The sequence below is a fragment of the Salmo salar genome, chromosome 16, assembly GCF_965601325.2.
Source record: "Salmo salar chromosome 16, fSalSal1, whole genome shotgun sequence".
Classification (NCBI taxonomy): Eukaryota; Metazoa; Chordata; class Actinopteri; order Salmoniformes; family Salmonidae; genus Salmo; species Salmo salar.
Window position 1 is genome coordinate 27,474,014 of NC_138306.1, and position 65,292 is coordinate 27,539,305.

Consider the following 65,292-nt stretch of genomic DNA (forward strand, 5'->3'; position numbering starts at 1 on the left):
AAATTGATTGGACATAATTTGGAAAGGCACACAACTGTCTATATAAGATCCCACAGTTGACAGTGCATGTCATAGCAAAAACCAAGCCATGGGGTCGAAGGAATTATCCATAGAGCTCTGATAAAGGATTGTGTCGAGGCACAGATCTGGGGAAGGGTACCAAAAAATGTATGCAGCATTAAAGGTCCCCAAGAACACAGTGGCCTCAATCATTCTTAAATTGAAGAAGTTTGGAACCCCCAAGACTCTTCCTAGAACTGGCTGCCCAGCCAAACTGAGCAATCAGGGGAGAAGGGCCTTGGTCAGGGAGGTAACTAAGAACCCGATGGTCACTCTGAGAGAGCTCCAGAGTTCCTCTGTGGAATCTTCCAGAAGGACAACGATCTCTGCAGCACTCCACCAATCAAGCCTTTATGGTAGTGGCCTGATGGGAGCCACTCCTCAGTAAAAGGCACATGACAGCCCCCTTGGAGTTTACCAAAAGGCACCTAAAGGACTCTGACCATGAGAAACAAGATTCTCTGGTCTGAAGAAACCAAGATTGAACTCTTTGGCCTGAATGCCAAGCGTCAAGGCTTCAGGAAAATTGCCACCATCCCTACAGTGAAGCATGGTGGTGGCAGCATCATGCTGTAGGGATGTTTTTCAGCGGCAGGGACTGGGAGACTAGTCAGGATCGAGGGAAAGATGAACGGAGCAAAGTACAGAGATATCCTTGATGAAAACCTGCTCCAAAGCGCTCAGGACCTCAGACTGGGACGACGGTTCACCTTCCAACAAGACAACGACCCTAAGCACACAGCCAAGACAATGTAGGACTGGCTTCGGGACAAGTGTTCTTGAGTGGCCCAGCCAGAGCCCAGACTTGAACCCGATCGAACATCTCTAGAGAGACCTGAAAATAGGGGTGCAGCGACGCTCCCCATCCAACCTGACAGAGCTCAAGAGGATCTGCACAGAAGAATGGGAGAAACTCCTCAGATTATAGGTGTGCCAAGCTTGTAGAGTCATTCCCAAGAAGACTCGAGGCTGTAATCGCTGCCAAAGGTGCTTTAACAAAGTACTGAGTAAAGGGCCTGAATACTTATAATAAAAAAATGAAATCATATTTATTGCAAAAATGTCTAAATCCCTGTTTTTGCTGGGTGAGCCATGTGAGTGAGAGGTGCTTCGGAGCACGCAGACGGGACAAAGGATTTATAATTATTATATTCAGCCCAAGAGCACAACGGCCACTGGCCACAGAAGGCATGGACTTTTTTAGGAGGCATTACGGCCACACCAAGGGGATGCTGCCGGGAAATTTGAGGCATTACCAAGTACTTGTCAAATTGTGAATGAGAGACTGATGAAGTGTGTGCAGCCTGCGCAAAAAAAAGTTGCATTAGTTGCATCATGCAGCCTTGTACAAATCAAAACATATAGCCCAACATTTGTATCACAACTAAAGTTACATTAATAACTCTAAATTAAGCATATATGAGGACATGTTTCTTTGTTAACCGCTCAACACAGAGTAGCCGAATGTATGCACTCCCTCAATCGTATGGAGAAGATATCTTTTCTATTTTTTCCAGCTATGTTCAATTGTGTTCTTGGTACTGTTTGTTTCTAAATAGAGTAAAAACTCACCAACGACTAGTAAAGCTCAAACCAAGTTTATTTACCCAATGGGTCAAACAGCTGAAAGACTAAGACATGTTTCCACCAGCACAAGTGTATATATATACTCCAATTTGGGTGATGTATCCTCCTTCCCTCTAAACATTACATCTTTATTGCTAGGCAGGAATTTAAGTGATGTGGACAATAAACATCTCTCCACCCTTATCAGTGACTGCAACCATGTGATTGCCTTTCCTTTACTCAGTACATTCCAAGCTTAATTGCCTCCACCAAACACATTCCTCCTACAGATAACCATTAACTTCTGGTGTAGAAACCAGACTATAGCACTCCTCATTTCCATAGGATACCTGATAATTAAAAATGTTTCAAGTTTAGGAGTCAGAACCCATCAATACTATAAAATTACATAAAATAATGCCACAGAATTCTAAGCAAATCTTGTCTGCTAAATGAACTAGTGTAGCACATAGCCATATGGCATAACCAGATCAGGGCCTAACATAAGGACAGCTCAGAGTATGCTATTATTTTCTTCTGAAATAGACTACATTTTCTTCATATCATGTTTCTTTAGACCAATCTAAAATAAATAGATTTATTCTGTATGCTATATTACATGGATTTATTTGACTTTTTTAAATGTACCTGTTCCAAAGGTCTGCATCAGTGGCTTGTAGGCTATGCATGGATGCCAGGCGATGATAAATGTATTTGTTAATTACCGTGAGATTGGCAGTTATTTGCTTGACAAACACCGGCTGACAAAATGGTATGACCATAGCCCAAGTCTCACACACCGATCACCCTGATACAATACTGGCAGCTCACACACACGCACCTAAACTCAGCAAAAAAAGAAACGTCCTCGCACTGTCAACTGTTAAGTTTCAGTAAACTTAACATGTGTAAATATTTGTATGAACATAAGATTCAACAACTGAGATGTAAACTTAACAAGTTCCACAGACATGTGAGTAACAGAAATGGAATAATGTGTCCCGGGGGGGGGGGGTCAAAAGTAACAGTCAGTATCTGGTGTGGCCACCAGCTGCATTAAGTACTGCAGTGCATCTCCTCCTCATGGACTGCACCAGAATTGCCCGTTCTTGCTGTGAGATGTTACCCCACTCTTCCACCAAGGCAACTGCAAGTTCCCGGACATTTCTGGAGGGAATGGCCCAAGCCCTCACCCTCCGATCCAACAGGTCCCACCAGCTGCATTAAGTACTGCAGTGCATCTCCTCATGGACTGCACCAGAATGGGATTGAGATCCGGGCTCTTCGATGGCCATGGTAGAACACCGACATTCCTGTCTTGCAGGAAATCATTTACAGAACGAGCAGTATGGCTGGTGGTCAGGATGAGCCTGCAGGAAGGGTAACACATGAGGGAGGAGGATGTATTACCTGTAACGCACAGCGTTGAGATTGCCTGCAATGACAACAGGATCAGTCCGATGATGCTGTGACACACCGCCCCAGACCATGACGCACCCTACAAATCGATCCCGCTCCAGAGTACAGGCCTCTAACTCTCATTCCTTCGACGATAAACGCGAATCCGACCATCACCCCTGGTGAGACAAAACTGCGACTCGACAGTGAAGAGTACTTTTTGCCAGTCCTGTCTGGTCCAGCGATGGTGGGTTTGTGCCCATAGGCGACATTGTTGCCGGTGATGTCTGGTGAGGACCTGCCTTACAACAGGCCTACAAGCCCTCAGTCCAGCCTCTCTCAGCCTATTGCGGACAGTCTGAGCACTGATAGAGGGATTGTGCATTCCTGGTGTAACTCGGGCAGTTGTTGTTGCCATCTTGTACCTGTGCCGCAGGTGTGATGTTCGGCTGTACCAATCCTGTGGTAGGTGTTGTTACACGTGGTCTGCCACTGCGAGGACAATCAGCTGTCCGTCCTGTCTCCCTGTAGCTCTGTCTTAGGCGTCTAACAGTATGGACAATTTATTGACCTGGCCACATCTGCAGTCCTTATGCCTTCTTGCAGCATGCCTAAGGCACATTCACACAGATGAGCAGGGACCCTGGGCATCTTCTTTTTGGTGTTTTTCAGAGTCAGTAGAAAGGCCTCTTTAGTGTCCTAAGTTTTCATAACTATGACCTTATTTTCCTACCGTCTGTAAGCTGTTAGTGTCTTAACGACTGTTCCACAGGTGCATGTTCATTAATTGTTTATTGTTCATTGAACAAGCATGGGAAACTGTGTTTAAACCCTTTACAATGAAGATCTTTGAAAGACAGGGTCCTGAAAAAGGGAAGTTTCTTGTTTTTGTTGAGTTTACAAGCTAAAATGTACTTGTACTAACATTTAACCTAACATACCTCTGTCTGTGTTTAGCTGGAGTTGGACCAGCAGAAGGATGAGGAGGAGCAGGAGAACACCCCTGAATTTGTGAAGATGAAGAGCAATCTTAGGAGGACCAAGCAGGAGGCTAATGGGGAGGAACGTACCACTTAGGGACCCATGGGGTGGGGTGGGTGGGGGGTGGTGTGTTTGAGAGAGAAGGAGAGGGCAACTGTGTACATAGAGGTGTGTTTGTGCAGAGTGTGCAGAGTGTATGGCACATGTCATCTGAGGTGGACTTCACTTCCTGATTCTGATTTATCTGACCCTGTTGAGAAAGACTACAGACCCTTTTGTCTGCCTACTAAATACCAACAGTACTACAGACATCTTTGTCTGTCTGCTACAGCTCTCACCACAGGCAGTGACCAAGGAAACTTAACCACCTCATCTTCTCTCACCAACAGACTGACAGACTTTGCAGAAAAGAGAATCCCCTATAGAGACTACAGACTGCTTTGTCTGCCTGCTATAGTACTCACATCAGCATCTCCACTCAACACACAGACAGCGAGGAGACTTAACATGGACACAAAACATGGAACATGCTACACATGGACAGTCAGCCAGTCTTCTTGGGAAGCCTGATGCAGGGACAAACAGAACCCACACAGTTTCCATTCCCTCTCTCCTGTCTGCTCCCCTCTCTCCGGCCACAGAAAGTTCTCCTTCTGTTATTGTTGTCGTCGTTTTCATTTTCAGAACCCAGAATAGAAAAGCGGACACTGGATGGACTCTTAAAGCTGTGTTTTGTAAAAATGCCAAATTATGTGCTGTTGTTATTTATGTTTGTTTGTAGTATTTTAGCCCCATGTAGGGAGTGTGAGAGACATCTGTTTATTTTTACAGCTCAATGTGTGGAACCTGAGCAGGACAGGATGAGTGTTTGTGTGAAAAAACACCCAGGTTACTTTTTTATTTTTTTATCTCCAACATACCACTTCCCCAGCTAATGCTATTTGAAGCAATACTAGAACCCCTTCCAAGTGTGAGACTTTTCTTTCTATAATTATAATGATTTCTATAATAGTTTTTTTTTTGTATGAATAAAAGTGACATTAAATCAGTCTTACTTTGGATGTGAGGTCGACAGAGTTTGTTATCGACGATACTAGAAAGTACGTGCGCACGAGTTCTTTGCTGGGTTCATGTGCTTCTCTGAAAATCTGATAGTCAGAAACAATTGACATGGAAAATCTGGGTAAGACCTAACACAATCCTCTGTTCTTCTGCAGACCCAACGTCTAATTTTAAATATCATTTAACATTTTCATACTCCTCTGCAATGTTCCCTCTAAAGCCTTGATCACGCCGACAGCGTCATTGCGTCAGTGCTGCATAACATTTTGAGCAGCTACGCAACTATACTGAATCCCGGTATCTACACGTGTTGCAGACGGTCGCATGCGGTTGTTGAAAACATGGAGGAGAGAATAATTTTCACAGTATCATCAAAACCATGTTTTTTTTTTACACAACTACTGACAGCTACAGGGACATAAATGCAAAATATGCTGCTTGGAGATGTGTCCACGATAGTGCAGTCGTGGCCAAAGGTTTTGAGAGTGACACAAATATTAATTTTCACAAAGTCTGCTGCCTCAGTTTGTATGATGGCAATTTGCATATACTCCAGAATGTTATGACGAGTGATCAGATGAATTGCAATTAATTGCAAAGTCCCTCGTTGCCATGCAAATGAACTGAATCACAAAAAAAAACTTTTCCACTGCATTTCAGCCCTGCCACAAAAGGACCAGCTGACATCATGTCAGTGATTCTCTCGTTAACACAGGTGTGAGTGTTGATGAGGACAAGGGTGGAGATCACTCTGTCATGCTGACTGAGTTCAAATAACAGACTGGAAGATTCAAAAGGATGGTGGTGCTTGGAAAAGTTGTTCTTCCTCTCTCAACCATGGTTACCTGCAAGGAAACATGTGCCGTCATCATTGCTTTGCAAACAAAGGGCTTCACGGGCAAGGACACTGCTGCCAGTAAGATTGCACCTAAATCAACCATTTATCGGATCATCAAGAACTTCAAGGAAAGCGGTTCAATTGTTGTGAAGAAGGCTTCAGGGCGCCCAAGAAAGTCCAGCAAGCGCCAGGACCATCTCCTAAAGTTAATTCATCTGCGGAATCGGGGCTACACCAGTACAGAGCTTGCTCAGGAATGGCAGCAGGCAGGTGTGAGTGCATCTGCACGCACAGTGAGGCAAAGAGTTTTGGAGGATGGCCTGGTGTCAAGAAGGGCAGCAAAGAAGCCACTTCTCTCCAGGAAAAACATCCGGGACAGACTGATATTCTGTGAAAGGGACAGGGATTGGACTGCTGAGGACTAGGGTAAAGTCATTTTCTCTGATGAATCCCCTTTCCGATTGTTTGGGGAATCCGGAAAAAAGCTTGTCCGGAGAAGACAAGGTGAGCGCTACCATCAGTCCTGTGTCATGCCAACAGTAAAGCATCCTGAGACCATTCATGTGTGGGGTTGCTTCTCAGCCAAGGGAGTGGGCTCACTCACAATTTTGCCTAAGAACACAGCCATGAATAAAGAATGCTAGCAACACATCCTCCGAGAGCAACTTCTCCCAACCATCCAGGAAGAGTTTGGCGACGAACAATGCCTTTTCCAGCATGATGGAGCACCTTGCCATAAGGCAAAGGTGATAACTAAGTGGCTCGGGGAACAAAACATCTATTTTGGGTCCATGGCCAGGAAACTCCCCAGACCTTAATCCCATTGAGAACTTGTGGTCAATCCTCAAGAGGCGGGTGGACAAACAAACAACCCACAAATTCTGACAAACTCCAAGCATTGATTATGCAAGAATGGGCTGCCATCAGTCAGGATGTGGCCCAGAAGTTAATTGACAGCATGCCAGGGCGGATTGCAGAAGTCCTGAAAAAGAAGGGTCAACACTGCAAATATTGACTCTTTGCATCAACTTCATGTAGTTGTCAATAAAAGCCTTTGACACTTATGAAATGCTTGTAATTATAATTCAGTATTCCATAGTAACATCTGACAAAAATATCTAAAGACACTGAAGCAGCAAACTTTGTGGAAATTAATATTTGTCAATCTCAAAACCTTTGGCCACGACTGTAGGATTTCCAGGTAAGTTTAGCAGTAAGCTAACTAGCCACATCTAGAAGTTAACTAGTTTGCTAACCTAGCCAATGAAATCTGTGTTTGTGAGAAAGAAAGTCATATAAATTATGCTAGTTACTACCCCTGGTAATTTGGCCAAATAACCGTGTGTGTGAGAGAAATAGTAATAGAAATGATGGTAGATAATTCCCCTGATCATTTGGTCATATAAGTGTGTCTGTGTATACAGTAGATGACATGTCCATGTTCGCTATCTAATAACTATAGTTATGCTAGGTGATGGTTTGGCTTATGTACTCATGTCTATGTAGAAGAATACTGTAGGAGGGAATGGAGAGGACTCAGGGACAGGTATCAGAGCGAGGGGCGGAGAAGAAGAGGTGTGGGTCAGCAGCTTCAGGCACTTCTGCTACATTCTTTATTTTCCGGATCTGTTTATCGTGCCTAGGGCAACAAGTGGACATTTTACAGACAGACCCTCAACGTCATCCGTAAGTGCGACCACCACCGGTGCAGCTAGACCCTCTACGTCATCTATAAGTATGTTCTCCACCGGTGCCGCTAAACACTCTACGTCATCTACAAGTATGTCCTCCACCGGTGCAGCTAGACACTCTACGTCATCTACAAGTATGTCCTCCACCGGTGCAGCTAGACACTCTATGTCATCTATAAGTATGTCCACCACCGGTGCAGCTAGACCCTCTACGACGTCTACGTCATCTACAAGTATGACCATCGCCGGTGCAGCCATGGAAGATACTGGAATGGAGGAAGCACCTCTGGACCAGGTGAGATAAAGCCGTGGAGATAAACGAGGAGAGAAACGAAGAGGAACAACATCACACCAGGCGTCATTGGAGGTACCAGCCCCCAGATCCACTCAGAGGAAAGCAGCCCAACCTGATGCTCACAGGAAGGAGGAGGAAGAGACCCTTTTGGGCTGGTTCTAACCCTGAAGAGGCTGCCTCGGCAAAGAAAAGCAGCAGTCAAGCTTAAGATTCAAGTTCAATGGTACGTTTTTTTTAGTTTTTTTTTTTATCCACAACACAGGTAGTGTCAAGTATTGTGACAGTGAAGTAAAGTGGGGTCATTTTTGTATACTCATGTACGCTAATTGGTATTTCAGATCAAAGGATTAATATGAGTCAAATGTATAGTTGTGTTTAAAAATACCCTGAAACAACAGTTTGCTGTCTAAAATATGTGCCTGTCATATTAATCTTTTGATCTCAAATCCCATGAGTGCACAGCAAGAATTACCAACTGTACCACACTGTTACAATATTTATGCCACTAACTACACAAGCAGTATTTAGTAAACATAAATCTCACCTTCTATGGTATTATGTAATGCGTGTATGTGTTGTTTTTCTCTTCCCTAGCAGAGATGGAGTCAAGTTAGCCGACCAGCTCACAGGAACGACAGGAAGAAGAGGAGTTGTCTGGTTGTTGTTGTTTTGACCTCCCTCATTGTACCTTTCCTTTCACACGTGTCAATTGTGTTCAAATTCATTATTAGTGTTACATAGATTTCTGAATTGAAACTCACACACCAGAGAATTCACAGATTCTCTTGTTGGTCTAAAGGTGAATAGATTTCTTTCATTTAAAACCACCTGAAAACCAGGGTATTGGAACTGTGTGTTATGGCTACACATTCTTTTCTTATTTACAGAGACAAACACACACTGCTCTTCTCCTCGAGGCACCTCATGTGTCCAATGCCCCGCCCTTTTATCTCCCTCTGCCTGAGGAGGCTGTCGTGATGAATGGTGGTGGCTAACCAGAGGGATGGAGCCAAGGCAGATAAAGGGGAGAAGGCAGGCAGACTGGTGAGGGGGTGGGTTGACTGTCTGTATTACTCTCTCTCCATGGGAGAATCTAAACCATAATTCCTTGACTGCTCACGTCCTCTCTCCTCGCCACCTTCTCAAAGCCCATTGGAGGAGAAGGTCAGAGAGGGGGAATGTCAGGTTCCTTCACGCTGACCTTCTCCTCCAATGGGTTTTCAGCGGGAGGTGAGGACAGAGGACGCGAGGAATCAAAGGAAATGCAACTGAGATTTTCCAACTGTCCTTATTCCGCTTACCATGTCCTTGTTAAATCGTTACTCAATACTTGGGATAGCATTCATTATTAGTTGTACATAGATTGCATGAAAATATACTGAATTGAAACTCACACACTGGAGAATTCAGATGTGCTTGTTCTTTTACAGGACTAAAGGTGAAATTTGTGTTTACCTGTATTGTGGCTACACATTCCCTTTTTAGTTGTGCAAAAAATACATGCTCGTGTTGTTCTCTTATAGATTACAGGTGATTTGTGTGTTTATCTTCACAATTTGTTTTATTTTTACACGTACATACGTGCACGCGCACACACACCCCTTTCAATAACGCACATACCAGTCATGTTCTTTCCTGTACTTTCTCCTGTAATGTTTTTCATTTCATTTGTTTCTTAGTATCTCAATTAGATCTGCAAAGGTGTACAGAGGAAAGAGTCTAAGACAAGATTAAAGTTAAAAACCCAATCTCTTCCTAATCATTTTTTTTGTCCACCTGCATTTTGTCAGACCAGTGAAGATGGTGGAAAACTGTACTAATTGTATTTACCCTAGGTTACCCTTTCCCATTGTTATCAACCTAGCTGTATGTCGTATAACCTTAATTAGAGCTCCTGCTTACCTGATGTACCATGCCAGGTGCGTATAATACTGATGTTAAAGGGAGAGGGAAAGGGTTATCTTCTATGGGCTAGGTGGGACGCTGCGGGACACAGCCAGTGAAATATCAGGGCGGCAAATTCAAAAACAACAAAATGTCATAATTTAACTTTCTCAAACATACAACTATTTTACACCATTTTAAAAATACACTTCTCCTTGATGTAACCACATTGTCCGATTTCAAAAAGGCTTTACAGCAAAAGCAAAACAGTAGATTATGTTAGGAGAGTACATAGACAAAAATAATCACAGCCATTTTCCAAGCAAGGACATGTCAATAAAACCCAAAACACAGCTAAATGAAGCACTAGCCTTTGACAATCTTCATCAGATGACACTCCTAGGACATTATGTTACACAATACATGTATGTTTTGTTCGATAAAGTTCATATTTATATCCAAAAACAGCATTTTACATTGGCGTGTGATTTTCAGAAAATGTATTCCCACCAAAACAGGCGGTGAATGTGCACATCAATTTACAAAAATACTCATCATAAACGGTGACAAAATATATAACAATTATTTAAAGAATTATAGATGGACTACCCCTGGATGCAACCGCTGTGTCAGATTTTAAAATAGCTTTACGGAGAAAGCACATTTTTCAATATTCTGAGTACATAGCTCAGCCATCACGGCGAGCTATTCAGACACCCGCCAAGTTCGGGGCAACCTAAACTCAGAATTAGTATTAGAAATATTCTCTTACCTTTGCTGATCTTCATCAGAATGCACTCCCAGGACTGCTACTTCCACAAATGTTGTTTTTGTTCCAAATAATCCACATTTATGTACAAATACCTCCGTTTTGTTTGTGCGTACAGATCACTTATCCAAAGGCATAACGCGCGAGCGCAGAACGAGAGACAAAGTCAAAATGTTCCATTACCGTACTTGGAAGCATGTCAAACGCTGTTTAAAATCAATCTTTATGGTATTTTTAACGTAAAATTGCGATAATATTCCAACCGGACAATAGCATATTCATTCAAGAAGAAAAGGAAGGAGGGGCGCGCTCGCGGGACCGAGCATATCCAATTCCTTTGTTGCCAGGCAGACCACACAGTAACGGAGCTCCTATTATCTGCCCAGTGACAGGAAAATGCTCAAACCACTTTCTGAAGGCTTTAGACAGCCAATGGAAGCCTTAGGAAGTGCAACGTCACCCCACAGACACTGTAGTTTCGATTTGAGAATTGTAGTTCTTTTGATTCTCTGACTTTCCACTTCCTGCTTGGAATTTTCTCAGGTTTTTGCCTGCCATATCAGTTCTGTTCTACTCACAGCCACCATTCAAACAGTTGTAGAAACTTCAGAGTGTTTTCTATCCATATCTACTAATAATATGCATATTCTAAAATTGGGTACGTTTTTCATCCGGCCGTGAAAATACTGCCCCCTAGCCCAGACAGGTTAAAGGGTTTTCCTGCTGTCCCCATAGGATAACCCTTTGAAGAACCTTTTTTGGTTCCAGGTAGAACCCTTTCAGTTCAAGGTACAACCCTATTGGGTTTCTTGTAGAACCTTTTCCCCAAAGGGTTCTACCTGGAACCGAAATGGTTATCCTATGGGGACAGCCGAAGAACCCAAACCCTTTTTTTTCTCTCTAAGAATATACAATGATTCCAGTGAGAATGTGTTGTGAAGTTTGTTATGCTGGACCCCTTGGAACAGTAGCGGCTGCCTTGGCAGGGGCTGGTCCCGGTCCAACAGTGCGTCAAGACCCCCTTCTTCAATGTTGGTCTCATTGTTGATAGTCTACTCTCTACTATTTTGACTATTATTGCAATTCCCTCCAAAACAATGCATTTGAGGGAAATTATATTATAGGCTGTCACAATAAATGTGAAGATGTCATCGAATAAGGAATATTTATGCTACTATGCAAATTAATGAATTCAAAGAAATTCTGCAGTCACTTTTTTAATGTAATCCCACTATTTATTTTACTGTATATGTGTGCAACATAAAACATTTGCTACTTTCTGTCAAGTCTACGCATACAATTTTATGCATATGTTGGAACATATGCATCACACAGAATGCACTGCTACTGCCTCTGCAATGCAGTACTGTAAGGTAAATGCAGCATTCCATTGTAAATTAATGTACTTCTGGTGTACCAAAACGCAATAACGTTGTTGGTGTGATCGAGGCGCATGTAGCTCCTCAAGACGCCACAGAAGAAATATCAGCCTGTGCAGAGAAGCATGAGATTGAACTTCACTCAACTTTCTAGAGTTTTCCCCCTTTAGTTAACACTATCAACTTTTCCCTTTACTGTGGGAATTGTCATTGATTCAATGCAATATTAGCCACTTTCAGTGCAACACACTGAAACAAAACAAACCATGCAAGGATTGCATGCAAAACTATGCCAGAGATTTTGTTGTAGGCAGAATGCATCGGACTGCAGGCAAGCCCACAACCAATCAGAGCTGCAGTAGGCCTATATGCAAATAGGCCATTTCCATATATGGAGCTGTGCCATTCACTTTAAACTGAACTGTGTTTACAGCATGAGTGGATGTGAGTAGATGTGCTTGTTTTGAGATCAAAGCGAGAGCTGCATGTAGCCACCTGTGCACATTTGTTCATATCCTTTGTTAGTTAGTGATATTAGCCCAGTTATAATTTGTAGTCCACAATTGAGGAGTGACTGCTTCCTACAGAGCACAAAAATTACTTTTCTATACATTTTTGAAAAGCAAGTGGGGTTAAAGAGATCCTTTTTTTAAGGGGCAGTGGTGTATTATGAGTCGAGCTTGAATAAGCGAAGTAGCCAATAGGCAGAGGTAGCATAATTTGACTGATTGTCTGTAATAATATGGGAATAATAATGCATTTGATTTTGTAAAATGGTTTCTTGCATTAAACACATTTTTTTTTGTCTATGTCAAGCCCTGCATGTTTTCTTCTAAAGTCTCATGGAATGTAGGCCTACATAAAACACCACACATTGGGTGCTACTGAATAATATAACAGCTATTTACGTGTCAGAATGTTATGTGATGCATTTTCTCCATTGTTTTTTATGGTAGGCCACTCTGGTATGCCTACATTATGATCAAATAGCCACAGTAGCCTACTTGACCACTGTTAAAGCGAACTTAAAGCGGGTACAACCTCAGTGTTCACAGTAAATGCGCTGAAAGTTGCGCAGAATTTTCTCAACGTTCAAGTTTGCACGCAGCAGAACTGAAATTTTCTCCTCTGTGTGTCGTTCTTCAAAATGTACTTAAAACACTTTTTTTTTAAATAATATGATAATATATATAATAATAATAATAATAATAATAATAATGTGTCAATCTTGCTTTGTTCAGAAACCTACCTGGCCTCAGTGCAATTCATAGGATTTGGTATCTAAATTTGATTGACTCCATTTGGTACAATACAGTATATTCAGTGCTTAATTTGAAAATCAGGTGGTGCCGGAACAAAAAGTTAACACAAGAGGGGGGTGACCTGGGAAGCTCTGAGGTACCGGAATGCAAGGGAATTTTTTAAGCCTTTATAATGAAGCATTGCATGCATATTACTGCATTTGCATAATTGCATAGAGCACTGGAGTAGAGGGACTTACAGAAGTTGCACACACGAGGAACATTTTTGGTAGCCTAGGGTCTGGGGAAAATGTGGCTTTTTAATACTGCACAAATGGTCGAAATGACAAGCTACTTTGACAATGACGATTTGGAAAATATGGACATTTCTTAATGACCACAAACTTTTGAACGGTATTGTACTTCTATGAACATATCTGTTCTCTCTTTTTCACACACACAAACACACACCCCTGTGGCTCCCTAAGTGGTGTTTCTCCCCATCAGCCCCCTGCTTAGATCTCCTCAGGTTGCTCTTCATCTTCACCAACTCAGATTTGTTCTCCTGTTCCTCCTCATCCTTCTGCTGGTCCAAGTCCAGCTAAAAACACATAGACAGAGAAGTATGTTAGGTTCAGTGGTAGTACAAGTACTTTTTGTTGTGTGTGTCAGGGTTTCCATTAGGAAAATGTGGTGCTGGACGTTTGTTAGGCAGCATTTTAATTTACTGGACCCATACGCATTGGGTACATAACCTGAGTGATAGGACTGCAAATGAATGGTGATTCAGTAAAGTTGGCTTTTTAGCATTCATTGCCATGGTAATCAACAGTACCGCAGGAATGGAATGTAAGTCACAGAAAATAGGTGTTACGGTGGCAGATGCGGAGAAGTACTTGGGACTACAATATTTTACTACAGAATAGTTACAGGGGTGTTTGAGAGGTAGTTTCCATTGGCCTGGTGTAGAACCAAAAGAGGAGAGAGAGGAGCTTACCCAGTTCTTTGACTAGAAGAGGATGTTGATCCAGTAGAATTTTGTAAAAGGCTGATTTAGCCTCCGCTCCTCCTGGTTTCAGGGCCACATACAGCTTTCTCATCTTTGACATACTGGTTTGGGCCGCAGTGATTTCAGAGTAATCCTCATCATGGATCATTTTCTTCTGGTATAGGCCATCTGCTATTGGCATCACCATGGTAATCCTTTGAACAAGTTTATCCATGTTATCATCCACAAATTGGGCACCTGTGTTAGAGAACATCTGTTACTCAAAGAAACTTAAAGAATGATTGATTTTCAGTGAATCTAACCGTGAATGTACAGGACTATACAGGGGAGACCGTAAATACAGAAGTTTTTCAATCAGCATCTTTGACAAACATGACATAAGAAAGACCTTGCATCAGAATTGTTTCCTGAATGAAAATGATATTCAGTACTCACAATCTGAGATATTAAAATGCATTTCATATCAGCACCCAACAAAGCTTTTTTAAGAGTTTAACATGCCATATTTTCCATTATGAATATTTCCTCAGTAATATGTATACTGTTGTCTTGCAGATTGATAGACTCCTGACTTTAGGTCATCTATTTATTCATCATATCTCTCAGTGTGAATCTGGTCAAATACAGTCATTATTTAATTCAATTTTTTTGTAGAATCTTCTAACAACACTAGTTTAGTAATATTTCAGAATTTATCCCATGCAAACAAGGCAGGTTACATTACCATACTGCTTTGTCTCCATGACTGCAGATTGATCCTGGCTAGACTGGGGAGTAGCAGCTTGATCTGGCAAGAGAGAGAGACTCTCCATGACATGGTTTGTAAAGAATCATCATCGAATACATGTTCTGTATTTGTAGCCTGAGTTGAATAAAGCACAAAATGACGTATGGCATGCAGAACTGCTTTTACTTCATTGCAGAAGTAAGCCTACACTCAGGGGCAGCTTCCTGAGCACAGATAAAAAGCCTACTCCTGGAATAAAAAGCAAGATCAATGAGAAGCTCCATTGAAAGTCATTTTCAGTCCAGGTGTAGCTTAATTATCTGTGTCCAGGAAACTGCCTCTAAAATGTTCAACTATCAACAATAGACATTTACATATTTACTATAATTAACTTTACAGTATGTGAATGAACGATTAAAATGCATATATGAAAGTACATTTGTTGCAGACAGTATTTGTAAACAGTTCATTCTGAATTATCTTTTTCGACATCTGTCTTTAACTTATCTGCTAAATCAATCATTCCCATGTTCTCCAGGATCTTCTGGGTGATTTTCATAGCACCTTCTTTCTTATAGGCCTGCACCATCTTACTCACTGTCTTGTGCCTGCTAGCATCCTCTAGATTGGCGATTGACATGGGATTGAAGCCTTCGAGTGTTTCCTCCATCAGGTTCCACTGGAAGGTCTCAAATGTAGCCTTGTCTAGTTTTTCTAGGGTAGCCAGCAGCCGCTGTGGAACGGGTGTGGCCATTGTAGATCACTAGTATGGGTCAAATATGAATATATTAAATTAATACAACTTCACTACAAGCAAAAAAATTTTGTCAACCATGTTGACACATTGCCAATCTTTATTTTACCCATTAAACCCAGGTACTTACAATGTGTCTGTGTTGGACAGATGTAGGGATGATGTGTGTTTACACATTGATTTTTTGTAGAATAAAGAGCACCTTTACACTGTGAGGAAAAACTCATCCTATCCACCACCTGGACTTGAACACTCATCACATTGGCTAACTCTTATATTTCACAGGTGTACTGTTGGATCACAATAAAATGTTTCAAATGAATATGTTTCACAAGCATAATGGTGAGACATGGGCAGTATTCCCACCACAGGTGGCTGGTGGCGCCTTAATTGGGCAGGACGGGCTCATAGTAATGGCTGGAATTGAATTCATGGAATGGTATCAAACACATTAAACACATGGTTTCAAGGTTTTAGATTTTTTTCCATTTACTCTATTCCAGCCCTTATTATGAGCCGTCCTCTCCTCACCAGCCTCCTGTGTTTCCAACATACTGTTTTTCAAAATTGAATATAGTAAAACCATTAAAGATTCAGATGTCAAGGTTTTTGTATGACTTCTCTTGACTGGTGGCAAATCCCAGAACGGGTCCTAGTACGCTGTCTTCCGTATGCAATCTGAACAATTAAGCAACCAGGAAAAGACGTGATGTGATTAATTTAAAAAACACTATTTATTTTGTTACAAATTGTTGTTTGACAACAGTGGTGTGATAGGACCACTATTTCTGAGGTAATGTGTGAGATTTAAACATATACGTGGTTGAGAGACAATAGTAAGATTTGGAAAAAAGTGAGCAGTGGGCCAGCAGGTTCCTAGAAGTCCAGACCATGACTGTAGAAGCCGCTCAAGTTATGACTTCATTTCTGGCCAACCCCACCTGTAGTCATATAGGAAAACAAAGGGAAAGAATCAGTTGTGTGCAGATTTTAGAATTACAGGGGGGCCAGGGGGAACTTTGCAGCCCCATAACAAACCATCACCTTCTCCATTCAAACTCATTATAGATAATCAACATTACAGCTGATTTCAGGGGAGCATGGACTGGAATACACATATATTTTACTGATAGATACTTATGATACCAAAAGAGGAGAGAGAGGAGCTTACCCAGTTCTTTGACTAGAAGAGGATGTTGATCCAGTAGAATTTTGTAAAAGGCTGATTTAGCCACCTCTCCTCCTGGTTTCAGGGCCACATACAGCTTTCTCATCTTTGACATACTGGTTTGGGCCGCAGTGATTTCAGAGTAATCCTCATCATGGATCATTTTCTTCTGGTATAGGCCATCTGCTATTGGCATCACCATGGTAATCCTTTGAATAAGTACTTCCATGTTTTCATCCACAAATTGGGCACCTGGGTTAGAGAACGTGTTATTCAAACAACCTTAAAGAATGATTGATTTTCAGTGAATCTAACCGTGAATGTACAGGACTATACAGGTGAGACTGAAAGACTTTCCATCAGAATTGTTTCCTGAATGAAAATAATATTCAGTTCTCACATTCTGAGTTATTAAAATACATTTCATATCAGCACCCAACAAAGCTTTTTTAAGAGTTGAACATGCCATAGTTTCCATTATGAATATTTCCTCAGTAATATGTATACTGTTGTCTTGCAGATTGATAGACTCCTGACTTTAGGTCATCTATTTATTCATCATATCTCTCAGTGTGAATCTGATCATATACAGTCATTATTTAATTCCAACACTAGTTCAGTAATATTTCAGAATTTATCCCATGCAAACAAGGCAGGTTACATTACCATACTGCTTTGTCTCCATGACTGCAGATTGATCCTGGCTAGACTGGGGAGTAGCAGCTTGATCTGGCAAGAGAGAGAGACTCTCCATGACATGGTTTGTAAAGAATCATCATCGAATACATGTTCTGTATTTGTAGCCAGAGTTGAATAAAGCACAAAGCGACGTATGGCATGCAGAACTGCTTTTACTTCATTGCAGAAGTAAGCCTACACCCAGGGGCAGCTTCCTGAGCACAGAGAAAAAACATGTAGTAAATTCTTGAATAACTATTCTTATTTTGAGAAAAAAAGGAATAGTCTTTGTAGTTGGAAATAGCAATCTCTAGGTTTCCTGTAATTTATTTGTAGAGATTACATTTGTCAGCCTCTTTGGAGGTTCCCTAAATGTGCCCCTTTTTATTACTTTGTCTGTCAATCTTATCAAATGTATGATTTAGATCACCTGCTAAAATAATAGTTACTGTCTGAATTTGATCTAACATAGCTTGAATTCTATCTAATAACACCAGATTGTCCCCTGGTGGGATATACAATGAAATCTATGTTTAGATCATCAACATCACAGCTGATCCCAGGGCAGCAGAGACAGAGATTTAACATTGGTAAATAACGGGAATATAAATATATTTGATATGTTACCAACAGAAGAGAAAGAAAAGCTTACAAAGGGGGGGGGGGGGGGGGGGTGCTGCTTATCTAAATCTTTGACTAGAAAAGGTTAATGTTTCAGCAAAGGTTGATCAAAGGTTGATTTAGCCATTTTTTCCTTTTGATTTGTCTCATCTGTGCCTGACTCCATCAGAAATGACTCGTTTGTCTTTCTGCACAACAACAAAATCATATCGAGGGATATTTCACAGGCAGTGACTTCGGTTGTCAAACAGGACATTCAGACAGGACAGACAGATAGGACAACATATAATGACAAATGGTCAAAAGCTGCAAGGGAGGGGACCATATGCATGTAGGAGCAATTATATTTTGTTTATCACATCCTGACTAAGGTTATTTAAAGTAAAGGTGTGCAGACTTTTTTCAGTCTATTGAGCAAAACGTTGATTTAAGAAAAGTTAAAAACATTTTTGGAGTATGCATGACTTGTCAGTCGTTGCTAGGAGTGGTGGTAGGAGTCAGGCGCAGAGAGCAGAGGTAAGGAACTTTGTGTTTATTCAATAAAAACACAACACGATAGACGCCAACACAACGGGCGTGAAAAATGCAAAGTGCCCAAACAACAGGTGCACAGCATGCATGAAAATAGAACAGTAGTAGATCGCCAGCACATCCAAATACAAAACACAACCTGACGCTAAATAATCCCGCACAACACTGGGCGGGCTAACCAGGCTTAAATAACCAAAATCAAAAGACAAATGAGGAACAGGTGCAACCAATAAGACAAACCAAACGAAAAGGAAAAAAGGATCAGCGGCGGCTAGTAGGTCGGTGACGACGACCGCCGAGCGCCGCCCGAGCAGGCAGGGGAGCCACCTTCGGTGGGATTCGTGACAGTACCCCCCTCCTGACGCGCGGCTCCCGCAGCGCGCCACCACCGACCTCGAGGGCGACCCGGAGGACGAGGCGCAGGGCGATCCCCATGAAGGCGGTGGAACTCCCTCAGTAGTGGAGGGTCCAAAATGTCCCTCCTGGGTACCCAGCACCTCTCCTCCGCGCCGTACCCCTCCCAGTCGACGAGGTACTGTAGGCCCCGCCCCCGAAGTCTGGAGTCCAGAATGGCGTGTATTTTATACGCCGGGGACCCCCCAATGTCCAGCGGGGGGGGAGGAACCTCCGGCACCTCACCTTCCTGCATGGGACCAGCCACCACCGGCCTGAGGAGAGACACATGAAACGAGGGGTTAATACGGTAGTAAGATGGAAGTTGTAACCGGTAACACACCTCGTTTATCCTCCTCAGGACTTTAAACGGCCCTACACACTGCGGGCCCAGCTTCCGGCAGGGCAAGCGGAGGGGCAGGTTTCTAGCCGAGAGCCAGACTCGATCCCCTGGTGCAAACACAGGGGTCTCACTGCGGTGCTGGTCAGCGCTCTTCTTCTGCCGTCCACTCGCCTTTGTAAGTGCGTCTTTGACGGCTCTCCAGGTGTCCTTCGAGCGCTGCACCCAATCCTCCACCGCAGGAGCCTCGGTCTGGCTCTGGTGCCATGGAGCCAGGACCGGCTGGTAGCCCAACACGCACTGGAACGGTGACATGTTGGTTGATGAGTGCCGTAGAGAATTCTGGGCTATTTCTGCCCATGGCACGTATCTCGCCCATTCTCTGGGCCGGTCCTGGCAATACGTCCTTAGAAACCTACCCACCTCTTGGTTCACCCTCTCCACCTGCCCATTACTCTCGGGGTGGAAACCCGAGGTCAGGCTGACCGAGACCCCCAAACGTTCCATGAACGCCCTCCAAACTCTGGACGTGAACTGGGGACCCCGATCAGAAACGATGTCCTCGGGCACCCCATAGTGCCGGAAGACATGGGTAAACAGGGCCTCCGCAGTCTGCAGAGCCGTAGGGAGACCGGGCAACGGGATGAGACGACAGGACTTCGAGAACCGATCCACAACGACCAGGATAGTGGTGTTCCCCTGTGATACGGGAAGGTCAGTGAGGAAGTCCACTGATAAGTGTGACCACGGCCGCTGTGGAACGGGAAGGGGGTGTAATTTCCCTTTAGGCAGGTGTCGAGGAGCCTTGCTCTGAGCGCACACCGAGCAGGAGGAAACATAAGACCGCACGTCCTTACCCAAGGTGGGCCACCAGTACTTCCCCCTCAGGTTCCGCACTGTCCTCTCGATCCCAGGGTGACCCGAAGAGGGGAGATTATGGGCCCATCGAATCAATCGATCACGGAGACCAAGCGGTACGTACTGAACACCTGTCGGACACTGCGATGGTGCAGGTTCCGACCTTAACGCCCGCTCGATCTCCGCGTCCAACTCCCATACCACCGGAGCTACCAAACACGACGCCGGAAGAATGGGAGCCGGATCGATGGCCCTCTCCTCGGTGTCATATAGGCGGGACAGTGCGTCGGCCTTCGTGTTCAGTCAACCTGGCCGATAAGAGATGGTGAACTGGAAACGGGTAAAGAACATGGCCCACCTGGCCTGACGCGGATTCAGTCTCCTAGCTGCCCGGATGTACTCGAGGTTACAGTGGTCAGTCCAGATGAGGAAAGGGTGCTTTGCCCCCTCAAGCCAATGTCTCCACACCTTCAGAGCCTTGACCACAGCTAACAACTCCCTGTCCCCCACATCATAGTTCTGCTCCGCCGACCCTAGCTTCCTAGAGAAGAAAGCGCACGGGCGGAGTTTGGGTGGCGTGCCCGAGCGCTGTGATAGCACGGCCCCCACCCCAGTCTCGGACGCGTCCACCTCCACTATGAATGCCAAAGAGGGATCCGGATGAGCCAGCACTGGAGCGACGGTAAACAGCTCCTTCAGGCGACTGAACGCTCTGTTCGCCTCTGCTGACCAGCGCAAGCGCGCCGGACCCCCCTTCAGCAGTGAGGTAATGGGAGCAGCAACTTGACCAAAGCCCCGGATAAACCTCCGGTAGTAATTGGCAAACCCTAAAAACCGCTGCACCTCCTTTACCGTGGTCGGAGTCGGCCAATTACGCACGGCTTTAACGCGGTCATCCTCCATCACCACCCCCGAGGTGGAAATGCGATACCCCAGGAAGGAAACGGCTCGTTTGAAAAACTCACATTTCTCAGCCTTGACGTACAGGTCATTCTCCAGCAGTCGCTCAAGCACCTTGCGCACCAGGAAGACATGCGCGGCGCGGGTGGCGGAATAAATCAAGATGTCGTCAATATACACCACCACCCCCTGTCCGTGCAGGTCCCTGAGAATCTCGTCAACAAAGGATTGAAAGACGGCTGGAGCATTCTTTAACCCGTACGGCATGACGAGGTACTCATAGTGGCCCGATGTGGTACTAAATGCGGTTTTCCACTCGTCTCCTCCCCGGATACGCACCAGATTGTACGCGCTCCTGAGGTCCAGTTTCGTGAAAAAACGTGCGCCGTGAAATGATTCCACCGCCGTAGCGATGAGAGGTAGTGGGTAACTGAACCCTACTGTGATGGAATTTAGACCTCGATAATCAATGCACGGACGCAACCCTCCATCCTTTTTCTTCACAAAAAAGAAACTCGAGGAGACGGGTGACATGGAGGGCCGAATATACCCCTGTCTCAGAGATTCCGTGACATATGTTTCCATAGCCAACGTCTCCTCCTGTGACAATGGGTACACGTGACTCCTGGGAAGTGCAGCGTTTACCTGGAGATTTATCACGCAATCCCCTCGTCGATGAGGTGGTAATCGGGTCGCCCTCTTTTTACAGAAGGCGATAGCCAAATCGGCATATTCTGAGGGAATGCGCACAGTGGAAACCTGGTCTGGACTCTCCACCGTCGTCGCACCGATGGAAACTCCCTTACACCTGCCTGAGCACTCCTCTGACCACCCTCTGAGAGCCCCCTGTCTCCACGAAATATTGGGATTGTGATTGGCCAGCCAGGGAATCCCCAGCACCACCGGAAACGCAGGAGAATCAATGAGGAAGAGAGTAATCCGTTCCCCATGATCCCCCTGCATTACCATGTCCAGTGGCACCGTGGCCTCCCTGACCAGTCCTGACCCTAATGGTCTGCTATCTAAGGAGTGCACGGGGAAAGGTTGGTCCAATGACACCAGGGGAATCCCTAGCCTTAATGCGAGCCCACGATCCATAAAGTTTCCAGCTGCGCCTGAATCGACTAGCGCCTTATGCTGGAAAGAGGGAGAAAACAAGGGGAAAGTTACTAAAACGAACATGTGACCAACAGGGAGCTCTGGGTGAGGTTGGTGCTTACTCACCTGAGATGGACGAGGAGTGCTCCGCCTGCCATCCCGATTCCCAGAGGAGCTCCCCCAGCACCTGTCGGTAGTGTGTCCTCTCCGACCACACTGGATACAAGGGGAGCCTCCTCCTCCGGTTCCCCTGGACGCGGCCCCCCCTAGCTCCATAGGAATGGGAGATGGAGGACCTGGAGGTGGAACCAACAGGGCCCCGTCTGGACGCCCGCACGCAGCCAGCAGATTGTCAAGACGAATGGACATGTCGATTAGTTCGTCTAGCGACAGGGTAGTGTCCCGACAGGCTAGCTCACGGCGGACGTCCTCCCGGAGGCTACACCGATAGTGGTCCATCAGGGCCCTGTCGTTCCACCCCGCTCCAGCAGCCAAGGTCCGGAACTCCAGAGCAAAGTCCTGTGCGCTCCTCGTCTCCTGACGCAGGTGGAACAGCCGTTCACCCGCCGCCCGGCCTTCTGCTGGGTGGTCGAACACGGCCCGGAACCGGCGGGTGAACTCAGGGTAGTGATCCCTTGCCGAGTCTGGGCCGTACCACACTGCGTTGGCCCACTCCAGGGCACGTCCCGTTAAGCAGGAGACGAGGACGCTTACGCTCTCCTCTCCGGAGGGAGCTGGATGAACGGTAGCCAGGTACAAATCCAACTGTAGCAGGAACCCCTGGCACCCCGCCGCCGCTCCATCGTACTCCCTGGGGAGAGCCAGGCGTAGGGCTCCGGGTCCGGACGTCGGTGGAGGGGTAGATGGTGGAGGAGGAGTTGGTGCTGGGGATGCGGTAGGGAGGCCACTCCTCTCCCATCGGTCCATCCTCTCCATCATCTGCTCCATCACTGAGCCGATTCGGTGGAGGATGGTGGTATGGTGAAGGACCCGTTCCTCCATCGATGGGAGAGGAGGGGAGGATGCTCCTGCTGACTCCATAGCTGGTGCGGGATTCTGTCAGTCGTTGCTAGGAGTGGTGGTAGGAGTCAGGCGCAGATAGCAGAGGTAAGGAACTTTGTGTTTATTCAATAAAAACACAACACGATAGACGCCAACACAACGGGCGTGAAAAATGCAAAGTGCCCAAACAACAGGTGCACAGCATGCATGAAAATAGAACAGTAGTAGATCGCCAGCACATCCAAATACAAAACACAACCTGACGCTAAATAATCCCGCACAACACTGGGCGGGCTAACCAGGCTTAAATAACCAAAATCAAAAGACAAATGAGGAACAGGTGCAACCAATAAGACAAACCAAACGAAAAAGGAAAAAAGGATCAGCGGCGGCTAGTAGGTCGGTGACGACGACCGCCGAGCGCCGCCCGAGCAGGCAGGGGAGCCACCTTCGGTGGGATTCGTGACATGACTGCAAGTTCACTGGACTTTCACTTACAAGTATTGACATTTTTCTTATGTACTTGGAGCAATACAAGGAGTGCAAATAACTGTTCTTCATATCTGATCTATTTGACAAGCTGTTCTCTCACACTCATATGAGTGGAAGTTAAGAGAAGTGAGAGATATAGAGAGTAAGGGTAGAGCAGAGAGAGAGGGTTGAAGAGAGGATAATGAAAATATTATTTTACCTTTGTCTATTAGTTTTGAAGACAAGCCATCAGCCACATCCTACAGTAAGCAGAAAGTGAAGCAATTTACAAAATCACAATTGATATGTTTGAAAACGATAATATGAGCAGACTTACAGTCCAAAAAAGAACCATTCTGCACTAACTGTAATTTTTAATCAGACATTTGGTACAAGAGAAATAAATAATTATAACATTTAATACTATATAAGTATATAAATATATACAAAAATAAGACTCATAAATATCCCCCTGTTTCATTGCTCTTTTCCCCAATTCTAGAGTCATTAGTCCCACTGCTGTTGCCCTGTACCCTCCGTGTTCACCCCATGTGTCCAGGATTAAGCCCTTGTCTCACAGTCATGTGTCTTCTGTTTCTAGGCCCATCCCTCCCCCCGGGTCATCGATGGCCAGCGTATACGGTGAGACGCCTCCTGAGGGTTCGACCACGGGGCAAGGGTTTCCAGTACCTGGTTGACTGGGAGGGTTATGGCCCGGAGGAGAGGTGCTGGGTTCCTGCTAAAGACATCCTGGACCCGGCCTTCATCGCCGATTTCCACTGCCGACACCCCGGTCAGCCAGGTATGCGTCCAGGTAGGACGCCAGGTGGCGCCATGGGGGGGTACTGTCACACCTTGATCTGTTTCACCTGTCCTTGTGATTGTCTCCACCCCCTCCAGGGGTCGCTTATTTCCCCCAGTGTATTTATCCCTGTGTTCCTGTCTCTCTGTGCCAGTTCGTCCTGTCTATTTCAAGTCAACCAGCGTGTTTTTCCCGTACTCCTGCTTTTCCTATTCTCTCTTTTGCTAGTCCTCCCGGTTTTGACCCTTGCCTGTTTTCTGGACTCCGTACCCGCCTGCCTGACCAGTCTGCCTGCCCTGTACTCGAGCCTGCCTGCCACTCTGTACCTCCCGGACTCTGAACTGGTTTTGACCTTTTGCCTGTCCACGACCATTCCCCCCCCCCCCCCCCCCCCCCACTAACTGTAATTTTTAATCAGACATTTGGAACAACACAAATAAACAATCATAACATTTAAAACTATATAAATATGAAAATATATACAAAATAAGACTTATAAATATCATGAAGTAACAAAGACAAATAGAAACAAATTGTAGTATATAAAAACAAATAAAAAAGAGAATCAAATTATTACTCTATTACCCTATTGCTAACAAAAAACACACAAATTAAACTGTCACCATTCCAAATGTCACCATTCCAAATGTTTTTTTACATGTATTTCTTTTTGGTGCAGGCGCTCTCTGCCTCCCCCGGCAAGATGCCGCCCTGGGCGGCTGCCCATGTCACCTATACCTAAATCCGCCACTGTGTACAGGATATGAGCAGACCAATAGTTATGTAGGCGATATTATTCTGTGTTTTCTCTTCAAACCATAGATTCATCTCAGTGAAGGCCAAATTCACTTACCTGTGTTGGAGAGAGTGAACCAGTCTTCACATCAGCAGAGATATTCACTTTGTCTTTTGGACATGCTGTGGAAGGATACATTCTGTATTTGATCTTTGATTTAGGTGAACTCGATCAAGTCAATACTTGGATACTAAGTTCAATAGTAGTATTAGTTGTTATAAAGTGTTATACCAGGTGGCTTTGAACTTGCAGATACATAGACGGCGCCAACACCTGATGTTTTACTTCCCCCCTCACTTCCCAAGGCCTAGAGAGAGGGTATGATAGAGGGAAGAGTAGAATAAGGAGACAGTTGTTAGTATGCTATGTTCCAATGCCCACACAAGGATTACCACATAAATGCATGACAAATACATTGGTTTATTTCGAGTGATACACTAGTGTACATATTAGAACGTAGCTCTAGTGTCTTGTTCTGTACCAGTTTTGTCAGCACTTGATGGACGGCATTATTTATCCCCTTCTTGTGCTTCTCAAACACTCTTTCTGTCACAAGGAAGCATTCTGAAAAATAAACAGGAAGAGTTCCAAACGACACGTATCAGTGATGTGTAAAACTCATAAATAAAGACATGCATGGTTATGTTATGACAATCAAGATGTACACAATCCTAACTGGATGAGTATAGCTACCCTACGTGATAAAAAAAGGAATATTTCAACTACACTCCTGTACTCTTACCCTTGAAGGGGGGTCTCTTAGAGGGCTCATGGTCCCAGCACTTCTCCATGAGCTCCACCAGGTCCCTTAGCCCCTCGACCTGCTCTTTGTCCACTGTCTCCAGGGAAGGCCTCTGTCCTCTGTCTTTGATGAGAAAACAGAACCTGCTGGAGTCTCCGGCATGTACATCTAGAAGAGATTGAAGAGTAAAGGTAAGATGCTCCAAAAAGCCTTAAACAGCCCTGTCATATTTCTCTATGAATGTACTTGTAGATGTAATGTTTATGAACAGTTATTATTGTCTATGTGGTGCACCACATAGACAATGTGACCAGTAGAGGGTGTAGTTAGGTCAGGACGTGGCAGAAGAGAAGTGTGTGTTTTGATTGTTTCGTTTATTTTGGCCATGTGACTTCCAATCAGGCACAGCTGTAGAGGGTTGTGGCTGATTGGGAGTCACACATAAGTAGCCTACTTTTCCTTTGGGGGTTGTGGGTAATTGTTTCTGTTCAGTGTGTTAGCTGTCAGTACTGTTTAGCTGTCGGTTGTTTCTTGTTTTGTAATTATATTGTGTTCTTTCTGAATTAAATTATGAACACTAACTCCGCGGCACCTTGGTCTTCTTCCGACGACAGCCGTTACAAGGGTTCAAATAAAACTTTTGAATGAGTGAAGCTTTTAGAGAGAGGTTTAGTGCTTTTATATTTAACAATCTCAACCCACCCAATTCATATTCATTATATAGATAGACTCATTTTATTTGGTCTGGTTTAGCGTCCCAGAAAAAGCTAAATATTTTTTGCTCATGTGATTTGAAAAACGAATCATCAGGAGTAGGCAGCGCCATAAGTAAGTGAGTAAACTGAGATATGACTAAGGTGTTAATCAGGGCAATTTTTCCATAAATAGACAGGTATTTACCTCTCCATGGTTGCAGGATCTTGTTTTCTATTGAAATTCATTGTGGAGAGCTTATTTATATATTTTGTGATGTGAATACCGAGTATGTCTACTTCACCATCAGCCCATTTTATAGGTAAGCTGCAAGGTAATGTAAAAGTTGTATTTTTTAAGGATCCATTACGTAATATTGTACACTTATCATAATTAGGTTTTAGTCCAGATAGTACAGAAAAGTTATCTAGCTCTTTAATGAGACATTGCAGGGATCTAGCTTGCGGACTTAACATAAACTTGAGTCATCGGCATACATGGACACCTTTGTTTGTAAGCCTTGGATTTCTAATCCTCTAATGTTGTTATTGGATCTGATTTTAATAGCTAGCATTTCGATGGCCATAACGAATAGATATGGTGACAGTGGACACCCTTGTTTAACTCCTCTTGACAATTCAAAACTCTCTGAGAAGAAGCCGTTATTTACTATTTTACACCTGGGGGTGCTATACATTATTTTTACCCATTTTATAAGATAATTACCGAAATTGAAAAAATCCGGGCATTTATAAATATCTTACTTTATCAAATGCCTTTTCAAAATCCGCTATAATACCATTCCTGGCTTCTTATATGTTTCATGATGTTGTATTATTTCTAGTAGTTGTCGTATATTATCTCTAATGTATCGTCCATGTAAAAAACATGTCTTATCAGGATGAACAATACCTGGTAAAACCCTTTTAATTCTGAGTGCAATGCATTTTGCTAGTATTTTTGATTCACAAGATTGAAGTGTAAGGGGCCTCCAGTTTTTTAGATAGACTGGGTCTTTATATTTGCCATCTGGGTCTTGTTTTAATAATAGAGAAATCAGACCTTCCTGCTGAGTACCTGACAGACTACCATTTCTATAGAAGTAGTTAAAACAATCTAACAATGGAGCCTTTAGTATATCAAAAAATACTTGATATACCTCTACCGGTATGCCATCAAGCCCTGGGGTTTTTCCAGACTGAAAGGATTTAATAGCCTCAAAAAGTTCTTCCTCTGTAATTTGGCCTTCGCACTGATCTTTCTGTACATTTGGTAATTTTCCATTTTTATATTATTTGGAAACAATTCCTTACCGTAATCTTCATTTAGTGGGAGAGGATGAGACGGAAAAGAGAACATCTGCCTAAAATAATTAGCTTCCTCTTTTTAGATATCATTCGGAGAATCATAGATGACTCCGTCTTCAGTAACGAGTTTCTGCAAATTATTTTTCTTAGCGTTCCGGTATTGGAGATTCAGGAAGAATTTTGTGCATTTTTCTCCACATTCCATCCAGTTTGCTTTATTTTTGCAATAGATTACGTTAGATCGTTCTTGAATAAGTTCCTCAAGTTCTTTTTGTTTTTTCCTCTGTCTTATTTTGTATCTCTGTAGTATCGTTTTTATTGCTATCTACCTGTACTATTAGTTCATGGATTTCCCTTGTTAGTCTTGTTTCTTTAGCCAGAAACGGCTTTACATTTAAAGGTATCCCAAACAATAAGGGGATATGCTGAACCTATATTATACTGGAAAAATTCAGTAATAAATTATTTTGTCTTAGTTAAAAAATAAGTTGTCCTCCAGTAAACTTTGATTAAATATCCAATATCCCCGTCCATGTGTGACTCAGTTGGTAGAGCATGGTGTTTGCAATGCCAGGGTTGTGGGTTTGATTCCCACGGGGGACCAGTACAGAGAAAAAAATGTATGAAATGTATGCATTCACTACTGTAAGTCGCTCGAGATAAGAGCGTCTGCTAAATGACTAAAATGTAAATGTAAAATCTACTAGAGTTATGTGAATGCCAATAAGATGATGATCCAATCGCATTCTGTCTCCTATTAAATGTTTTTTAACCTTTGATGCAAGAGCGAAAGAGACAAGAAAGTAGTCAAGACAACTAGCTTGATTAAGTCTCCTCCATGTATATCTCACTAGGTCGGGATTTTTTAGTCTCCAAATATCCAGTATTTCTAATGTGTCCATAATATATGTGATTTCCTTAAGGGCACGGTGATGATAGTTTGTAGAGTGATTACCTTACGGTTCATTGAGGTACTTAACACTGTATTATAGTCTCCTACCATAATGATTAGATAATTTGTTGCCTGTAAGTTCAATAAATTGGTATAAATGTTTTCGAAGAAGTGTGGATCATTCTGATTTGGACCACATAGATTAATGAGCCAAATCTCTTTTTCGCCCACTTTCATATTCATAAGGATCCACCTTCCTTGCGCATAATTCCTGATTATTTGCACATTCAGATCGAAATTTTTGTTAATTAATATCATCACACCCTTTGAGTTCCTTTGTCCATGACAGAAAATTATTTCACCACCCCATTCCTTTTTCCACGCAACTTCATCTAAGGATGTAGATTGAGTTTCCTGTAAACAGTATATGTTATATTCCTTTTCTTTTAGCCATGTAAAGGCTGATCTTCTTTTTTTATAATCTGCCAAACCATTACAATTATAACTAGCTATACGTATTTCACCCCTTACCATAACTAGATACTATTCTCAGTCTAAATTGACCATAATTAGTGCTTGTAAAGTTACTGCCATCAGAGGTATTATAAAGGTCAAAACTAGAGCTTTCAAATGTCTGATATTTAGAATTCAAGAAATTGTCATGTCCTGACCGTAGAAAGATGTTATTTTCTATGGTAGAGTAGGTCAGGGCGTGACAGTTTTTTTTCTATGTTTTCTTTTTCTATGTTGTCAGTTTCTAGTGTAGTATTTCTATGTTGGTTTTGTTTGGGATGATCTCCAATTAGAGGCAGCTGGTCCTCGTTGTCTCTAATTGGAGATCATACTTAAGTCGTTTTTTTTCCACCTGGGTTTGTGGGAGATTAGTTTTGAGTTCGTGTATGTTAACTCTGCGTCACGGTTTGTTGTTTTTGGTATTCTGTTTATTTATATGTCCTGCATAGTTTCACAGTATAACTAAAATGTGGAACGAAAAACACGCTGCACTTTGGTCCGCTCCTCTCTACGACAACCGTGACAGAAATAGGTTCTAGCAATGTTTTTATTATTCCCTTGCCTGTGAGCCAATGCCACAGATGTTAGAAAATGTATACAAATTATGTGTGTAACAAATCTGAGTAGGTTGATGTGTATGATATTGGATATGATATAATGAGAGTGTGTATGATGTCTGTATAATAGTAAGACTATAATGTGTGATGTCCAAATAAATAATAACTCTGCCAATTTGCATGTTTGAGTGTCTATGTGTGTAACATGTAGTGCGTATAGCCTTAATATTCATAATTGTAATCCATATTGTATCACCATCATAGTTGCATCATAATTACCTTTAACCTAATTGAAAAACACATCCCAGCATTTTCATAGCAATTGATGTTTCACATGATCATGAAAGAGACCTTGCATTACTCTAGCGACGTCTTCACTACAGTACAAATGTATTCCATACAATATGTTATTATCCCCAATGCCCCTATTTTGATATCTTCCCCTTTCTTGTTGTAAAGATATATAAACTTGTAGACAAATACATAAACACATTAAATTATAAAACAGTTCTCGACAATAGAGAGAGAGGGAGAGAAGAGTATAGAAAATAAAAGAGAGAGTGAGAGAAGAGAGCGAGATATAAGTTCGTATGTGTAAGCAAGCATGTAGTACCGGTGTGTTCATATCCACTTCATAATGTTCAGATATTTTAAACAGTTCCCATACCTTCTTTTTTTCGTAACCTGAAGTCCCTGTAGAATTTAGTACAGCCACGGTGTGGCTATAATGTAATGTTACTATGCATAGCAAAGTGCAATGAATGTGAGTATAATGCACCATGAAGAGGGTATTCATTGTAAGTGTTACTTACAAGGATATGGCTTCGACTGACCAGTGATTATGGACCACAGAAGTATTCCATAGCTGAAGAAGAGAATGTGTGAGAGAGAGATAGAAAGAGTCATTGTAAAGTCATATGTCCATATTGATTATTCTTGAGGAATTTAGTGGTGTACCTGTAGATGTCAAAGGCACGAATGGGTTTGTATGACACATTTTCCAAAGCCTCAGGGGGCATGTAACTAGATGTACCCCCAGCCTTCCCAGGGAACTCTTTGCTCATCTTGTTAACACTGTGGGACACCTTGGCCAGGCCAAAATCTGCAAGCTAGAGAGACAGAGAGAGAGACACAGAGACAGAGAGATAGTCTTCAGTTTATGTTCGGTTTATGCATTACAATTTCTGGCAGTATAACTCATGTCATCTAACTATATTTGTTGAAATAGTTAATAATCAATTAATGGTAATATCAATAATAATAATTATAATATTGCCTCAATAATACACTCCAACAAGAAATAGTGCTATTGAACCTCAGTTCATGCTCGTGTTCCCACCAGTTAAAGCCTAATTAGAACCAGGAGCCTGGAACCTGCCTTGGCATTAAGGTAGTCATCCAGCAACACATTATTGGGCTTCAGGTCTTGATGCAGAAGGGGTGGGATGAGGCAATGGAGGAAGTTCATCCCCAGAGCGATCTGGTGGGCCAAGCGATAGGCAAGGGGGTGGGGAAAAGGTGGATGGAGAGAGAGGGTGTCCAGGAGGGATTCCAGCGTCCCCCTCTCCATGAACTCCATCACAAGACCCAGCTGGATGGAAGGGCCACAAGTGGGGGGACAATCCTTGTACACTCCAAGAATCCTTATCACATGGTGGCTTGCACCCTTGCGCATCATTTCTGCCTCATTATGCAGGGAAGCACTAGAGCAGGGATAAAGTTAGGGGTGGGAAGGAGAGGACAAGGGAGGGGGTGGACAGAGAGAGTGAGGGCAACACAGGAATATTGTCTTAACTTAAATGGTTGACCACATCATGAAAGACAAATCAGTTTATAATGTAATATAAATCTCATTTAATTGACATACAATCAAGTGTTTAAAGTATAGACATTTTACCCATCATCACATTGTAGCAACTTGATGGCCACATCCAATCCCCAAACCACATGTCTGGCTTTGTGGACTTGTCCAAACCCTCCCGCACCAATCACTTTCCAGTTCTCCAGACTGTTGTTTTCAATTACTGCTGCCGGGCTGGACAAGTCCATCTGTTAATCAAGATGATCTGTAATGGCATTCAGTGTTTGCATCAAATAAGTTCCACATCAAGTCAAGTTGCATCAAATCTCATCAAGTCACATGGTATTGGTTCTCCTATTTGAGACACTACTGTAGCTAACACTGTCCTTTATAAGGTTGTTCCATACACTCTTAGAAAAAAAGGTGATATCAAGAACATGAGTGTTCTTCGGCTGTCCTGATAGGAGAACCCTTTCAATAACCCTTTTTGGTCCCAGGTATAACCCCTTTGGTTCCAGGTAGAATCATTTTCTGTTCCATGTAAAACCCTTTCCACAGATGGCTCTACATGGAACCAAAAAGTGTTATACCTAAAACCAAAAAAGGGTTCTCCAATAGGCACAACCGAAGAACCCTTTTGAAATTTTCTTTTCTAAGTGTACCTTAACAGTGCAAGTCATCCAAGTTCATCCTATCCTCTGATAAAGCAGTTTACAGGATTGCACATAATCAGTCATATTCAACCTTTGCCCTGGACTACCAGTTTATGTGATATGGCTGACTTATTTCCTACCGCTCTAAAGCTCATATTGTCTCTGAAATAATCATCTCAAAAATCAGCAAACACAAATCAGATGTACAGTGGGGGGAAAAAGTATCTGATCCCCTGCTGATTTCGTATGTTTGCACACTTACAAAGAAATGATCAGTCTATAATTTTAATGGTAGGTTTATTTGAACAGTGAGAGACAGAATAACAACAAAAAAATCCAGAAAAACGCATGTCAAAAATGTTATTAAATGATTTGCATTTTAATGAGGGAAATAAGTATTTGATCCCTCTGCAAAAAATGACTTAGACTTGGTGGCAAAAACCCTTGTTGGCAATCACAGAGGTCAGACTTTTCTTGTAGTTGGCCACCAGGTTTGCACGCATCTCAGGAGGGATTTTGTCCCACTCCTCTTTGCAGATCTTCTCCAAGTCATTAAGGTTTTGAGGCTGACGTTTGGCAACTTGAACCTTCAGCTCCCTCCACAGATTTTCTATGGGATTAAGGTCTGGAGACTGGCTAGGCCACTCCAGGACCTTAATGTGCTTCTTCTTGAGCCACTCCTTTGTTGCCTTGGCCATGTGTTTTGGGTCATTGTCATGCTGGAATACCCATCCACGACCCATTTTCAATGCCCTGGCTGAGGGAAGGAGGTCCTCACCCAAGATTTGACGGTACATGGCCCAGTCCATCGTCCCTTTGATGCGGTGAAGTTGTCCTGTCCCCTTAGCAGAAAAACACCCCCAAAGCATAATGTTTCCACCTCCATGTTTGACGGTGGAGATGGTGTTCTTGGGGTCATAGGCAGCATTCCTCCTCCTCCAAACACGGCGAGTTGAGTTGATGCCAAAGAGCTCCATTTTGGTCTCATCTGATCACAACACTTTCACCCAGTTATCCTCTGAATCATTCAGATGTTCATTGGCAAACTTCAGACGGGCATGTATATGTGCTTTCTTGAACAGGGGGACCTTGCGGGCGCTGCAGGATTTCAGTCCTTCACGGCGTAGTGTGTTACCAATTGTTTTCTTGGTGACTATGGTCCCAGCTGCCTTGAGATCATTGACAAGATCCTCCCGTGTAGTTCTGGGCTGATTCCTCACCGTTCTCATGATCATTGCAACCCCACGAGGTGAGATCTTGCATGGAACCCCAGGCCGAGGGATATTGACAGTTATTTTGTGTTTCTTCCATTTGCGAATAATCGCACCAAATGTTGTCACCTTCTCACCAAGCTGCTTGGCGATGGTCTTGTAGCCCATTCCAGCCTTGTGTAGGTCTACAATCTTGTCCCTGACATCCTTGGAGAGCTCTTTGGTCTTGGCCATGGTGGAGCACTCCCTTTAAGAGTGTGCTCCTAATCTCAGCTCGTTACCTGTACAAAAGACACCTGGGAGCCAGAAATCTTTCTGATTGAGAGGGGGTCAAATACTTATTTCCCTCATTAAAAAGCAAATCAATTTATAACATTTTTGACATGCATTTTTCTGGATATTTTTGTTGTTATTCTGTCTCTCACTGTTCAAATAAACCTACCATTAAAATTATAGACTGATCCTTTCTTTATCAGCGGGAAAAACGTACAAAATCAGCAGGGGATCAAATACTTTTTTCCCCCACTGTATGATTCAAGCATGTTATTCAGCTTCACATTACACTACATATCAATGTTGAGTTATCATTTAGTTTACCCTGGCACAGTCTCTCCACTACGTTACTGTGCATCAACTTACCTCCTGATAATGATAACATTCTTATTATGTGTATAAGATTATAGTAGCTGAGTATCCATTGTGTCTTGTATTCATTATGCTATGAGTTCCTTACCTGTGACCGTGCTTAAGAAATTATGTTCCCCGTAACTCTCCTGTATTTAAATGGAATCTTCACTTCATTTATTTTACTCTCACTTCAGTATCTTAGGTGTTTCCACCTCATTTTGTTCATCAGAGGAGGGTGGAGTCAGAAAGGTTGAAGTTGTACAGGCAGGACTTGACACATTTTCTCCACCAGATGGCATTGAATGCAATGGCATGGTGTAGCATGCATAATTGTGTAATATTTGAGACTATACTAGCCATCTGTTTTTATTTGAAAAGTATCCAATTTATATATTGTACTATATGAGCTAAGTTTCCATTCAATTGGAGACAGATTTTCACATTTTCACAATATTCCAAATCTGCATAAAGAAATGATGGCCATTTTCCCACCAGTGGTGTTTCCACCAAACAGACTTGTTGTGGATAGTAATCGGTGTGTGATGACATACTGCACACAAAATGTACTTTTTCGCTTAAGTTTTCATGTACCGAAAACATCTGAAGTTCAATGTGTTTCCATCACATTTTCAACTCTACCGATAGTTTTGTCACAAAAACTGTTGAGTTAAATAGCAAATGTGCCTACTCTGGTCTTGACAGGTACGATCTAGCCAACTGCTCGCAGACAGATACAGTGCGGGAAGGCTGTGCAGGTAAGCTAGTGTACATGATGAGATTATTAAGAGTGAGAGTATTTTTTATTTGTCAAATGGCAGTCAAGTATTATTGATCATCACGATCATCATGTCACCAGAATAAGACACTCAATATTTTTTGTAAAGCGGCCTCAAGGTTGCCGTGCACTTTAACCACCCTGTGCCTGTTCATCATAACTTATTTAATCTGTAGCCTAATAAACTACATGGTTTCCCAATATGTATTGGGAGGACCACACACCATATCATCATGTGACTCCAAGTTTACTTCAATATGATGGTCATTATATCAATATTTGCGCTTCAAGGCGTTTCCACCGCCATTTCTCGTTGTCATAGCTAAAATTGTACCGAAACATACGTATGACTTTACTCTCATAAAAACTGTGGATGGAAACGTGGTTAATGATTACCACAGATACATTTAAAAATATATAATGCCTTACAGTACAAGTACAGAGCAGACTAAAATGATGCTTCACTGAAGTCTATGTCAATCTAGAACAGGATTTTCCATTTTGAATGCAATTTGAATAGAGTTGATGCTTTACTATCTGTGTGAAAGTAGTAGGGTGTAGATTGATGAGGGAAAAAAACAATTTAATCAATTTTAGAGTAAGGCCATAACCTAACAAAATGTGGAAGAAGTTAAGAGGTCTGAGTACTTTCTGAAGGCACTGCATATATCACTCAGTTTTGTGTATTTTTTACTCCAATACCCAATAATGACAAAGCCAAAACAGGCTTTAAAAATGTTTGCTGATTTACAAAAAATACGAAACAAAATTATCACATGTACTCAAGTATTCAGACCCTTTACTCAGTACTTTATTGAAACACCATTGGCAGTGATTACAGCCTCAAGTCTTCTTGGGTATGAAGCTACAAGCTTGGCAAAACTGTATTTGTGGAGTTTCTCCCTTACTTATCTGCAGATCCTCTCATGCTCTGTCAGGCTGGATGGGGAGCGTTGCTGCATAGCTAATAACAGGTTTCTCCAGAAATGTTCGATCAGGTTCAATTCCGGGCTCTGGCTGAGCCACTTAAGGACATTCAGAGACTTGTCCCGAAGAAACTCCTGCATTGTCTTGGCTGTGTGCTTAGGGTCATTGTCCCATTGGAAGGTGAACCTAAGCCCCAGTCTGAGGTCCTAAGCGCTCAGGAGCAGGTTTTCATCAAGGATCTCTCTGTACTTTGCGCCATTCATCTTTGCCTCTATCCTGTCTAGTATCCCAATCCCTGCATCTGAAAAACATCGCCACGGCATGATGCTGCCACCACCATGCTTCACCATAGGGATGGTGCCAGATTTCCTCCAGATGTGATGCTTGGCATTCAGGCCAAAGAGTTCAACCTTGGTATCATCAGACCAGAGAATCTTGTTTCTCATGGTCTGAGAGTCCTTTAGGTGCCTTTTGGCAAACTCATAGTGAGCTGTCATGTGCGTTTTACTGAGGAGTGGCTTCCGTCTGGCCACTCTACCATGAAGACCTTATTGGTGGAGATGGTTGTCCTTCTGGAAGGTTCTCCCATCTCCACAGAGGAGCTCTATAACTCTGTCAGAGTGACCATCGGTTTCTTAGTCACCTCCCTGACCAAGGGCCTTCTCCCCGATTGCTCAGTTTGGTCGGGCGGCCAGCTCTAGGAAGAGTTTTGGTGGTTCCAAACTTCTTCTATTTAATAATGATGGAGGCCACTGTGTTCTTGGGGACCTTCAATGCTGCAGAAATGTTTTGGTACCCTTTCCCAGATCTGTGCCTCGACACAATCCTGTCTCGGAGCTCTACGGACAATTCCTTTGACCTCATGGCTTGGTTTTAGCACTGACATGCACTGTCAACTGTGGGACCTTATATATACAGATGTGTGCCTTTGCAAATCATGTCCAATCAATTGAATTTACCACAGGTGGACTCCAATCAAGTTGACATATGTCAAGGACAATCAATGGAAACAGGTTGCAGCTGAAATCAATATCGAGTCTCATAGCAAAAGGTCTGAATACTTATGTAAATAAGATATTTCTTTTTTTTCTTCATAATCATACATTTTGCTAAACTATATTAACTAAGATTATCTTAGTAAGATAATTTTTACTGTATGTGCAAAAACAAATAGGCACATGCAGGTTCGGGTGTTTTGTGAGAATTTGTCGGCGAGTGGGTAACCCACCTCAACCATCTGTCCTATTGGCTAACGTGCAATCATTGGAGAATAAAATGGACAAGCTCCATTCAAGACTCTGCTACCAACGGGAAATAAAAAACTCTAATATCTTATGTTTCACCGAGTCGTAGCTGAACGACTACATGGATAACATACAGCTGGCTGGTTTTTCCATGCATCGGCAAGACAGAATGGCTGCCTCCGGTAAGACAAGGGGTGGTGGTCTGTTTCTATTTGTCAATAACAGCTGGTGTGTGAAATCAAATATTAAGGATGTCTCAAGGTTTTGCTCGCCTGAGGTAGAATATCTCATGATAAGCTGTAGACCACACTATTTACCAAGAGTTTTCATCTATATTTTTTCGTAGCTGTCTATACACCACCAAAAACTGATGCTGGCACTAAGACCACACTCAAGCCATAAGCAAACAAGAAAATGCTCATCCAGAAGCGACGCTCCTAGTGGCCGGTGACTTTAATGCAGGGAAACTTAAATCCATTTTATCTCATTTATACTTGCATGTTACATGTGCAACAAGAGGAGAGAGAAAAACTCTAGACCACCTTTACTCCACACACAGAGACACTTACAAAGCTCTCCCTCACCCTCCATTTGGCAAATCTGACCTTAATTCTATCCTCCTGATTCCTGCTTACAAGCAAAAACTAAAGCAGGAAATACCAGTGACTCGGTCAATTCGGAAGTGGTCAGAGGACGCAGATGCTAAGCTGCAGAACAGTTTTGCAGGCACAGACTGGAACATGTTCCGGGATTCTTCCGATGGCATTGAGGAGTATACCACATCAGTCACCGGCTTCATCAATAAGTGCATTGATGACGTTGTCCCCACAGTACCCATACGTACATACCCCAACCAGAAGCCATGGATTACAGGCAACATCCGCTAAAGCGTAGAGGAATGGGACTCCTACCTGGACGCTTATAAGAAATCCTGCTACGCCCTCAGACGAACTACCAAACAGGCAAGTGTAAATACAGGACTAAAATTGAATCCTACTACGCTAGCGCCGATGCTCGCGGCTGGACTACAAAGGGAAGCCCAGCCATGAGCTGCCCAGTGACACAAGCCTAAATTTCTTCTATTCGCGCTTCGAGGCAAGCAACACTGAAGCATGCATGAGAGCACCAGCTGTACCGCATTCAAAAGGCCGCAGGGCCAGACGGATTACCAGGATGTGTAATCCGATCATGCACTGACCAGCTGGCAAGTGTCTTCACTGACATTTTCAACCTGTCCTTGGCCAAGTCTGTAATACCAACATGTTTCAAGCAGACCACCATAGTCCCCGTGCCCAAGAACACCAAGGTAACCTGCCTAAATGACTACCGACCTGTAGCACTCTTCTCTGTAGCCATGAAGTGCTGTGAAAAGCTGGTCATGTCTCACATCAACCCCATCATCCCATAAACCATAGACCCACTCCAATTTGCATACTGCCCCAACAGGGTAAGGGTAGGCAACAACACATCTGCCAGGCTGATCCTCAACACGCCAGCCCCTCAAGGGTACGTGCTTAGTCCTCTCCTGTACTGCCTGTTCATCCATGACTGTGAGGCCAAGCACGACTCCAATACCATCCTTAAGTTTGCAGAAGACACAACGGTGGTAGGCTTGATCACTGACAATGATGAGACAGCCTATAGGGAGGAGGTCAGAGACCTGGAACAGTGGTGCCAGGACCCCACCCTCTCCCTCAACATGATCAAGACAAAGGAAATGATCGTGGACTACAGGAAAAGGTGTCAGAGCATGCACCCATTTTCATCAATGGGGCTGTAGTGGAGCAGGTTGAGAGCTTCAATTTCCTTGGTGTCCACATCAAACTATCATGGTCCAAACATGGTCCAAACACACCAAGACAGTCGTGAACAGGGCATGTCAACACCGATTCCCCCTCAGGAGAATGGAAGTATTTGTATTGTGTCCTTAGATCCTCAAAAAGTTCTACAACTGCACCATCGAGAGCATCCTGATTGGCTGTATCACCGCCTGATATGGCAACTGCTCGGCCTCTGACTTCAAGGTGCTACAGAGGGTAGTGCATAGGTTCCAGTACATCATTGGGGCCATGTTTCCTGCCATCCAGGACCTCTATACCAGGCGGTGTCAGAGGAAGGCCCTAAAAATTGCCAAAGACTCCAGCCACCCTAGTCATAGACTTTTCTCTCTGCTGCCGCACGGCAAGTGGTACCAGAGCACCAAGTCTAGATCCAAAAGGATTCTTAGCAGCTTCTACCCCCAAGCCATAAGACTGCTGAACAGCTAATCAAATGGCTACCCGGACTATTTGCATTGACCCCTTGTCACGACTTCCACCGAAGTCGGTTCCTCTCCTTGTTCGGGCGGCGTTCGGCAGTCGACGTAACCGGTCTTCTAGCCATCGCCGATCCACCTTTCATTTTCCATTTGTTTTCATACACACCTGGTTTACATTTCCCTCATTACTTGTCTTGTATTTAACCCTCTGTTCTCCCATGTCTGTGTGTGAAATGGTTTATTGTTTCGTGTATGTGCACGACTGGTTGCGCTGGGTTATGTCAACCCGTATTGTGTTTAGTGTTCTTTGTGCCGTGTGTTTTGTTCGTCTAAATTAAAGGCTCCGTTTGCTACCCAAATTCTGCTCTCCTGCGCCTGACTCCCTTACAGTCAGTTACGCATACCTAACACCCCCCTCCTCTTTTTTTTACACTAGTGCTACTCGCTGTTTATTATCTATTATCTATGCATAGTCACTTTACCCATACCTACATGTACATATTACATCAATTACCTCGATTAACCTGTACCCCCGCACATTAACTCGGTACCGGTACCCCCAGTATATAGCCTCGTTATTGTTGTTCTTTTATTTTTTACTTTAGTTAATTTAGTAAATATTTTTCTTAACTATTTTTTTTCTCAAAACTACATTGTTGGTTAAGAGCTTGAAAGTAAGCATTTCACGGTAAGATCTACACCTGTTATATTTGGCGCATGTGACAAACACAATTTCATTTGATTTGATTCAGGGGTGGACTGGGACCAAGAATCGGCCCTGGCATTTCTAACACACCTTCCCATTTTTTGCATTGAGGCCCCCACACATGCCCATTTTTTTCCTTGAGGCTCCAGCAACGGCAATTTCTTTCCCTTGAAGCACCCATTATTAGTGATGAGCGATTCATTGGAATGTAGGTTAATTGACTGATCTTGGTTAAATTATTTGAATTCCATTTCGTTCTTTTTTCTCTGTGAGCTCAATGCACACATGGCTCTGCAGTTTCTCTAGAAATAAATCAGCTCATGCCTGAACTGTTCCATGTAGTAGGGAGTTGTAGTTTTCAACAGGCCAATGTTCTACATAGTTTAGCACAGAAAACGTGATGATGAACTATAATGACCATAATCCATTTTGCGGCTACTTGTCCAGTCTGTGTTTCTTTTATGTTTGCTACATAATGGACAGAAGATTGAGCGATCAAGAGGGGATGCATAGAGAGCAATTTCTTCGCAAGGTACAGTGCATTTGGAAAGTATTCAGACTCCTTGACCTTTTCCACATTTTGTTAAGTTACAGCATTATTTTAAAATAGACTGAATACATGTTTTTCCTCATCAATCTACACAAAATACCCAATAATAATAAAGCAAAAACAGTTTTTTTTTCTTTTTGGAAATTAGGAAAATTATTCAGACCCTCTGCTGAGACTCTAAATTGGTGCAACCTGTTTCCATTCCATTCTTGACATGTTTCCACAACTTCATTGAATTCCACCTGTGGTAAATTCAATAGATTGGACATTATTTGGAAAGGCACACACCTGTATATTTAATGTCCCACAGTTGACAGTGCATGTCAGAGCAAAAACCAAGGCATGTCGAAGGAATTGTCCGTAGAGCTCCAAGACAGGATTGTGTTGAGGCACAGATCTGGGGAAGGGTACGAAAAATGTCTTCTGTATTGAAGGTCCCCAAGAAAACAGTGGCCTCCATTAATCTTAAATGGAAGAAATTTGGAACCACCAAGACTCTTCCTAGAGCTGGCCGCCCGGCCAAACTGAGCAATCGAGGGAGAAAGGCCTTGGTCAAGAAGGTGACCAAGAAACCTATGATCACTCTGACAGAGCTCCGAGTTCCTCTGTGGAGATGGGAGAACCTTCCAGAAGGACATCAATCTTTGCACCACTCCACCAATCAGGCCACTATGGTGGAGTAGCCAGATGGAAGCCACTCCTCAGTAAAAGTCATATGAGAGCCTGCATGGAGTTTGCCAAATTGCACGTAAAGGACTCTCAGACCATGAGAAACAAGATTCTCTGGTCTGATGAAACCAATATTGAACTCTTTGGCCTGAATGCCAAGCGTCACATCTGGAGGAAACCTGGCACCATCCCAACGGTGAAGCATGGTGGTGGCAGAATCATTCTGTGGGGATGTTTTTCAGTGGCAGGGACTGGAAGACTAGTCAGGATCGAGGCAAAGATGAACAGAGCAAAGTACAGAGAGATCCTTGATGAAAACCTGCACTTCATACTGGGGTAAAGGTTCGCCTTCCAACAGGACAATGACCCTAAGCACACAGCCAAGACAACGCATGAGTGGCTTCGGGACAAGTCTCTGAATGTCCTTGAGTGGCCCAGCCGGTGCCGAGACTTGAACCCAATCTCTGGAGAAACCTGAAAAAAGCTGTGCAGCGACGCTCCCATCCAACCTGAGAGAGTTTGAGAGGATGTGCAGAGAAAAATGGGAGAAACATCCCAAATACAGGTGTGCCAAGCTTGTAGCTTCATACCCAAGAAGACTCAAGGCTGTAATCGCTGCCAAAGGTGCTTCAACAAAGTACTGAGTAAAGGGTCTGAATACTTATGTAAATGTAATATTTCAATTTGCTTTTTCATTATGGGGTATTGTGTGTAGATCAATGAGAATAATGCACTGTATCTCCACCTGAAAATACATGAGCAAAGTGATTGATCATTTCTATTCAGCAGTAATAAAAGTATAGCTTATTTACTTTGAACAACTACTAAAATAGTGATTTTGTCAGACAGCATAGGCAGCAGCTCTATAGAGATGAGATGATGACTTGGAATGTAATGTCATAAAACAAATGTTATATACACAATGTTATATACAAAACAAATATTTTATTAAAATAAAGTAATATGAAGAGCTGATGGTTAATAAGTCATAAGCAGTCATGGGCAGTCACTACCATCATGGGACCTTTAGTAAATGTATTATTGTTGTTACAGCGTTCAACCTACATAATTCATAGTGCAGTTAATGTTTTAAAAAACTATCGAAACCAAAATTTGAAATTGTGATAATGTTTAAATAATCGAACCGAAACCGAACCGACCTTAAAAGCCATTAATTTCTCAGCACTACCCATTATTAGCCCGATAATTTTGCGATAAAAACCCCAATTAGACAGGACCACTAGGATAAAACTGGACCAGCCCATCTGGCATTTGCCCCAATGTACAGTCGAAGTCGGAAGTTTACATACACCTTAGCCAAATGCATTTAAATCAGTTTTTCCACAATTCCTGACATTTAATCCCTGAAAAAATTACCTGTTTTAGGTCAGTTAGGATCACCACCTTATTTTAAGAATGTGAAATGTAAGAATAATAGTAGAGAGAATGATTTATTTCAGCATGTATTTCTTTCATCAAATTCCCATTGGGTCAGAAGTTTAAATGCACTCGATTAGTATTTGGTAGCATTGCCTTTAAATTGTTTAACTTGGGTCAAACGTTTTGGGTAGCCTTCCAAAAGCTTCCCACAATAAGTTGGGTGAATTTTGGCCCATTCCTCCTGACAGAGCTGGTGTAACTGAGTCAGGTTTGTCGGCCCCCTTGCTCGCACATGCTTTTTCAGTGGCCACTCTAATATCTTGACTTTGTTGTCCTTAAGCCATTTTGCCACAACTTGGAAGTATGCTTGGGGTCATTGTCCATTTGGAAACCCATTTGCGACCAAGCTTTAACTTCCTGACTGATGTCTTGAGATGTTGCTTCAATATATCCATATCATTTTCCTACCTCATGATGCCGTCTATTTTGTGAAGTGCACCAGTCCCTCCTGCAGCAAAACACCCCCACAACATGGTGCTGCCACCCCCGTGCTTCACGGATGGTGTTCTTCGGCTTGCAAGCGTCCCCCTTTTTCCTCCAAATATAACGATGGTCATTATGGCCAAACAGTTCTATTTTTGTTTCATCAGACCAAAGGACATTTCTCCAAAAAGTACGATCTTTGAACCCATGTGCAGTTGCAAACCGCAGTTTGGCTTTTTTATGGCGGTTTTGGAGCAGTGGCTTCTTCCTTGCTGAGCGGCCTTTCAGGTTATGTCGATATAGGACTCGTTTTACTGTGGATATAGATATTTTTGTACCTGTTTACTCCCTTCACAAGGTCCTTTGCTGTTGTTCTGGGATTGATTTACACTTTTCGCACCAAAGTATGTTCATTTCTAGGAGACAGAATGCGTCTCCTTACTGAGCGGTATGACGGCTGCGTGGTCCCATGGTGTTAATACTTGCGTACTATTGTTTGAACAGATGAACGTGGTACCTTCAGGAGTTTGGAAATTGCTCCCAAGGATGAACCAGACTTGATTTTCTGAGGTCTTGGCTGATTTCTTTTGATTTTCCCATGATGTCAAGCAAAGAGGCACTGAGTGTGAAGGTAGGCCTTGAAATACATCCACAGGTACAACTCCAATTGACTCAAATTATGTCAATTAGCCTATCAGAAGCTTTTAAAGACTTGACATCATTTTCTGGAATTTTCCAAGCTGTTTAATGGTATGGTCAACTTAGTGTACATAATCTTCTGACCCACTGTAATTGTGATACAGTGAATTATAAGTGAAATAATCTGTCTGTAAACAATTGTTGGAAAAATGACTTGTGTCATGCACAAAGTAGATGTCCTAACCGACTTGCCAAAGTTTACAATACATTTGTGGATTGGTTGAAAAACGATTTTTAATGATTCCAACCTAAGTGTATGTAAACTTCTGACTTCAACTGTACCATTTTATCACCTATTTTGCAGACTGTCAGAAACTTCTCAGCAAGATTGATCTTGTTAATTTTCCTCAGGATAGCCAGTGACATCTTCATAGCCCCTCATGGGGTGTATCTCTCCTCCATCTCATCCACTGTCCCCTGCCTAGTAGCACCAGCAACCTCCAGACTGGTAAGGCTTTTAATGTTGTTTATAATAAGGGTTACATGGAGAAAAACGGACCTCTTTAAAATGAAAATGGATGGCCCTCACATCAGCAAAATATTTTCTACCTAGAGGTACCATGAAAGCTTAAAGAAAATCAAGTAGCCTTCCCCTATACCCCAAAAAATAATTCATACAAAGTGGATAGCAGAGAACATGTCTACCATTTACCTTCAATTATTGGACAGATCAGAGCCTTATATATGAAGCTTTACAAACTGTTCTTCATCCTGTAAGGGTTAAATGTCGACGCTGTAATTTTGATAGCTCACATGGCTGCCGTCCAGAAGGTTCTGGGTTCGCAGACCACCGTGGACAAGTAGGGGTGAAAAGATCTCCTTTGTAGTAAAATCATTGCATTAACTTTTTAGTGATGGGGGCAGTATTCGGAAATTCAGGATGAATGACTTGCCCAAATTATACTGCCTGCTTCTCGGGCCCAGAAGGTAAGATATGCATATTATTAGTAGATTTGGATAGAAAACACTCTGAAGTTTCTAAAACTGTTTGAATTATGTCTGAGTATAACAGAACTCATATGGCAGGCAAAAACCTGAGAAAAATCCAACCAGGAAGTGGGAAATCTGAGGCTTGTAGTCTTTTCAAGTGATTGCCTATCTAACACACAGTGACTTAGGGTTAATTTTGCACTTCCGAAGGCTTCCAATAGATGTCAACAGTCTTTAGAACCTTGTTTCAGGCTTTTGCAGTGAACAGAGAGCGAACAAGAGGAACTGGAAGTTAGTGAGTCAAAAAAGGATATGAGTTCAGTGGCAAACGTTCACGTGAGAGGTAGCTGTGTTCCATAACGTTTTTGAAGACATTGGAATCGTCCGGTTGGAATATTATGGAAAATTTATGTTAAAAAGGCCCTAAAGATTGATGCTATACATCGTTTGACATGTTTCTACGAACGTAAATAGAACTTTTTTTGACTTTTCATCGTGAAATTATCGGCGCGCTTCCTACATTTGGAGTAGTTTACTGAACGCGCTAACAACACGGAGGTATTTGGACATAAATTATGGACTTTATCGAACAAAACAGCATTTATTGTGGACCTGGGATTCCTGGGAGTGCATTCTGATGAAGATCATCAAAGGTAAGTGAATATTTATAATGCTATTTATGATTTTAGATGACTCCAAAATGGCGGCTATCTGTATTGCCTGCTGTTGTTTTCTGAGCGCCATACTCAGATTAATGCAAAGTGTGCTTTCCCCGTGAATCTTTTTTAAAATCTGTCACACCGGTTGCATTAAGGAGATGTTTAACTATAATTCTTTGAATAACAGCTTAATTTTTTATCAACGTTTATGATGAGTATGTTTGTAAATTGTTGTGCTCATTCACCGAAAGTTTTGGAGGCAAAATATACTTCTCAAAAAAATTAAGGGAACACTTAAACAACACATCCTAGATCTGAATGAAAGAAATAATCTTATTAAATACTTTTTTCTTTACATAGTTGAATGTGCTGACAACAAAATCACACAAAAATAATCAATGGAAATCCAATTTATCAACCCATGGATGTCTGGATTTGGAGTCACACTCAAAATGAAAGTGGAAAACCACACTACAGGCTGATCCAACTTTGATGTAATGTCCTTAAAACAAGTCAAAATGAGGCTCAGTAGTGTGTGTGGCCTCCACGTGCCTGTATGACCTCCCTACAACGCCTGGGCATGCTCCTGATGAGGTGGCGGATGGTCTCCTGAGGGATCTCCTCCCAGACCTGGACTAAAGCATCCGCCAACTCCTGGACAGTCTGTGGTGCAACGTGGCGTTGGTGGATGGAGCGAGACATGATGTCCCAGATGTGCTCAATTGGATTCAGGTCTGGGGAACGGCGGGCCAGTCCATAGCATCAATGCCTTCCTCTTGCAGGAACTGCTGACACACTCCAGCCACATGAGGTCTAGCATTGTCTTGCATTAGGAGGAACCCAGGGCTAACCGCACCAGCATATGGTCTCACAAGGGGTCTGAGGATCTCATCTCGGTACCTAATGGCAGCCAGGCTACCTCTGGCGAGCACATGGAGGGCTGTGCGGCCCCCCAAAGAAATGCCACCCCACACCATGACTGACCCACCGCCAAACCGGTCATGCTGGAGGATGTTGCAGGCAGCAGAACATTCTCCACGGCATCTCCAGACTCTGTCACGTCTATCACGTGCTCAGTGTGAACCTGCTTTCATCTGTGAAGAGCACAGGACGCCAGTGGCAAATTTGCCAATCTTGGTATTCTCTGGCAAATGCCAAACGTCCTGCACGGTGTTGGGCTGTAAGCACAACGCCCACCTGTGGACGTCGGGCCCTCATACCAGCCTCATGGAGTCTGTTTCTGACCGTTTGAGCAGACACATGCACATTTGTGGCCTGCTGGAGGTCATTTTGCAGGGCTCTGGCAGTGCTTCTCCTGCTCCTCCTTGCACAAAGGCGGAGGTAGCGGTCCTGCTGCTGGGTTGTTGCCCTCCTACGGCCTCCTCCACATCTCCTGATGTACTGGCCTGTCTCCTGGTAGCGCCTCCATGCTCTGGACACTACGCTGACAGACACAGCAAACCTTCTTGCCACAGCTCACATTGATGTGCCATCCTGGATGAGCTGCACTACCTGAGCCATTTGTGTGGGTTGTAGACTCCGTCTCATGCTACCACTAGAGTGAAAGCACCGCCAGCATTCAAAAGTGACCAAAATATCAGCCAGGAAGCATAGGAACTGAGAAGTGGTCTGTGGTCCCCACCTGCAGAACCACTCCTTTATTGGGGGTGTCTTGCGAATTGCCTATAATTTTCACCTGTTGTCTATTCCATTTGCACAACAGCATGTGAAATGTATTGTCAATCAGTGTTGCTTCCTAAGTGGACAGTTTGATTTCACAGAAGTGTGATTGACTTGGAGTTACATTGTGTTGTTTAAGTGTTCCCTTTATTTTTTTGAGCAGTGTATTTTCTGAACATCACGCACCAATGTAAAATGGTTTTTTTGGATATAAATATGAACTTTATCAAACAAAACATACATGTATTGTGTAACATTGAGTCCTGGGAGTGTCATCTGATTAAGATCGTCAAAGGTTAGTGCTTAATTTTAGCTGTATTTCTGGTTTTTGTGATGTCTCTCCTAGCTTGGAAAATGGCTGTGTGGTTTTTCTTGTGTTGGCGCTGTCCTAACATAATCTAATGTTATGCTTTCACCATAAAGCCTTTTTGAAATTGGACAATGTGGTTGGATTAAGGAGAAGTGTATCTTTAAAATGGTGTACAATTGTTGTATGTTTGAGAAATTTGAATGAATAGATTTTTGCTGTTTTGAATTTGCCGCCCTGATATTTCACTGGCTGTTGAATAGTGTGTACCGTGGGTGGGACGGTAGCGTCCCACGTAGCACAGAGAAGTTCAACTATCAACATATTTGCAGGTCAGAGAAAAAATGGCCTTTTACAAAAATGTCATGCAAATCATCATTTTACATATCAGCATAATCTTGATTTTATACCACACAAATTACTGAAATTACAGGCAAGAAATGGACAGAGAGATAGGCGTATGTGTTAATCTCATCATGTTTCTCCAATGCCAAATCTTTCCACCCCAGACAGAATAGGCATTCCTTTCCACCCCAGACAGAATAGGCCTACCTTTCCACCCCAGACAGAGTAGACCTATCTTTCCACCCCAAACAGATTCGGCCTACCTTTCCACCCCAGACAGAATAGGCCTACCTTTCCACCCCAGACAGAGTAGGCCTACCTTTCCACCCCAGACAGAATAGACCTACCTTTCCATCCCAGACAGAATAGGAATTCCTTTCCACCCCAGACAGAATAGGCCTACCTTTCCACCCCAGACAGAGTAGACCTACCTTTCCAACCCAGACAGAATAGGCATTCCTTTCCACCCCAGACAGAATAGGAATTCCTTTCCACCCCAGACAGAATAGGCATTCCTTTCCACCCCAGACAGAATAGGAATTCCTTTCCACCCCAGACAGAATAGGCCTACCTTTCCACCCCAGACAGAGTAGACCTACCGACGCAGAAAAATGTAAGCTTTAACTGCTCGCTACTCTTCTTCCGTGGCTTAACCCAACGAGAGAACATCAGAAGTGTTTCCCTAAAAGCTGTCAGGTTTTAAACATATTTTATTACAGAAAGTGAATAGCTTAATCAATTGATAGTGACAGAATTAGATTAGTTCCCAAGCAAAGTCTATGTTTTGTGTCCTTGGCTATAGAAGGTTGTAGCTCAGCCTCTGAATGTCATAGAACAATGATATCCACATACGCATCAGAGTCTTTCCAGGGTATTTTACAGGTGGTTTCAGGCATAAAGCATTGTGGAACAAAGCGCCGTTACAGATTACTTTATACACTGAAACAATATATCAACCCAACATGTAACAATTTATACGATTTGACTGAGTGACAGTTCATAAGAAATCCGTATTCATAGTTCAGTTCATCATACTTTGCTTTCACTAACAGTTTAACAGTTTCTCTATTTCCATTCCTCTTTTATAAAAAAAGTATGCTCATTAAAATTACAAACATATGAACCAAAGAGAAAACTAAAGGGGCACAGCAAGTGGCATAGCCCAGCAGGCAGGTGTCCATTTTCCTTAGGTATTTATATTAGCACAGACTCATTCGCCATGTGCTCTCACCAGACATAGTTAACTCTGCGCTAAGGATCAACCGTGCCTCTGGACTGAATTACTTCCTGTGGGCAGGGTTCTTAAAAGGGTCCTCCTATGGGGACAGCCAAAGAAACCTTTTAGGTTCTAGATAACACCATTTTTTCTAAGAGTGTGGGCTGCCTTTTGTTTCTGTTCCTTGTTATTTGATATGAGACCAGATCCAAAGAACCCGGTCAAAATCCATCCTTTGACATATGCAGTGAGGCACAGGGTGGGATCTGATTTCCTGTGGTTCTAAAACTTTGGTTTTAACTGTACCAGAATGAATACTCAGATATCAGCAAACACAAATCAGACTGATTAAAGCATTCCTTGACACTTTTTGTTTTAGTTTACCCTGGGACAGTGTCTTTTACTGAGCAGAATCTCACCTCTTGATAATGATAACTTACCTAACATTCTTAACACTTATTCGCTAAATTAAGTAGCAGCTGAAATCTCTAACTAAAGATCTCATAACTCCAAATATTATTTATTTTAATCATAACACTTGTAGGTTCTTACCGTGTATTCTTGTTAGACAGATTATATTCCCAATCCACGTTGCTCTTAAATGTATTGTTCACTTGAAGAATTTTACTTTCATTTTCATTACATTCTAGTCTCCACCCCTGTATCTGGATCTGAGAGGAGGAGTAAAAGTTTCAGTACTTACTTGACAGCATGGAGTGTAGTTAGCATGTACATTGCCTACATGTTTTTGTAATATTTGAGATCATCACTACATTGTACAGTGCCTTCGGAAAGTATTCAGACCCTCAGACTTTTCCACATTTTGTTACGTTATAGCCTTATTCTTACACTCAACCCACTGCTGGTGTGTGTAGCTAAAGACCTTTATTTTTGTATCATATATCAATAGCACCTGGTTCCAATTCAAGGCATTTAGATTATTGTATGATCTAAATGAAGGCTTTTTTTCTGGTAACCCTTCCAAAGAGCCTATTGGCATGGAGGTGGCCTCTATTTGAAGATTAAGGGACTTGGTGACCACAAGATGCGACCAAGTTCTGGGATTCTCCAACTGTGGCCCTTGGATATTTCTTTTTCTCCAGAACCTCTACTAAGCTAACATAAGATGGTCATACCAATGATCATTTAACTATTTGATTTAGACTTTTAGGACCCATTTAGGCAGTGGTGGGTATTCATGGATACCAAGAGAAGCCAGGCTTCCCAAAAATTTGACCAACAAAAAAATACAAATTGTCAAAATAATTTATCCTGTCTTTCTGTATTGATAATTTTCCGTCAATTCGCAAGTGGCTGAATCTCTTCTGAGAAAATATCTGAGTGAGGAAAGCAGCACTCCTCTGTCTCAGTATGTGAAGCCCATGTATCTGATGCTGTCTGGAACAACAGATGTTGCCGCCATAGCATTTGATTGATTGATGCCATTAAGCATTTGGCCTCCCTTGATTAAAAATAAAATAAAATAATTTTCCAATTAGCATTGCGCTGAGCTCAACTGTGGGTTGTCCTTTCATAGCAAAACTCCTCCCAAGGGATGCTAGTTTGGATTTGGCTTCACACCAATAACATCACATCCTAAACAAAATGTCATGATTGTCAGAGAAACATGTCTGTTTCTGGTCTGCTTGTGTTGATGTCCTGCAGTAGCCAGCTTGCTAAATTGGCCCTTTCATAACCCATGGAGGGAGATGTGGATTTGGACTTGTGGTTTTTACTTAATTATCTGTACAGGCCAATTATTATGATGGCAATTCTGATTCAGCCATAAATTAATGTATTGTGCCACTAGCCTGAGACCATTGAAGTTCAATATGTAGCCTAGATGTAGCCTAGTACTCTCACGTTACCTAGCTAGTTAACTTAGCTGGTAAATTTTTGCCCATGCAAGGAAGTTAGGTTAGCAAGCATTTCAGCTAGGTAGCCTATGAAAACAAAAACTAAAAGTGTACTGTATGACAGAGCTATATACCGTTTTGCCAACATGAAGGAGAGGAGGATGGCATTGGTGTTCAACTAGTCTACAAGTAGGATGAGTCAACTTTTATGGTGAGCCAGCACGCACACGCACACACACAAACACACAGAAATCAGTACCATGGACAGACATATGATACTGTATTTAGAAACATTGATTGGACAATTTTTTGGGGTATCTTTAAGTTTGTTTTCAGTGTATTAAACTAAGCATAATGCCTTGTTGAATTGATGATGTTTAAATGTTTAAATGGTGCTGGAATAGCGGAGGCAGTGCTAATGTTGTCTTTGTTCTGACTTGCGGTAACTCTGGTTCTAAATCAGTAGTTTTCTAGTAATCTGTCAAAAAATGTTAACTTGCTTGACCATGCTACAGGTCATATAACTTTGTTACCTGCAATATTTGCTCTCCAGTTTTGTGATGAAACAAATGTATGTGTAGTTGAATTTATTCTCCCACTATGTGACTATTGTCTTTTTCTTGTCACGGCCTTATTCTATATCCTGGTGGCATATGAACAAATGGGTTATAGAGCAAACGACATAGTTGTAATATGGCTATTTTATTGGCTTGGCTTCCTCAGGGATTTTAACCACGTACCGGTACTGCCATTGAACATTGAAATTGGCCTTGATATTGTTTGCCCATAGAAACACATTGGAAAAACGTATAGGAAAAAAATAAATCAAAAGGAAGTTTGTTTTAAAGTGTCTGTCCTTTATCTGAGAGATATAATAAAGATCAGGATTTTAAGAATTATGTAATTGACCCCTAGTTAATTAACAACAAAGAATTTGGCACTAAACTACGTAATACGATATATACTTTAATTCATTTTGGTAACGGGCTACCTTCCGACGAGTCTTGTGAGGCTTGTGGGCATCCTAGAGCAAACTGACATGTATGTGTTTGTGAGGGTCTCATCTTTTCATAGCGGGGTCATTTTAGTGTGTAGCCCAAACTGTTCAGATGCTACAGATGTTTTTGTGAGAAGATCGATTTTCGTAATATCTCATGGTCTGACAAACATCGCTGTAGCTTGGCCACTTTCCACCGCAGATGCAGAAGGCTGCCATTGGTGGATGTGCTGAATTGAGACACAGCACATGCAAAAAACAGATTAAACAGATTTTGATGGAGATGTTTTTATTATGCTAATTGGATTTCCGCGGGGGCGTGGACATCGACACTAGGGGGTTTATCTTCTTAATTATTGCCCTAATAGTAGGAAGTCTTATATTTAGTTTTTAGCTTTTGTTTTGTACCCATTGCCTGATTTACAAAGGTCAAGAACCATTTGTCTCTTCCTTTGTCTTTCCCAATGGTGATGGAAGACAAATGGATTTTACATGCGTTTTACCAAATTATTATGTCCCTGTGAAACTGGAAGCCATGGAAGGCCACAATACAGTTCCTTAAACTGGGATTAAGTTAAAAAAGTGAAATGTTAATGCAGATCTTATTTTGTTAGATTTTATTTGTAAGAATCTTTAGGGGTGCCAATAACTTGTGCACCTATCTAAAGTACTACTTGTAAAAAATATATATTTTTCTCTGAGCAATTGTATTAGTTTAAAAATAATATAACTTCCCCATGTTTTGGAGCGTATAGTATGGGGGGCTGCAGCACCCCCTGAAAAATATGAATTAAAAAAAATATGAATAAGGGAAAGGGAAAGGATTATACCTAGTCAGTTGTACAACTGAATGCATTCAACTGAAATGTGTCTTCCGCATACAAACAAAAGTAGTGCACTGGGCCTTTAGTAGTCCTGTATAAGCAGACCGACATAGCTGTCTGTAGTAAAGGCAACAACAAAAAATCAGTTGTGACAACTAATGTTATCACAAGCGAAATACTAGTAGGTCTAGCTGACGTTAGCAAAATTGAATGAAATAAATATAAAATTACACTTTATACACTTACACTTGTTTACTGCATTACGGAAGTAAAGCAGAAGTGGAACCCGTCACTTCCATTGTTTGGCTCTTCCTATAGCAACATTCAAAAATTAGGTGGATACATAATTATTTTTGTCCTCTGGTTCATTCAATGGTTGTGTCACGTGTGGTTACTGTAGTGATCCATCAGTAGCAGTGATGTCATCAGGATTTGTCTCTCAAAAGCCCTCTAGAGGTCCAATTAGCCCTGAGAGCACACAGAGAGAGAGAGAGAGAGAGAGAGAGAGAGAGAGGCTATGAGGACCAACCGGCTGTGTAATTACATGTTTGGATAAATGTCTCTCTACTCTCACCCCCTCCACACACACAAACACACACACACATACAGAGAACAAAAGCCACGCTGAGACAGTAATTTTATCTGAATTATTTATCTGCCATGCTGCTGTCAGTCATCTCTAAAAACTGGAACACAGTTGCTTGTTGATACCCCCGCTCTTGTTGTAACCCCCACTCTTGTTGGCCAGAGTGGGGGTTACACAAACACGCGCACCCATGCACTAATACAAACATGAACACACACATACACACCCCATTCATTAAGCAAGCTGAGGTGTGTTTGCCCAACTCCCATGCTCCTTTGCACCGTCTGATCTACTCTCTGCCGTTGTTGATAGGTGACGTCTGTTTTCTCTCTCTCTCCCTTTCTCTCCCACCCTTGTTCCCTTTCTGCTCAGCTAGGAAATCTCTAACCGGTGACTCGCTGCTTCCCTATTCATCTCCCTCTATATGTATCTCTATCTCTCTCCCTCACATTCTCTCAGTCTTTTTCTGCTCGTGTCATGCTTTGTGATATGAGGCAGGGATCAGTGAGTGTGTGTGAGCTCCGTCTCTGCTGCAGTATCCTGGGTCTCTGTTTGACAGAGAAGCTGTGAGCTCCTGCTACTGCCCCTGCAAGGAGCACTTTAGGTGGGGGAATATCACATCCAGAGAGGGGGTCCTCTGGAGCAGAGACAGCAGTCCCAGGACAGAACAGACAGACAGAGACAACTGTGGACTGAAGAGGAACAAAAGAAGAAATCAAGAAGAGAGGAGCATACGAAGGGAGATAAGAGGGGAGGAAAGGAGGGACGAGTGCGTACTCCTGAGGTACAAGGATCCCAGGAGGTTTTGGCAGGGGGGTGAGGGGTCTACAGGAGGAGGGTCAAGACTGAAAAGGACACTGGGTTTTATCTGAGATCAAAGACAAGCAGGACAACAAGAGAGTTATAAAACTAGTGAAGTGTGAAGGAGAGGTAGCGGTGTTCCCTCAGTCTGACGAGTTGGAGATGGTCTCGAGGGGGTTGTGGTGAGAATTAAGAAGGTGAGGGTCTGCTGAGAAAAAGGAGAGTAGAAACAACAACCAGAGGGTAAGGACAAAGGGGGGGGTCTCTAGTTGAGGCGGTTTGGTCGTTTTACCTGGTTTACTTCAGTCAGTCTACAGGACACCATCATGGCCGTCCAACTCATGCCCGAATCAGCCGTCTGTCTGCTAATGGTGAGTGGGAGAAGTCCTGGTTCTTCATATATACACACATGCACAAACACACACAAACACACACACTCACACATACACACACACTCACACATACACAGACACAACCACACATTTACACACACAGCGACTGAAGCATGTGGTAAGCTGTCACCCCATGAGGGGTGGTGTTGCATGAGATACTACATACTACTATACACCCCTCAACAAATCTTCCATCTATATCATATAGAAGTCACTAGTTATGTAATACAATATTATCACCAAACAATACTTAATTTCATGAAAAATGTCTGTGCTTCAGCCTGTGATGTGTACTACAGTGCGTTCCCTTGCTTTGTCTAAATGTTCCACGTGCTCACAGGGATCTCTCTGCAGTGGGCTGGTTATGAGACATAGTAGAGTAGAAACCACTGTTACCAGAGGGGAGGGGTGCTGAATGTGCTGCCAGTGTGTGTGTGTGTGTGTGTGTGTGTGTGTGTGTGTGTGTGTGTGTGTGTGTGTGTGTGTGTGTGTGTGTGTGTGTGTGTGTGTGTGTGTGTGTGTGTGTTCTGTGTGTGTGTGTGTGTGTGTGTGTGTGTGTGTTTACATCTGTGCTTGCGTGTGCGTGTGTGCATGCATGTATCTTTAAGATGAGAAGTAGAGAAAAGAGGCATAGTTAGGAAGGGAGAGGAAAGGACACATTTTGAAGTGTCCTTTTTCTCATTCATTAATGGCTAGAGCTTGATTTTGGCAATTGTATTCTCTTTCTCTAGATTCAGATAAAATACACATTTTCTAGTGAGAGAGGAAAATGTAAGGAATTTCTGCCCTAAGTTCATACAAGAGACCACAGGAAACTTCTTTGATCAGAGGTTAATTTCTTTAATAAGGATTGCAAGCCGGATTGCAACCCGGATTTGCAAGTAAGACACTCAGTTCAAAAGATGGTGTTTTCCCTTTTTATCCCCTACTGAGGTTCACCCGCCCAGGGTGATGTCCCTTAACTTTATTACCATATAAGCTTCCCAATCCTTCTTCCTCCTTTTGCTATCATGTGCTAGCAGAAGTAAGACTGGACATAGCATCAACAGGAACTGAAGGTATAGTTTCAACACACAGACATTTGACTTTTGTACAGTTGACCTCTTCATGCACTTACAAAGTCTCTACCACTGATTCTTAATCTCAAGCTAAAGCAAAACATGAATCATTGTACTTTTGTAATTACAGGTGTTCCTATAATGTACAGATTTTATAAAATTCATTTCAAAACATACACACACACCCACATCCTTGTCCAATAGCTGCTGGATATCCAGAGAAACTGACAGCACTATGAAATTAGCTGGTTTAGCCTTTTCAATAAAGCGATTTTGAACACTTTAAAATACAGTGACATCTCAAAGTGCCTTCCAGGCAAGAAATATAAGTAACTTCAATAGAGACAAAGCACTAGACCCACAATATTCTATTCTAGTCTTTGTAATTCTATGTGTTTCCTCCATCCCAAAGGGGTGTCACGCATCACTGAACTACCTGTTATCTCGTCCTGTCATGGCTGGCTGTAGCCATGGCAATAGGTCATGTTACACACCCAGGGATTGGACAGAAGGAGGGGGGAGGCAGGAGGGATGAGGAGAGAGGGAGGGGGGATGGGGGAGAGGGAGGAAATGAAAAAGGGAAGAAAGTTGGAGCATAAGTCAAAATAGCAGCATTGCTATCTGATAACTGATCAAACTCAGTCATACATGTGTTCATTAAATCCAACCATGCATTTGTATTCACAATGTCATGTTCAGTGCTCAATCCCATCTGAAATATGAATGTAGATTTATGCAGCTTAGAGGTGTGTGTGTGTGTATGCTAGAGTGTGGCTGTGTGTGTCTGTATAAATATTAATAAAGTTTCCGCTGTATGTATTAATATTTCAGGTAAGGCAGTGATAATCTCCTGTAATTACAGGAAGTGATTTTAATAGCACACAGACCGCACTGTAAACACCCCACATTACCCACAGGAAATACTGACACGCACAAATAACACAGAGCAACCACACACAACCTGCAGAAAGATCTCCCTCTCCATCACTCTACCCCTCTCCATCACTCTACCCCTCTCCATCACTCTACCCCTCTCCATCACTCTACCCCTCTCCATCACAATCATTTTCTCTCTCCATTTATCTTTCCCTCTCCTTCTCTCTTTTCCTCTCCCTCTCTCCCTGTGTGTTAAGAAGGGCATCTGCTGTTATGTTTGTGCCAAGTTCACTGAGGGAACCTTCTCATTAGTGGGTACAGAGGCTGCTTACACAATGAGCAATAGAAGGCTCTCTCTTTCTCCCTCTCTTCCTCTCTCTCTCGTTCTCTCTCGTTCTCGTTCATACTCTCTCCTCTCTGGGGTGTCTCCTCTTGGAAAGGTTTAATGATGTTACAAATGTAATCATTATTTTATTTAGCACGTTAACATCATTATACATGTAAATGATGGATGGGGCTCGGGGCGAAGCTTGTGAGAAGATGGATCTATTATCAACCTTCAGCTGAGATTAACACATCTATCAGTTTAGACAGGTTCTTAGCCACAGTATAACCCTTTCCCCCATGCACAGACCCCAACCCCATTCCAGAACCACTGACTAAGGAGCAAACAACCTCATTCCATTAGCGGACAGGAAGTGACCTCATTCAATTAGAGGCAGCAGGAAATGGCTGTGTATTTGTGCTGAGGAGTCTTGTTGTGGCTGATAGAAATAAAGACATGCAGTAAATTGTGTTTTAGTTATCCTCTGGGCTCCATCTGTCTGGAGCTAATGTGATTGGAGCTGAGTTACAGTACAGTAGTTATAACTCTGAGTGGTCTCAGGCGAGTCATAGAGAGCAGGCCTAGTGGACGGCAAATATGATTGAAACCCAGAACAAATATTTTGTTATTTAAATTACGTTTAGCTTATAAAGGCTACAAAAAGTCTTCATAAACACTACATAAATGTGATACAAAGCATCAATAACGGTATGTTATGCTTAATAGAGGGTTCATAAATGTGGCATAATTGTGTGACATACTGTAAATTCTGGACTATAAGCCGCAACTTTTTTCCCACGCTTTGAACCTCGCGGCTTAAACAATGACACGGGTAATATATGGATTTTTACCGCTTTCAATTTTTTTTTCAAAAAAAAAACACATTCTGTGACGTGCTCAGTTTTTTGCCGGCATGAAGCTTTCATTAGACCAATGAAATTGCCGAACGGGTTAAGGTCAAACAGTGACGAGAGCGACAATGAAAACGATCCAATATCGGATGAAGCAATTCTGAGGCTATTCAACTCCGACACCGAAGGAGATGACTTCAGGGGTTTCAGTGCACAGGAGGAGGAAGATAGTGACCAATGACTTTCTTGGTAGGCTACTGTTTACTGCAAATTTTTTGTTACAAGCCGTGTTTCGTTAAAGCCTATTTATTTTTGTTACAAGCCGTGCTTCGTTAAAGCCTATTTATTTTTGTTACAAGCCGTGTTTCGTTAAAGCCTATTTATTTTTGTTACAAGCCGTGTTTCGTTAAAGCCTGTGTAAAGTTCATTTGTTTCAATGTACCAGTAGGCACCTGCGGCTTATAGACATGTGCGGCTTATTTATGTTCAAAATAAATAAAAACATAATTCAGTGGGTGCGGCTTATATTCAGGTGTGCTCAATAGTCCGGAAATTACAGTAATCACCAATGTCAAGTATGACACTCTATGGGACTCGCCATCATGGCCGGTTGTGATACAGCCTGGGATTGAACCAGGGTCTGTAGTGATGCCTCTAGCACTGAAATGCAGTGCATTAGACTGCTGCACCACTCGGGAGCATATGCTCTGAAGTGAAGTCATGTTAGTCACATTACACCTAATCTCATTCCCAGACACTTACACCCAAATGGTCTGGTGGACCAACGCATCAATCCTGGCCTTCATTAGTTAGGGTTAGGTTTAAAATCACATTTGAACAAGATCAACTGTGGAAATGGGCAGGGTTTAGATATAATTATGACTTTTTGACTTTTTTAACTAGTAACGATGACAAATACTTTACACTGGTCACTCCTTTAGAATTATATGGTCACTCCCGCTAAGGCCAACTTTGAATGGTTGATATCCCACCAAGAAACACACACGTTGATGAAAGCCCCTAACCTAAAGAAATTGAAAGTGGCTTTCTTCTGGAACCAAGTGACATGTTCCTCAGTACACAACCTCGAACAAAACAAAACCAGCCATACCGTGCGGTGCTGGGCCCAGTCAGGTCTTTGACACATTCACCCACTCCCCCACTGAAAGATCTGCCACAAAATGTTGGCACCATTGTTAACAGGCTCTGAGGTGTGGTCAGTCATCTTCTGGCTATGCCGGGTGGAGATTATAAGAGTACCTGGCCATTAAGGCCAGATTGTTCTTCAAGATGTTCAAACGTTCATAGATGACCAGTAGGGTTGTAGAGGGTGCAACAGGTCAGTACCTCAGGAATAAATGTCAGTTGGCTTTTCATAGCCGAGCATTCAGAGGTCGAGACAGCAGGTGCGGTAGACAGGGAGAGATAGAGTCGAATACAGCAGGTCTGGGACAAGGTAGCATGTCTGGTGAACAGGTCAAGGTTCCATAGCCACAGGCAGAACAGTTGAAACTAGAGCAGCAGCAAGACCAGTTGGACTGTGGACAGCCAGGAGTCATCAGGCCAGGTAGTCCTGAGGCATGGTCCTAGGGCTCAGGTCCTCCAGGAGGGGAAGGAGAGATGGAGAGAGAGACACTTGGAGGGAGCATACTTAAATTCACACAGGACACCAGATAAGACAGGAGAATTACACCAGATATAACTGACTGACCCTGGCCCCCAGGGACACAAGCAAATAATGCAGCATCAGGGAACAGAGCTGGGGAACTGACAAGTATAGTAGGGATAATGACAGAGGTGATTGAGTCCAGGTGAGTCCAATAATTGCTGAAGTGTGTGATGGGAGAAGGCAGGTGTGCGTAATGATGGTGGCAGGAGTGCATAATACTGGGGAGCCTGGTGACTTCGAGCTCCAGGGAGGGAGAGCGGGAGCAGGTGTGACAGGATTAGCTTTTCTGCATCATTTTTGATCAAAATGTTTCAGATTTTTGCAATGTTACAAAAATAGAAAAAAGTTTTCCTTGAAAAATTATTGATATGTTCGTCAAAAGAGAGATCAGGGTCCAGAGTAATGCCGAGGTCTTTCACAGTTTTATTTGAGATGACTGTACAACCATCTGTCACGCATGTGTGTAGACACGGACCAAGGCGCAGCGTGAGTATCGTTCCACATCTTTTATTTGAATGTGAAACTTTACAAGACAAACAATAAACTAATAACAAACAACAAACCGTGAAAACAGAAGTGCAACATGCACTAACTCAAAATAATCTCCCACAAACACAGGTGGAAAAAACAACTACTTAAATATGATCCCCAATTAGAAAAAATAAACTAGAACACAACATAGAAAAAAGAAACTAGATAAACCCCCCAGTCACGCCCTGACCTACTCTACCATAGAAAATAAGAGCACTCTATGGTCAGGACGTGACACCATCAAGATTCATTGTCAGATCCAACAGCAGATCTCTTCGTTTCTTGGGACCTAGAACTAGCATCAATGTTTTGTCCGAATTTAAAAGGAAAATACTTGCCACATCCACTTCCTTATGTCTGAAACACAGGCTTCCATGGTAGGCAGTCATCAAAATTTACATCTGTGTGTCGTCCGTATAGCAGTGAAAGTTGACATTGTGTTTCCGAATGACATCACCAGGAGGTAGAATATATAGTGAAAACAATAGTGGTCTTTAAACAGAACCTTGAGGAATGCAGACACTAACTGTTGATTTGTCAGAGGACAAACCATCCACAGAGACAAAATGATATCTTTCTGACAGATAAGATCTAAACCAGGCAAGAACTTGTCCGTGTAGACAAATTAGGGTTTATAATCTCTCCAAAATAATGCCATAATCGATGGTGTCAAAAGCTGCACTAAGGTATAGGAGCACGAGCATGCAGAGACTTAGTCTAATGCCTTAAAAAGGTCATTTACCACCTTCTTGAGTGCAGTCTCAGTGATATGATGGGGACTTAAAAACCAGACTGAAGCGTTTCGTATACATTATTTGTCTTCAGAAAGGCTTCTTCTAAAATTTTTGAGAGGATCGGGAGATTTGATATAGGCCGAATGTTTTTTACATTAACCGGGTCAATGTTTGGCTTTTTCAAGTGAGGCTTTTTTACTGCCACTTTTAGTGAGTTTGATACACATCTGGTGGATAGGGAGCCATTTTTTTTTTTCAACATAGGAGGGCCAAGCACAGGAAGTAGCTCTTTGAGTAGTTTATTTTGAATATGGTCTAGTATGCAGCTTGAAGGTTTAGAGGCCATGACTATTGTCATGTGTCAAGAGATACAGGATTTAAAAACTTGAGAGTCTCCATTGATCCCAGGTCCTGGCAGTTCTGTGCACTCAGGACAACTGAGCTTTGGAGAAATACTCAGATTCAAAGAGGAGTCCGTAATTTGCTTTCTAATGATCATGATCTTTTCATCACTGCTGAAGTGAAAGCCATCCTCTCTTGGGGAATGCTGCTTTTTATTTAGCTTTGCGACAGTATCAAAAAAGAAATGTTGGGTTGTTCTTATTCTCCTCAATTTGGTTGAAAAAAATAAGATGATCGAGCAGGAATGAGGGCTCTTCGATATTGCACAGTACTGTCTTTCCAAGCTAGTCGTAAGACTTCCAGTTAAGTGGAGCCCATTTCCGTTCCAATTTTCTGGAAGGTTGCTCAGGTATTTGCTGTTTACCAGGGAGCAAATTTCTTGTGACAAATGTTTTTTGTTTTTAGGGGTGCGATTGCATCTAGGTTATTACGCAAACTTAAATTTAGATCCTCAGTTATGTGGTTAACTGATTTTTGTACTCTGACGTCCTTAGGTAGGTGGGGGGAGTCTGGAAGGGCATCTAGGTATCTTTGGGTTGTCTGAGAATTTATTGCATGACTTTTGATGATCCTTGGTTGGGGTCTCGAGTAGATTAATTGTTGCAATTACAAAGGTAATAAAATGGTGTTCCGATAGTCCAGGATTATGAAGAAAAACATTTAGATCCCTAATATTTATTCCACGTGACAAAACTAGATCCAGGGTATAACTGTGGAAATGAGTAGGTCCAGAGACATGTTGGACAAAACCCACTGAGTCGATGATGGCTCCGAAAGCCTTTTGGAGTGGGTCTGTAGACTTCTCCATGTGAATATTAGTCACCAAAAATGTGAATATTATCTGCTATGACTACAAGGTCCGATAGAAATTCAGGGAACTCAGTGAGGAATGCTGTATACGCCCCAAGAGGCCTGTAAACAGTAGCTATCAAAAGTGATTGAGTAGGCTGCATAAATTTCATGACAAGAAGCTCAAAAGTTTTTTGTTGTTGTTGCTGTGCTAAATGTTAGAAACACCTCCGCCTTTGCGGGATTGCGCAGGGGATATGGTCACTAGTGTAACCAAGAGGATAGGCCTCATTTAACACAGTAAGGCTTGAGCCAATTTTCAGTCAGGCCAATTACATCAAGATTATGATCAGTGATTAGTTCATTGACTATGACTGCCTTGGTTGTGAGGGATCTAACATTAAGTAGCCCTATTTTGAGATGTGAGATATCACAATCTCTTTCAATAATGACAGGAATAGAGGAGGTCTTTATTTCAGTTAGTTTTGCTCAACCTAGATCGAGGCACAGACACGGTCTCAATGGGGATAGCTGAGCTGACTACACTGACTGTGCTAGTGGCAGACTCCACTAAGCTGGCAGGCTGGCTAACAGCCTGCTGCCTGGCCTGCACCCTATCTCATTGTGGAGCTAGAGGAGTTAGAACCCTGTCTATGTTGATAGATAAGATGAGAGAGTCCGTCACTCCTCAGCAGGCCAGGCTTGGTCCTGTTGTGGGTGAGTCCCAGAAAGAGGGTCAGTTATGTACAAATTCTATCTTTTGGGAGGGGCAGTAAACAGCTTTCAACCAGCGATTGTGTTGTGAACCTCTGCTGTAGAGCTCATCACTCCCCCTAACTGGGAGGAGGCCAGAGACAATTACATTTTTCCAGCTAATTTACTCGCTGAAGCTATGTTGTGCTTGGTGACCTCTGACTGTTTCATCATAACATCGTTGGTGCAGACGTGCATAACAATATCCCTATACGCTCTACGCTTGCCAGTTTTAGCTTTAGCCAGCACCCTCTTCAGATTAGCCTTTACGTCGGTAGCCCTGCCCCCTGATAAACATTGACTGTTGGCTGGATGATCATTTTTAAGTCTAATATTGCGGGTAATGTAGTCGCCAATGACAAGGGTTTTCAATTTGTCAGAGCTAATGGTGGGGGGCTTCGGTGGCTCAGACCCTGTATCGGGTGGAGGAGAGACCTGAGAAGGCTTGCCTTCTGACTCCGACTCGTTTCTTAATGGGGAGAACCGGTTGAAAGTTTATGTCGGCTGAATGAGCGACACCGGTTGAGCACGCCGACAGCATTTATTTCCAGAAGCATTGAGAAAATTGTCCGGTTATGGGGACTGTGCAGGGAGGTGTATACTACTATCTGTACTTACTGGTGGCACAGACGCTGTTTCATCCTTTCCTACACTTAAATTGCCCTTGCCTAACGATTACATCTGAAGGTGGGATTGCAACACAGCTATCCTCACCATAAGGCAATAGTTCTCCTGTATATTATGAGTACAGTGATTGCAATTAGATGAAATTGTGTTAATGTTACTACTTAGCTTTTTCGGCTGCTGGAGATCCTGTAGAACCATGTTCAGATAAAGTGTCCGGTGTGAAAAAGTTGAAAAAAGCCATATATTTCCTTTTATTTGTAAATTTGTAAAACAATACAATACATTAAGTTTAAAAAGGTCCATCAATGCAATTACATTTTAGTCATTTAGCAGACACTCTTATCCAGAGCGACTTACAGTAGTGAATGCATACATTTCATACATTTTTTCCCCGTACTGGTCCCCCATGGGAATCAAACCCACAACCCTGGCGTTGCAAACACCATGCTCTACCTACTGAGCCACACAGGACCATTACACAGGGCTGTGAACAGTGTAGCTTTACCCTGAGCTGGCAAATGAATGGTTCTTGCCTCTCTGCCTGCTAGAGGTACTGCATGTTGGTTACAACCTTAAAAGTGACAAAGAAAGTTAGTAGGTCTGTTAGGAATGCCTTTGTCACACCATCTGGATAAGGCCACTTTCTGAAGGCTTTAGACAGCCAATGGAAGCCTTAGGAAGTGCAACGTCACCCCACAGACACTGTAGTTTCGATTTGAGAATTGTAGTTCTTTTGATTCTCTGACTTTCCACTTCCTGCTTGGAATTTTCTCCGGTTTTTGCCTGCCATATGAGTTCTGTTCTACTCACAGACACCATTCAAACAGTTGTAGAAACTTCAGAGTGTTTTCTATCCATATCTACTAATAATATGCATATTCTAAAATTGGGTACGTTTTTCATCCGGCCGTGAAAATACTGCCCCCTAGCCCAGACAGGTTAAAGGGTTTTCCTGCTGTCCCCATAGGATAACCCTTTGAAGAACCTTTTTTGGTTCCAGGTAGAACCCTTTCAGTTCAAGGTACAACAATATTGGGTTCCTTGTAGAACCTTTTCCCCAAAGGGTTCTACCTGGAACCGAAATGGTTATCCTATGGGGACAGCCGAAGAACCCAAACCCTTTTTTTTCCTCTCTAAGAATATACAATGACTCCATTGAGAATGTGTTGTGAAGTCTGTTATGCTGGACCCCTTGGAACAGTAGCGGCTGCCTTGGCAGGGGCTGGTCCCGGTCCAACAGTGCGTCAAGACCCCCTTCTTCAATGTTGGTCTCATTGTTGATAGTCTACTCTCTACTATTTTGACTATTATTGCAATTCCCTCCAAAACAATGCATTTGAGGGAAATTATATTATAGGCTGTCACAATAAATGTGAAGATGTCATCGAATAAGTAATATTTATGTTACTATGCAAATTAATGAATTCAAAGAAATTCTGCAGTCACTTTTTTAATGTAATCCCACTATTTATTTTACTGTATATGTGTGCAACATAAAACATTTGCTACTTTCTGTCAAGTCTACGCATACAATTTTATGCATATGTTGGAACATATGCATCACACAGAATGCACTGCTACTGCCTCTGCAATGCAGTACTGTAAGGTAAATGCAGCATTCCATTGTAAATTAATGTACTTCTGGTGTACCAAAACGCAATAACGTTGTTGGTGTGATCGAGGCGCATGTAGCTCCTCAAGACGCCACAGAAGAAATATCAGCCTGTGCAGAGAAGCATGAGATTGAACTTCACTCAACTTTCTAGAGTTTTCCCCCTTTAGTTAACACTATCAACTTTTCCCTTTACTGTGGGAATTGTCATTGATTCAATGCAATATTAGCAACTTTCAGTGCAACACACTGAAACAAAACAAACCATGCAAGGATTGCATGCAAAACTATGCCAGAGATTTTGTTGTAGGCAGAATGCATCGGACTGCAGGCAAGACTCAGCCCACAACCAATCAGAGCTGCAGTAGGCCTATATGCAAATAGTCCATTTCCATATATGGATCTGTGCCATTCACTTTAAACTGAACTGTGTTTACAGCATGAGTGGATGTGAGTAGATGTGCTTGTTTTGAG

General features: G+C 42.7%; 2 protein-coding genes across 8 annotated transcripts in view; one reads left to right on the forward strand and one right to left on the reverse strand.

Annotated features, from left to right (window-relative positions):
* Window positions 1–5,064, forward strand: part of LOC106573457 (protein FAM107B) — a 23,691-nt gene extending 18,627 nt beyond the window's left edge. For all 3 annotated transcript variants that reach the window (XM_014148519.3, XM_014148521.3, XM_014148518.3), the window contains exon 4: window positions 3,982–5,064. In XM_014148519.3, the coding sequence (XP_014003994.1) occupies window positions 3,982–4,101 (120 nt within the window). In that variant the 3' untranslated portion in view covers window positions 4,102–5,064. The remainder of the gene's footprint in view (window positions 1–3,981) is intronic.
* Window positions 5,065–16,364: 11,300 nt separating this feature from the next.
* LOC106573461 (receptor-interacting serine/threonine-protein kinase 3) lies at window positions 16,365–49,787 on the reverse strand. 5 transcript variants are annotated; one of them, XM_045697094.2, is made up of 13 exons: window positions 49,688–49,787; window positions 31,914–32,082; window positions 31,395–31,719; window positions 30,974–31,125; window positions 30,829–30,881; window positions 26,055–26,222; window positions 25,794–25,876; window positions 25,544–25,619; window positions 25,370–25,434; window positions 23,935–23,974; window positions 17,489–17,551; window positions 16,826–17,074; window positions 16,365–16,595 (listed from the first exon to the last, which is right to left on the reverse strand). In XM_045697094.2, exons 2-13 carry the CDS (start codon window positions 32,063–32,065, stop codon window positions 16,576–16,578), a joined length of 1,446 nt encoding a protein of 481 aa, XP_045553050.2. In that variant the 5' UTR covers window positions 32,066–32,082; window positions 49,688–49,787; the 3' UTR covers window positions 16,365–16,575. The 5 variants fall into 5 exon arrangements, with proteins under 5 accessions (XP_045553050.2, XP_082818762.1, XP_082818764.1 ...); XM_082962636.1 differs by having other exon boundaries at window positions 31,914–32,065; window positions 49,688–49,758; XM_082962638.1 differs by lacking the exons at window positions 16,365–16,595; window positions 16,826–17,074; window positions 17,489–17,551 and adding an exon at window positions 18,639–19,320.
* Between the last annotated feature and the right edge of the window lie 15,505 nt (window positions 49,788–65,292).

Bases quoted from the DNA above. Each gene is read 5' to 3' on its own strand.
- LOC106573461 (XM_082962635.1), bottom strand. From the start codon at position 23,282: ATGGAGTCAGCAGGAGCATCCTCCCCTCCTCTCCCATCGATGGAGGAA.